Source organism: Oncorhynchus tshawytscha, linkage group LG05, assembly GCF_018296145.1.
Source record: "Oncorhynchus tshawytscha isolate Ot180627B linkage group LG05, Otsh_v2.0, whole genome shotgun sequence".
NCBI classification, from domain to species: Eukaryota; Metazoa; Chordata; class Actinopteri; order Salmoniformes; family Salmonidae; genus Oncorhynchus; species Oncorhynchus tshawytscha.
The window spans coordinates 13923230-13984901 of NC_056433.1; the positions used below are offsets into that span (position 1 = coordinate 13923230).

Consider the following 61672-nt stretch of genomic DNA (forward strand, 5'->3'; position numbering starts at 1 on the left):
TTACCTGACACCCTAGATCCACTTCAATGTGTATACCACACCAATAGATCCACAGACAATGCACTACACGCTTCCCTATCCCATCTGGACAAAAGGAATACATAGGTAAGAATGCTGTTCATTGACTATAGCTCAGCCTTCAACACCATAGTACCCTCCAAGCTTATCATTAAGCTTGGGGCCCTGGGTCTGAACCGCACCCTATGCAACTGGGTCCTGGACTTCCTGAGGGGCCGCCCCCCGTTGGTGAAGGTAGGAAACAAAACCTCCACTACGCTGATCCTCAACACAGGGGCCCCACATGGTGCGTGCTCAGCCCCTTCATGTACTCCCTGTTAACCCATGGCAGCATGGCCACACACGCCTCCAACGCAATCATCAAGATGGCAGATGAAACAACAGTAGTAGGCCTGATTATCAAAAATGACGAGACAGACTACAGGGAGGAGGTGAGGGACCTGGCGGAGTGGTGCCAGGAAAATAACCTCTCCCTCCACATCAACAAAACGAAGGAGCTGATTGTGGGCTTCAGGAGACAGCAGAGGGAGCATGTCCCTATCCACATCAACGGGACTGTGGTGGAGAAGGTGAAAAGCTTCAAATTCTGAGTACACACCACTGACAATCTGAAAAGGTCCACCCACACAGACGGTGTGGTGAAGAAGGCACAACAGCACCTCTTCAACCTCATAATGCTGAAGAAATTCAGCTTGGCCCCTAAGACCCTCACAAACTTTTACAAATGCACAATTGAGAGCATCCACACTGCCTGCGCTCCAGGGCACCTATCACTGCCTGGTACGATAACAGCACCGCCTGCAACCACAGGGCTCTCTGGAGGGTGGTGCGGTCTGCCCAACGCAATACCGGGGGCACACTGCCTGCCCTCCAGGACACCTACAGCACCCGATGTCACAGGAATGCCAAAAAGATCATCAAGGACATCAACCACCCGAGCCACGGCCTGTTCACCCTGCTATCATCCAGAAGGCGAAGTCCGTACAAGGGCATTAAAGCTGGGACCGAAAGACTGAAAAACAGCTTCTATCTCAAGGCCATCAGACTATTAAATAGTCATCACTAGCCGGCTACCACCCGGTTACTCAACCATGCACCTCAGAGGCTGCTGCCCTATGTACATAGTCATGGAATCATTGGTCACTTTAATAATGGAACACTAGTCACTTTAATAATATTTCCATACTGCTTTAATGGGTTCTGGACTTCCTGACGGGCCGCCCCCAGGTGGTAAAGGTAATAATTACTCATTTCATACATTCAGACCCAATGACTTTTTCCACATTTTGTTACGTTACAGCCTTAGTCTAAAAAAGATTACATAAAAATAAAAAATCCTCAGCAATGTACACACATTACCCCATAATGTCAAAGTGAAAACAGGTTTTTAGATACAATAAAAAAAATGTAATTAAAATAAAAAGCAGAAATAACTTATTTATATAAGTATTCAGACCCTTTGCAATGAGACTCGAAATTCAGCTCATGTGCATCCTGTGTCCATTAATCATCCTTGAGATGTTTCTGCAGCTTGATTGGAGTCCACCTGTGAGAAATTAAATTGATTGGACATGATTTGGAAAGGCACACACCTGTCTATACAGTATACGGTCCCACAGTTGGCAGTGCTCGTAGAGCTCCGAGACATGATTGTGTCGAGGCACAGATCTGGGGAAGTGTACAAAAACATTTCTGCAGCATTGAAGATCCTCAAGAACACAGTGGCCTCCATCATTCTTAAATGGAAGAAGTTTAGAACTACCAAGACTCTAATTGGAGGTGGCCGCCCTGCCAAACTGAGCAATCAGGGGGGAAGGGCCTTGGCCATGGAGGTGACCAAGAACCCGATGGTCACTCTGACAGAGCTCTAGAGTTCCTATGTGAAGATGGGAGAAGCTTCCATAAGGACAACCATCTCTGCCACTCTCCGCCAATCAAGCCTTTATGGTAGAGTGTACAGACGGAAGCCACTCCTCAGTAAAAGGCACATGACAGCCCGCTTGGAGTTTGCCAAAAGTCACCTAAAGACTCTCAGACCATGAGAAACAAGATTCTCTGGTCTTATGAAGCCAAGTTTGAACTCTTTAGCCTAAATGCCAAGCGTCACGTCTGGAGGAAACCTGCCACCATTCCTACGGTGAATCATGGTGGTGGCAGCATCATGCTGTGGGGATGTTTTACAGTGGCAGGGACTGGGAGACCAGTCGGGATCGAGGAAAAGATGAACGGAGCAAAGTACAGAGAGATCCTTGATGAAAACTTGCTCCAGGTCCCTCAGGACCTCAGACTGAGGCGAATGTTCACCTTCCAACAGGACAACGATCCTAAGCACACAGCCAAGATAACGTAGAAGTGGCTTTGAGACAAGTCTTTGAATGTCCTTGAGTGGCCCAGCCAGAGCCCAGACTTGAATCCGAACGAACATCTCTGGAGAGACCTGAAAAAAGCTGTGCAGCAACACTCCCCATCCAACCTGACAGAGCTTGAGAGGTTCTGCAGAGAAGAATGGGAGAAACTCCCCAAATACAGGTGTGCCAAATTTGTTGCGTTATACCAAAGAAGACTCCATGCTGTAATCTCTGCCAAAGGTGCTTCAACAAAGTACTGAGTAAAGGGTGTGAATACTTATGTAAATGTAATATTTCAGTTTTTTAATTTTTTATAAATTAGCAACAATTTCTAAAAACCTGTTTGTGCTTCGTCATTATGGTGTATTGTGTGAAGATTGTAGAAAAAACTATTGAATCCATTTTAGAATAAGGCTGTAACATAACAAAATGTGGGAAAAGTCAATGAGTCTGAATACTTTCCAAAGGCACTGTATATACTGTATTTTAGTCAATGCCACTCTGACATTGCTCATCCTAATATTTATATATTTTACTTTTTGATTTGTGTGTATTGTTGTGAGTTGTTAGATCCTACTGCACTGTTGGAGCTAGGAACACAAGCATTTCGTTACACCCGCGATAACATCTGCTAAATATTTGTATGTGACCAATAAAATTGGATTTGATTTGAAATGCACACTGGACAAGTGGAGAAAAAAGACATTGAAAAGAAAGTGAATAATTCTAATTACAAGTGTTTCGGGTAAAACAATGTTAACCTTTCCTTAGAAAACAGACAGGCCTCGAGCGTCAACGCGGTCAAAACGCGTCATGCTCGCTTCGAAAGTAAAAGTATATTTTTCTCGTGTTTACGTGAATCAATGGTCGTTCGCGTTTCATTTGATTTGGCTTACAGGGGCAATGTTGCTATACAATTAATTGGCAGATGTGTTACCTTTGACTTTTTAGGCCAATTGTTGCTAAATAGGTTTGATAATGTCAATGTGGACTTGATTGGATAGTAGCCGGGAGCTTGAGGTGTCTGATACTTGTGAGATTTGTTTATGCCATACATGCACTTTCATAATTGTTGACGAGCTACTTATAGGTGGGCTGCGAGCTCGCGATCGACTTGTTGCAGCCCTTTTCCAGAACAATCAATGGTCCAGACATGAAGAAAAAGTTTGGTCGTCACTAGTTACCTCAGCCACAAAGTTATAAACCCCGCCCAATTCTTAAAATGTAATATTAAACCTAAGACTTAACTTAACCGCACTTTTAACCTTATTCATAAACCTAACCTTAAATTGAGACAGAAAAGCAAATGTTTGTTTTAATTAAGTTTTACGATGTAGTCAATGTGGACTTTGTGGCTTGGGTAAGTAGTGAAAACACAGCAAGTTTTGGAGTGAGGCATTGTGGGACTTTTTAAAATATAAGTCACGTGACTTATTTTCCTCTGAAGCTCTGTCACCCCCTAAGAAGGGAAAACGAAACATATTTTGCTCAGCTATCTGGCTGTAATATGTTGTAAAATGGACCAAATAGAAAGCTCAAATTTCTCTACAGCCGAGGAAGATGAATCTGCGAAGAAATTAGTATGGTGTTTGACACGAGTCGGGAAAGATTTGGACTGGCTCCGCTTGTTCGAGAATACAGAGGTACAGTAATTAGCTAACGATAGTTAATTTAGCCGTTAGTAAATGTAGCTGCGAATCAAACATACATGTTGTATGTACATTTTGACTAGTTAGCTGTTTGGTGCTAAAGTTGAACCTCAACCTACTGGCTAGCTAGCTAACTAGAGTGTTAGCTAAATCCCTCTTGAATGCGAAATGGTAGTCAAGGGCTGAGACCTGTTCAATATGCAAAGCCCTCTGTCACTCAAACTTATTCCAGCATCTGCCAGCTGGGAATACTAACGTAAACTCGTACATCGCCTTGGTCCGTACAATTGCCCTTATTTTAGCGCCCCAAAAACGTAATACTTCCAGATCAACTGTAATGTCAATACCATTGTAAAGCGCAATTTCTCCCCTTTTCAACAAAATCAATTACATGACCTAAACGCTGCCTGTTTCTGCATAATTCAAGCAGGCAATGAGCCCAGACGGTCTTTTTAAAAATGGTGGGTGGGGAAGCGAAACTAATGCGTGACAGTGAGACGAAGCGATGTCGTGTGGGGAAATGTTTTTTTCCCCCCACTCGATCTGTCCAACTTATCACCTTATAGCCTCTAAAATGTAAATAAAACACTAAAAGAGTTTATATGATGTGTCATTACATACCTATTTGAAAGTTTGTGTTGAATTTGAATCTGGTTTTTAGGGCGGTGCTAAGTGATTTTAGAAGTAAACAGCGGCTTTGAGAATGATGACGAAAAAAATAACTAGGTATCCCCCCTTACCCCGTCACTGTCCAGTTTTTCTTTTTAAAGGATGAGAGAAGTGCTTACACCTTGTGGAGAGAGATTGTATAAGACAGAAAGTTGCTTTATGCGTGCTGTACATTACGACATGGCACGTCAAGATGTAACGGAGGGTCAGTTTTTAACTTTTCATCCAATACTATAGAGCCATTACCATGTAGATCAACGCTTGAATAGAAACCTAGTTCACACCCCCGATTTTGAAGTCAACACAGTCGCCACAATCCCATTAGTTTTCTTTGTAGCCTCGTTTGAATGTTGCGGTTGTGCACATTTGTACGGAATGGGGTGAGTTTACGTTATATTTGCCAATGGGTGTGTACAGTGTAGGTTACCCTCTGAAGAATAGGTTACTCTAGCTTAGTACGGACAACGTTTCTAGTTTTTAATTCATAAATTACACGTGCACACATTCGACATACACACTTCCACACTCATCACATACGCTGCTACTGTTTGTCTATCCTGTTCCAGCTCTAATGTTACCTCAATTTCCTCATACACCTGCACTTTGACTTGGTAACTTACTGGTATCCCATGTATATGTTAGCCAAGCTATCATTGCTCATTGTGTATTTGTATTATTGTATTCTGTGCTGTTGAAGGGCCCGTAAGTAAGCATTTCACTGTTAGTATACACCTGTTTACGAAACATATTACAATTTATATTTGATGTTTAGAGAATTTACTTTTTCAATGCTAGTAAAGGGTACTATAGTTATCACGTTTCACATTGGATTTATTAACTACAAAACATTGTTTAAGACGTCTTTGTTATTCTAGTGCTGCTCTGCACACACAAGTTTAACATTTGGCAAGGTCCAACATTTTAAACCAACTCGGGAGTTCAAAGTTCCTCCATAAAAGCCGCTCCTCCGTAGGTATAATTACGTAACGTTAGACATGTCATAAGACGCTTAGCACTTAATGACAAGCTTCCTCCATCTCCATGTTTGTCTTACATAATGATTAAACCATCCTGTTCCGGGAGGCAAAATATACAATTAGCTCTTAACAGTGGTAAAAATACTTTCAAGTACTACTTAAGTATTTTGGTGGATATCTGTGCTTTACTTTACTATTTATATTTTTTACTACTTTTATTTATACATTCCTGAAGAAAATTATGTACTTTTTACTCCATACATTTTCCCTGACACCCAATAGTACTCATTACATTTTGAATGCTTAGCAGGATAGAAATGGTCCAATTTCCACTTATCGAGAGAACATCCCTACTGCCTCTGATCTGGCGGACTCACTAAACACAAATACTTTGTTTTTAAATGACAACCCTTACATACAGTACATGTCACCAGTGGTGATTTTAGCATGTAAGTCTTGGTGAAGCAAAAAATACATTTTAGATTCATGCCAGCAGTGGTGACCTGTTGTTCAAGGCAGGTGGGGCTCTGCTATGTTTTTTCTCTCCAAATGCAGTAAGGGGGTGAATGAACTCCTTCACTGCTAGACAAGGCTTCGCTGGTAGCCGGGTGTGTATTTGTGAATTTTTATTAGGATCTTCATTAGCTAATTACTTTACAAACATTTAACAAATAGACAATTAAAATACCTGACAGGAAACACACTTAACATTCAGTTGATGGTTTCTATTTCCTGTCCAGTCATATTGTTTATCGCATTAGAACTTAATTTTTTCTTTCTTGAAGGTGGCTTTACTTTCTGCCTGAGAAATATGGATTGGTAAAGAGCTCCATTCAGTTTTGGCTCTATATAAAACTGTAACGGTGATTTGTCCTTGGGTTGTCTTAGATCGGGTATTCCCAAACGTGCAATGCCTGTCGGGGGGATGCCAAATAAAAATGAGATACACTTTTCTTTTCTTTTACATTTTCAAGCAGCCCATTTATATTTTCCAACGGGGCTATACAATTGGGTGAGGATTTTTTTCTTGTCTGAGTAGCCTCGTTTCACTGCCAAAAATAAAATGAAACCAAGCGTTCACAGCGAAATAACAACACAATGTCAAATACAGGTAGCCTTGTCAAATAATTAACATCCAATCACATTAACCTCTACTGTCTCGCGGGATTTCTACTTACTGTCCATATGTAGCCAAATGTAGCTGCTGCTCATGTTGGTATCTGTACTAATGGCGCAAAAACCGTAACGGGGAGACCTAGTGGAGTGGTGACATGCATGCAAGCAGTTGCTCCCGACGCCACTTGGGTACACTGCAGCATCCCCCGAGAGGCTCTCTCTGCCAAGGGAATACCTGACAGCTTGAAAAATGTTTTGGACACTACAGTGAAAATGGATAACTTTGTTGAAGCAAGGCCCCTGAACTCTTGTGTATTTTCTGCACAATGCAATGATATGGATAGCGACCATGTAATGCTTTTACAACATACAGAAGTGCTCTGGTCATCGAGCAAAATATTGACTAACCATTTTCACTTGTCTGGCCGCTTGCATGATAACGAGTTTCTCATATGACTGGCCTATCTGGGTGATGTTTTTCTCACCTGAACGATCTGAATCTAGGATTACAGAGACTCTCCGCAACTATTTTCAAGAAGTTCGAGCTATTCTGTCTGCATTAACAAGAACACACAGGTCTTTCTATCATTGTATGATTTTTTTTGTGTGCAAATTAACTGAAGCTTACGACAATGTCAAATGTGATATAGCGAAGCACCTGAGTGAGTTGGGTGTGCAATTACGCAGGTACTTTCCTGAAACGGATTACACAAACAACAGGATTCGTTATCCCTTTCATGCTCTGCCTCCAGTCCACTTACCGATATCTGAACAAGAGCGCCTCATCGAAATTGCAACAAGCTGTTCTGTGAAAATTGAATTTAACAGAAGCCACTGCCAGATTTCTGGATTGGGCTGCGCTCAGAGTATCCTGCTTTGGCAAATTGGCTGTTAAGACACTGATGCCCTTTGCAACCACAACCTATGTGAGAGTGGATTCTCAGCCCTCACTAGCATGACAACTAAATACAGGCACAGACTGTGTATGGAAAATGATTTAAGACTGAGACTCTCCAATTATGTGCATCATTTCAAGCACACCCTTCTCATTAACCTGTGGTGAGTTATTCACAATTTGATGAACAAATAACGTTTTATATGTAAGATGGCTAAATAAAGAGCAAAATTATTGATTATTATTTGTGTCTTGGTCCTATAAGAGCTCTTTGTCACTTCCCACGAGCTGGGTTGTGACATAAGAATGAGTTTATGTTTAATAAATGTATTGTGTATGTGTGTGGCAGGCTTACAATGGCAAAAAAAGCATTTGAGTGTGCTGACCCAGGTGCAGGAGGAGGTACGCAGCTGCCTAGGAACGGTGGGTTAACTGCCTTGTTCAGGGGCAGAACGACAGATTTTTACCTTGTCAGCTCGGGGATTCAATCTTGCAACCTTACGGTTAGCTAGTCCAACACTAACCACCTGCCTCACGAGGAGCCTGCCTGTTACGCGAATGCAGTAAGAAGCCAAGGTAAGTTGCTAGCTAGCATTAAACTTATAAAAATCAATCAATCATCACTAGTTATAACTACACATGGTTGATATTACTAGTTTATCTAGCGTGTCCTATGTTGCATATAATCGATGCGGTGCGCATTCGCGAAAAAGGACTGTCGTTGCTCCGTGTACCTAACCATAAACATCAATGCCTTTTCTTAAATTCAATACACAGAAGTATATATTTTTAAACCTGCATATTTAGCTAAAAGATACCCAGGTTAGCAGGCAATATTAACCCGGGGAAATTGTCACTTCTCTTGCGTTCATTGCACGCAGAGTCAGGGTATATGCAACAGTTTGGCCGCCTGGCTCATTGCGAACTAATTTGCCAGAATTTTACATAATTATGACATAACATTGAAGGTTGTGCAATGTAACAGGAATATTTAGACTTATGGATGCCACCCGTTGGATAAAATACGTAACGGTTCCATATTTCACTGAAAGAATAAACTTCTTGTTTTCGAGATGATGGTTTCCGGATTCGACCATATTAATGACCTAAGGCTCGTATTTCTGTGTGTTATTATGTTAAGTCTATGATTTGGTAGAGCAGTTTGACTGAGCGATGGTAGGCACCAGCAGGCTCGTACGCATTCATTCAAACAGCACTGTTGTGCGTTTTGCAAGCAGCTCTTCGCAATGCTTCAAGCATTGCGCTGTTTATGACTTCAAGCCTATCAACTCCTGAGATTAGGCTGGTGTAACCGATGTGAAATGGCTAGTTAGTTAGCGGGGTGCGCGCTAATAGCGTTTTAAACGTCACTCGCTCTGAGACTTGGAGTGGTTGTTCCCTTGCTCTGCATGGGTAACGCTGCTTAAAGGGTGGCTGTTGTCGATGTGTTCCTGGTTCGAGCCCAGGTGGCGGTGAGGAGAGGGACGGAAGCTATACTGTTACACTGGCAACACTAAAGTGCCTATAAGAACATCCAATTGTCAAAGCTATATGAAATGCAAATGGTATAGAGAGTCCTATAATAACTACAACCTAAAACTTCTTACCTGGGAATATTGAAGACTCATGTTAACTTACAGCTACTCCCCTACTATTTTACATTTCCACCTGAAGACATACCCAAATCTAACTGCCTGTAGCTCAGGCCCAGAACCAAGGATATGCATATTCCTGTTTTCATTTGAAAGAAAACACTCTGAAGTTTGTGTAAATGTGAATTTAATGCAGGAGAATATAACACAATAGATCTGGTTTAGATAATACAATGGAAAAAAAAACATACGTTTTTTTTCTTTTTGTTTTATCATCTTTTAAAATGAACAAGACAAAACAAACATTCAGATAGGATGATGGGGACCATTTCAGTGAAAAACATGAGGGCAACAGTACTTGTGCAAAGTTTCAGAATGATAACTTCCAAAATGAGTGTGCTACATGACATTTATCATGAAGTCACCCAGGTGACCTGTGAGTCACCCATGAAGTCACCCGTACTTATAGAATGCCCTTTGTATGCATGCTGGAAACCTGTTGTCAGACCATTACATGATAAATAATCCTTGATTTCTACAGACACAACACAGGTAGCAAGCTTATATGATGACTATTAGGACCAGTGAGTGAATGCAGATTTTTTAAAATCATTAGTGGAATAACCTTTGACTCTTTCCAGTCTTCTGTGCACACCCCATACATCAAGCACTGAGGGATTGGGGTAGGTTTTTGGTTAGTTATAACTCTAAGCAATTTGGTGTCAAGATTATCTGTACCAGGTGAAAGAGACAACGGCATCCTTTCTACCTCTTCCCTTTATACTTGGTGAAATTTAAACATACGTTGCCTCTCCGTCATCATATAATCTTTTATTGGGGTATATGACATGGAGCCATCAGTTGGAATCATAGCATTCCTCAACTTGTCCACTTTGCCTGTAAAATATTAAAGTAGTTTGCGATGTCATGGTTTTGTAATGAATATACCCTCTGATTCAACAGAGGCAGACATGTTATAATTCCTACCCAGAATGGCCTTCAACATTCTCCATTCCCCCCCCATCACACTTCATACATTTATTTTGTGCTGATCGAAACCCTTTCCTTTTGTTTATCTGTTTATTTATCTGCTGCTGTTTTGGCATCATAACGTTGAATCATTACATTTCTCAGCTCATCAATTCATGGGGCACCGTTTGACCTCATTGCCTTTTAGGGGCATGCTTATCAGCTATACTCAAATCATTTCATTAACTTTGTGACATTTCAGGATCATCCTTACAACACACTTCTAACCATTGCACATTCTTAATCTCATCCAGAAATGAGTCCTGATTGAACCCTCTGTCGGACCATCGGTAGCTTGTTTTCCTAATGAGTGCAACCAAGTTATGATCACTACAACCTAGTGCCACTGATACAGCTTTAGAACAATGTTCAGCCATGTTAGTAAAAATGTGATCGATACAAGTTGATGTGATAACGGACCAATTAGTGAACGTTCTGGTTGGCAGTGGTGTAAAAGTACTTTAAAGTACTAACGTTTTTTTTTTGGCATATGTATCTGTACATAACTTTACTATAAATTTGTACAACTTTTTACTTCACTACATTCCTAATGAAAATAATGTACTTTTTAAGCCATAAATTTTCCCTGACACCCAAAAGTGCTTTTTACATGATGAATGCTTAGCATGGCAGGAAAATTATAAATCACGCACTTATCATGAGAACAGGTGGTCATCCCTACTGCCTCTGATCTGGCATACTCACTAAATATAAATGCATTGTTTGTAAATCATGTTGGAGTGTACCCCTGACTATCAGTACATTTTAAAAGCAAGAAAATGGTGCCATCAGCTTTGCTTAATAAAAGGAATTTGAAATTAATTTTACTTTTGATACTTAAGTATATTTAGAACCTAATACTTTTAGACTTCTACTCAAGTATTATTTTACTGGGTGACTTTTACTGAGTAACTTTCTATTTAGGTATCAATACTTTACTCAGGTATGGCAATTGGGTACTTTTTCCACCCCTGCTGTTGGAAATGTCATAACTTGGGTCAGGTTACATACATTGGCAACAGAAATATGTTTCTTATTTGACAGTTGGTGTTAAACATGTTTTATATTCATTTCTCCCCATTTTCATATCTTATCCAACATTTTGCATATTACATCAATATATATCACATCAGCACTAGGTGCCCTAAAGCAGCAACCAACTAGTATATGTTTCTAATGTGGTGTTTGGTTCTTATTATTCAGAGTAAATAACTCACGGACATTAGAGAAGCTTTAACCAAGTTTAATTCTTCCCAAAGGTTCTGTACAGCTGTAATCGGACAGCAAAAACATTTCTCACTTCACAGTTATACATCCTACTTAAAACACTCCTCCTTCTCCAATCCTTACAGTTTATGGCTCCACAGGAAGCTAATGAAGAGGGTAACAGGATAACAAACCTTTATTACTGCCTTAACCTCTAGGGTATCTGGGACACTAGCGTCCCAGCTGGCCAACATCCAGTGATATTGCAGAGTGTCAAATACAGAAATATTCATGATAAAAATTCAGAAAAGATTAACTTCTTGTGAATTCAACCACGGTGTCAGATTTTAAAAATGCTTTACGGCAAAAGCATACCTTACGATTATTTGAGGACATCGCCCAGCAGACATCATTACAAACAGTAACCAGCCAAGTAGAAGAGTTACACAAGTCAGAAATAGAGAAAATTAATCACTTGCCTTTGATCTTCATATGGTTGCACTCAGGACATTCATTTATTCAATAAATGTTCCATTTTTTCGATAAAGTCTCTCTTTATATCCAAAAACCTCAGTTTTCTTCAGTAATCCACAGGCTCAAACGCAGTCACAACAGGCAGACAAAAAAATCCAAGTTGTATCCGTAAAGTTCATAACATGTCAACCGATATTTATATTCAATCCTCGGGTTGTTTTTACCGGGCAATAACGTCGTCAATATAAAACGTGAACAAGAAAGGCACTCTCTCGGTCGCGCGCATGAAAAAGCTCTGTGACACGGCAGAGTCCACTCATTCAGACTGCTCTTAATCCCTCATTTTTCAGAATACAAGCCTGAAACAATTTCTAAAGACTTGATATCTAGTGGAAGGCATAGGAACTGCAATTTGAGTCCTAAGTCAATGGATACTCTAATGGCATTGAATAGAAAACAACAATGTTTTCTCAGGTGTTCGCCTGCCAAATCAGTTCTGTTATACTCAGACACTATTTTAACAGTTTTTGGAAACTTTAGAGTTTTCTATCAAAATTTACCAATTATATGCATATCCCATCTTCTGGGCCTGAATAGAAGGTAGTTTAATTTGGGCACGCTTTTCATCCAAAATTCCAAATGCTGCCCTCTACCCTAGAGAAGTTAAACAAATTGATTTTCTACTGACAATTGAGATGTACAAACTATGGCATAAGGGGTTGAGTGAATAAGAGGCCATCTGTAATTTCGGTTAAGACAATAAGCGAGCTAGGACCGATGTAGTCAATAAGTGTTCAGCACTTATAATTTGTTGCACTACATTCATAGGGGGAGGCACATGGGCTACTGACAGCTTACTACACAACATAAACAAGGTTGAATCATGACGTCAGTGTTCTTCAGGCCGGCGCTCTAGAAATAGGCCCGATTTGGAGCTCTCCCACCCCCAGAGTTCCCAGTTGGCTTAAACTCACCGAAGTCTGGAGATGTTCAAATTTTGAGTTTCCAATAGTTTTGAACGCGGCAGAAGTCATGCTGGATTGACAGCATGGCCAATGTATTCAACCTTTTATAGCCAATGGTGTTGAATGTTTTTATTTTAAATTTAGAAAAGAGAGCCTTTAACCCAGACTTGGACCACACACCCCCACCACTGAATAGCAGGCTAGTGATTTGCTTTGCAACGCTTGCAGTTAGCCACTGATTCCTTCCACTCATTGTTGAATTTGCGATTTCCAGCTTGTTGTGTAATGTTTATGGCTGATGAGCACTGATAAAACTTATCTGTAATTTCTCTTCATATGACAAGGATTGAAAAGGATTTGCCAGTAGATTGTCGACTTGATTCATGATGATGACTGCTTGTTAGCTAAGATTTTTAGAAGTATGAGGTTGGACATCAGTCTAATCAAGGCTACGGTAGGTATAAACTGAATTGATGTAATTTTCTGTGGCCAATGACCTTGAGTCTTCTTGGATGTGCACTTCTAATGTAACTCTATGGCAGCACTCAAGGGGCTTGAATTTTTGAGCTCTACCTGTAGATTTTGCAGTGAGGTAATATCCCTAATGAGTGACAGAACACTGAGCCAATCACAGCGCAACTAGAGAACATTACCAACCCTTTACGCTCCATATTTTCCGCTTGCTGCTCCACCACAAGCACTGAGCTAGGTTGAAACTAGAGGTCGACAGATTAGGATTTTTCAACGCCGATACCGATTTTTATTTTATTTGTTAATGACAATTACAACAATACTGAATGAAAACTTATTTTAACTTAATACATCAATAAAATCAATTTGGCCTACAATAAATAATGAAACATGTTCAATTTGGTTTAAATCCTGCAAAAACAAAGTGTTGGAGAAGAAAGTAAAAGTGCAAAATGTGCTATGTAAGAAAGCTAACGTTTCAGTTCCTTGCTCAGAACATGAGAACATATGAAAGCTGGTGGTTCCTTTTAACATGAGTCTTCAATATTCCCAGGTAAGAAGTTTTAGGTTGTAGTTATTATAGGAATTATAGCACTATTTCTCTCTATACCATTTGTATTTCATTAACCTTTGACTATTGGATGTTCTTATAGGCACTTTAGTATTGCCAGTGTAACCGTATAGCTTCTGTCCCTCTCCTTGCTCCTCCCTGGGCTCGAACCAGCAACACAATGACAACAGCCACCATCAAAGCAGCGTTACCCATGCAGAGCAAGGGGAACAACTACTAGAAGGCTCAGAGCAAGTGACATTTGAAACGCTAATAGCGCACGCTAACTAGCTAGCCATTTCACTGCGGTTACACCAGCCTCATCTCGGGAGTTGATAGGCTTGAAGTCATAAACAGCGCAATGCTTGACGCCCAACGAAGAGCTGCTGGCAAAACACACGAAAGTGCTGTTAGAATGAATGTTTACGCGCCTGCTTCTGTTTACCACCACTCAGTCAGATACTTAGATACTTGTATGCTCAGTCAGATTATATGCAACGCAGGAAACACTAGATAATATCTAGTAATATCATCAACCATGTGTAGTTAACTAGTGATTATGATTGTTTTTTTTAAGATGAGTTTAATGCTAGCTAGCAACTTACCTTGGCTTACTGCATTCGCGTAACTCCTTGTGGAGTGCAACGAGAGGCAGGCCGTTATTGCGTTGGACTAGTTAACTGTAAGGTTGCAATATCGAATCCCCCGAGCTGACAAGGTGAAAGTCTGTTGTTCTGCCCCTGAACGAGGCAGTTAACCCACCGTTCCTAGGCCTTCATTGAAAATAAGAATGTGTTCTTAACTGACTTGCCTAGTTAAATAAAGGTATTTTATTTTTAAAGAAAAATAAATAAAATAAAAAATGTATCTGCAAATCGGCGCCCAAAAATACAAATTTCCGATTGTTATGAAAACTTGAAATCAGCCATTCCGATTAATCGGTTGACTTCTAGTTGAAACACTTGCATTTTGGAGATGCTTTACTCAAGAAAAAGAGACCATTTTTGTATGTGGCTTCATTGTAACATCAGTTCACATCTATTAATGCCAAAATAACATACAAAACTGGCCCGACCTGCACTGAATGACGGGTCGCCACAACATGTCACAGAGAAATGTTCTAGTGATGTTATTCTATCATAGAGAACTATGGACTCTTATTCTGCTCTATGCAAAGAAATATTATTGTAAACATTATGCAAAAAAAGTATAACGCGCTACTGTGTGAATTCCCTAAGCTCCATTCTTGTCTCAGGTCACAATTGGACGTGGCTTAAATGTCACTCACCAGCTTGTGTCCCCAAGCTGCCCCCTAATGATATCCAGAATGCACTGTATGTTCAAGCAACGAGACGGCGGCCAATGGACAGTGACCGATAAGAAGGTACAGCTTCTCCACATATCCAATTTTAAAATAAATAGTTTTTTTATTATAAAAAAAAAAAGTATAAGCAGTTTATTCTTTTTTCAGAGCCTTAATGGTGTGTGGGTGAACGGAGAACGAATTCCTGTGGACATAGCTCACCTCCTGAGGCTTGGGGACACGATAAAGTTGGGGGTGCCCATCGTCGGCACCAAAGTGGAGTATGAGTACATACTGGTTCGGCAGCGCCTCGAGGACATCAAACCCTACCTAATGACGGGACCAAGTGAAGGGGCCTGCGCCACATCCAGAATCAAGAAGACGAAGAGGAAATTTAACTCTGAACTGGAGCCTTCAACCTCCTCTAAATCCAAGCTCTACCGCCACTCTGCCACAGACAAGTCCCAGGGCCAGCCTTACCCCACAGACGAGCCCCGGGACAGGCCAGGGACCAGGGTACGGGAGGAGGCCGGGCCCAGCATGCGGCAGCATCGGCGGCTGGACTCGCCTCTAGAGAGACCCAGCAGTCCTAGCAGGAGTCTGTCCAGTCTGCAAATGTACGTCTGTGTCTCCTGCTGCTACATTTATAACATATTGGGCAGGTTCTATATGAAAGAGAATATGTCCCTTTCTCAATTGTCTAGAAATCAGTCCTCCTTTCCTTGTCAGCACTGATTGGAAAAGACTTGACAGGTGGAACAATATGATGGAAGCTCATCATTAGGCTGCCTTTTTTACCAGGTCTATTATTTTGATCAGCAAAGAGTTGCAAAACTCTGGTAACTTTTCCAGAAATCCTGTTAGGAAGATTTCTGGAGTAAGAAAGGAATAAGCAGGAAATCCGGATCATCCGACCAGTATTTCTGAAAACCTGGGAAATTGTGAAAGTTAGCAACATCTTGCAACCCTAGATCAGCACGATGAAAGAGGAAAGGAGGACAGATTTGCAGAAAAAGCCAGGTGTTCTCATTATTAACATCCAGACTGATAAACAAAAATGTACTGATTGGCTGCTAGGTACAGTCAGAACATGCTGGTGCTGCGGGAGCGGATGAACTTCACCCAGCGGCAGGTGGCGGCCCTGGAGGCTGAGGGGGGGAGACAGCGGGATGACCCCCACCGGGAGGAGCAGGTGAGGGAGCTGCAGAGCCAGCTGGAGATGCTGAGGGGCCAGCTGCACAGGATGGAGATGTTGGAGAGGTCCATCAGCGAGACAGAGAACCGCCTGGAGGTGAGCCTCAGTAAAGGGATATCAGGGATTCATCCAGAATTTCTGCTTTTTATAAGATTATCCTCCAGTCACATAAAATTTACAGACCTATACCCCGTTGCTAGCCTATTCTTTTTTGTTGTTGTTGTGATCACAGTGCCTTCAGAAAGTATTCATACGCCTTGACTTATTCCACATGTTGTTACAGCCTGAATTCAAAATGGATTGAATAGTTTTTCCTCCCTCACCCATCTACACACAGTAGCCCACAGTGACAAAGTAAAAACATGTTTTTAGAAATAGTATTACATGTATATTGAAAATGAAATGCATAAATATGCAATTTACATAAATAGTCACAGCCCTCATTCAATACTTTGTAGAAGCACCTTTTTGGAGGCGATTTCAGCTTTGCACATTTGGGGATTTTCGCACCGTCTTAAGTTAAATGGGGAGTGGCAATGAACAGCACTCTTCAAGTCTTCCAATGGGATTCAAGTCTGGGCTTTCTGCTGGGCCACTGTTCTGAAGCCATTCCGGCATTGGGGTTATTGTCCTGTTGGAACGTGAACCTTCGACCCCCCCCCCCCTTTATTTGGCTCCAATCATTGTTCCCTCTGTCTTTACCAGTCTCCCAGACCCTGTTGCTGTTAAGCATCCCCATAGAATGATGTTGCCACTACCTTGCTTCACGGTAGGGATGGTGTTAGACAGGTGATAAGCTGTGCTTGGTTTTCTCCAGACATAGCGCTTTGCAGTCAGGCCAAAGAGATACATTAAAATATATATATATATATATATATATATATATATATATATATATAAATATATATATATATAATTATTATTATTATTATTATTATTATTATTATATATATATATTATTATTATATATTTTATTATTATTATTATTTACCCCTTTTCTCCCCAATTTCGTGGTATCCAATTAGTAGTTACAATCTTGTCTCATCGCTACTCCCGTACGGGCTCGGGAGAGACGAAGGTCGAAAGCCATGCGTCCTCCGAAACACAACCTAACCAAGCTGCACTGCTTCTTAACACAGCGTGCCGGTCACGGCCGGCTGCGACAGATCCTGGGCGCGAACACAGAGTCTCTGGTGGCACACTGCGATGCAGTGCCCTAGACCACTGCGCCACCCGGGAGGCCCGAAGAGATGCATCTCAGCCAAGGAACTTTGTAGTTTTGTTAGTGGTCATTGTGTTCTTGGTCACCTCCCTGATCAAGGTCCTTGCCTGGTTGCTAGTGCTGAGCGATCAACTCAAATGTCTAATTTCTAGGGTTTTAAACAACTAATTGTTTTATGTCTGTGAATTCCATTTTGTTCAGGGTATTTTCTGTGAGCTCAATGTGCACATTGCACAGTTTCTCTAGAGATAAATCATATCCAGAATGAACTATGCGAATAGGTGGGGAGCTTGTTTCCAACAGGCCAATATTCTACATGGATTAGATTCAACTTTGTCATTGTACAGTACAAAGAAATACAATTTGCATCTGACCAGAAATGCAAGTATAAGAATGCAAAAAATGTACAAGTGAAACAATTAAATACAATGTATGTTAAGTGGGATGTATAAATGTGCAATGAAGGCAAATTGAAAGTGCAAGGAGGCATTCAACTGAAATGCAGGAATAGCAGCAATGAGGTTGCCGATGTATTGTTTTTATTCTGTGTTACAGCATTCAACCCACATAATGCATAGTGCATTTAATGTACATTTTTTAAAATTGAAACCGAAAACCTTGATCTGTTTTTTTTTTTTTTTTTTAAATCTAACTGAAACAACCTCAAAAAGCACATTGCTCAGCACTACCAGTTGCACAGTTTGGTCTGACGGCCAGCGCTAGGCAGAGTCTGGGTAGTTCCATAATTTTTCCATTTACCAATGATGGAAACCACTGCTCTTAAATGTTCATTACTCTAGAAATGTGTTTTCTACCCTTTCCCATTTATACAGTACCAGTCAAAAGTTTGGACACACCTACTCATTCCAGGGTTTTTCTTTTGTTTACTATTTTCTACATTGTAGAATAATAGTGATGGCATCAAAACTATTAAGTAACACATATGGAATCATGTATTAACCAAAAAAGTGTTAAACAAATCAAAATGCATTTGAGATTCTTCAAAGTAGCCATCCTTTGCCTTGATGACAGCTCATTGGGTAGTCACCTGTAATACATTTCAATTAACAGTTGTGCCTTGTTAATTTGTGGAATTTCTTTCCTTAATGCATTTGAGCCAATCAATTGTTGTGACAAGGTAGTGTTGGTATGCAGAAGATAGCCCTAAAGGACCAAGTCCATATGGCAAGTACAGCTCAAATAAGCAAAGAGAAACGGCAGTCCTTTACTTTAAGACATGAAGGTCCGTCAATCCAGAAAATTAAGAACTTTGAAAGTTTCTTCAAGTGCAGTCGCAAGAACCAAGCGCTATGATGAAACTGGCTCTCGTGAGGACCGCCACAGGAAAATAATACCCAGCATTACCTCTGCTGCAGAGGATAAGTTCATTAGAGTTACTAGCCTCAAATCGTTAATTAACTGCACTTTTAGATTGCAGCCAAAATAAATGCTTCAAGCGTTCAAGTAACAGACTCTTCTCAATATCAACTGTTCAGAGGACACTGAATCAGGCCTTCATGGTTGAATTGCTGTACAGAAACTACTAGTAAGGGACACCAATAAGAATAAGAGACTTGCTTGGGCCAAGAAACACGAGCAATGGACATTAGACCGGTGGAAATCTGTCCTTTGGTCTGACTCCAAATTTGCGATTTTTGTTTCCAACCACTGTGTCTTTGTGACGCGAAGTAGGTGAATGGATGATCTATGCATGTGGTTCCCATCGTGAATTATGGAGGTGTGGGGGTGCCTTGCTGGTGACACTGTGATTTATTTAGAATTCAATGCACACTTAACCAGCATGGCTACCACAGCATTCTGCAGCGATATGCCATCCCATCTGTTTTGCTCTTTGTGGGATTATCATTTGTTTTTCAACAGGACATTGACCCAAAACATACCAGGCTGCTGTGTAAGGTCTATTTGATCAAGAAAGAAAGGGATGGAGTGCTGCATCAGATGACCTGGCCTCCACAATCACTTGACCTCAACCCAAATTATGTATTTATTTTTTTCCCCCAATGAAACGGAATAAAGTTTCTTCGTGGGTTGGGATGAGTTGGACTGCAGAATGAAGGAAAAGCAGCCAACAAGTGCTCAGCATATGCGAAAAAGCATTCCTCATGAAGCAGGTTAAACAAATCAAAAATATTTTAGATTCGTCAAATAGCTACCCTTTGCACTCTATGCCTTTTTGGTTGATACATGATTCCATATGTGTTTTCATAGTTTTGATGTCTTCACTATTGTTCTACATCTTAGAAAAGAGTAAAAATAAAGAAAACCCCTCTAAATGAGTATGTGTGTTCCAACTTTAGACTGGTCCTGTATGCCTCATTACAAGAGAGCTATGGACAGTTCCTTGGACTTCATTGGTATAGTTTCTGCTCTGACATGCACTTTCAACTGTGGGACCTTTATAGACAGATGTGTTTCTTTCTAAATCTTGTCCAAACAATTGAATTGGCCACAGGTTGTAGCGACATCTCAAGGATGATTTGGATTGTCATAGCAAAGAGGTATGAATACTTGCTGTATGTAAATTAGATTTCTGCATTTTCAATAACTTTGCTAAAATGTCAACAACAACAAAACACTGTCATTATGAGGTATTGTGTGTAGATGGGCGAAAGAGAACAAACATTTAATCCATTTTGAATTCAGGCTGTAACGACAATGTGGATTTAGTCAAGGGTTATGAATATGTTCTGAAAGCACTGTATATATTATACGACTCTGACAAGACCTTTCAGGAGGAATCTTACACCAAACGTATTTGAGTGTATAGTAGAGCAAATATGTATTTGATAATGATCAAGGTGTGCTCCAGAACGATGACTCATTTAACACTGGCAAATGTTTGTTGTTTTAAAGGTGCAAAAAACACAGCATGAAGAGGAGGGTTTAAAAAAACAGTTGGAGGAGAAGGGTTTGAAAAAGCAGCTGGAGGAGGCATTGCAAGAGGTAAGCAACATTAAGCTCTTGTATTATTCTTTTTTTATTTATTTTACCTTTTACCTTTACTAGGCAAGTCAGTTAAGAACAAATTCTTATTTTCAATGACGGCCTAGGAACAGTGGGTTAACTGCCTGTTCAGGGGCAGAATGACAGATTTGTACCTTGTCAGCTCGGGGATTCGAACTTGCAACCTTATGGTTACTAGTCCAACACTCTAACCACTAGGCTACCCTGCCTGACGCAATTGTATTTGTGTAACCAATCTTGAATCTGTTGCAATCGATATAGCAAAGAAAAGTCATAGAGGAACTTGCACTCTCTCGACAAGGCTTCGAGGATGTCCTCAAGGCCAAAGACAAAGAGCTGGAGGTGACAAAGGTAAGCTACCTTCAGCGTGACTTCCTCACTCAATTGAATTTCCTAACTCGTTTGAATGAAATTGTCTTCACTTGACATGCCTGGATTAAAATAAATTGTTGAGGTTTCAAACCAATGTCTTGCAGGAAGAGAAGGAGAGGGCGAGAACTCAAAAGGAGGAGGTGGTAACACAAATGACGGAGGTGCTGGAGAACGAACTTCAATGCATCATTTGTTCTGAGCTCTTCATTAGGGTAAATATTTTGACCGTTTTATGGAGTTCCCATTGGATATCAATAAGTCTCATGTACAGTTAAGTTTACATCTGTCTGGGAGTATAGCTACTAACTGGAAGACTGTACTGTAATCTCAATCTCTAATTCCAATGTTATCACAACGAAAGGTTACGGTAAAGGCCCAATGCGGCTGTTTTTATCTCAATATCAAATCCTTTTTATCTGTTATTGGCAGAGAGGCTTGGAACTCTTTATTTTTCTATTTTTTTATGTCACCGGACAAGCCAAAACTCCACCCGTTTAAACCTCCTGATTTTAAAACAATATACACTGCTCAAAAAAATAAAGGGAACACTTAAACAACACAATGTAACTCCAAGTCAATCACACTTCTGTGAAATCAAACTGTCCACTTAGGAAGCAACACTGATTGACAATAAATTTCACATGCCGTTGTGCAAATGGAATAGACAACAGGTGGAAATTATAAGCAATTAGCAAGACACCCCCAATAAAGGAGTGGTTCTGCAGGTGGTGACCAGACCACTTCTCAGTTCCTATGCTTCCTGGCTGATGTTTTGGTCACCTTTTGAATGCTGGTGGTGCTTTCACTCTAGTGGTAGCATGAGATGGAGTCTACAACCCACACAAGTGGCAGTAGTAGTGCAGCTCATCCAGGATGGCACATCAATGCGAGCTGTGGCAAGAAGATTTGCTGTGTCTGTCAGCGTAGTGTCCAGAGCATGGAGGCGCTACCAGGAGACAGGCCAGTACATCAGGAGATGTGGAGGAGGCCGTAGGAGGGCAACAACCCAGCAGCAGGACCGCTACCTCCGCCTTTGTGCAAGGAGGAGCAGGAGGAGCACTGCCAGAGCCCTGCAAAATGACCTCCAGCAGGCCACAAATGGTCAGAAACAGACTCCATGAGGGTGGTATGAGGGCCCGACGTCCACAGGTGTGGGTTGTGCTTACAGCTCAATACTGTGCAGGACGTTTGGCATTTGCCAGAGAACACCAAGATTGGCAAATTCGCCACTGGCGCCCTGTGCTCTTTACAGATGAAAGCAGGTTCACACTGAGCACATGTGACAGTCTGGAGACGCCGTGGAGAACGTTCTGCTGCCTGCAACATCCTCCAGCATGACCGGTTTGGCGGTGGGTCAGTCATGGTGTGGGGTGGCATTTCTTTGGGGGGGCCGCACAGCCCTCCATGTGCTCGCCAGAGGTAGCCTGACTGCCATTAGGTACCATATGCTGGTGCGATTGGCCCTGGGTTCCTCCTAATGCAAGACAATGCTAGACCTCATGTGGCTGGAGTGTGTCAGCAGTTCCTGCAAGAGGAAGGCATTGATTGCTATGGACTGGCCCGCCCGTTCCCCAGACCTGACTCCAATTGAGCACATCTGGGACATCATGTCTCGCTCCATCCACCAATGCCACATTGCACCACAGACTGTCCAGGAGTTGGCGGATGCTTTAGTCCAGGTCTGGGAGGAGATCCCTCAGGAGACCATCCGCCACCTCATCAGGAGCATGCCCAGGCATTGTAGGGAGGTCATACAGGCATGTGGAGGCCACACACACTACTGAGCCTAATTTTGACTTGTTTTAAGGACATTACATCAATGTTGGATCAGCCTGTAGTGTGGTTTTCCACTTTAATTTTGAGTGTGACTTAAAATCCAGACCTCCAAGGGTTGATCAATTTGATTTCCATTAATAATTTTTGCATGATTTTTGTTGTCAGCACATTCAACTATGTAAAGAAAAAGTATTTAAGAATATTTCATTCATTCAGATCTAGGATGTGTTATTTTAGTGTTCCCTTTATTTTTTTGAGCAGTGTATATATATATATAATAATTATTTAACCTTTTTTATTTAACTAGGCAGGTCAGTTAAGAACAAATTCTTATTTACAATGACAGCCTACCCCGGTCAAACTCTGACGACGCTGGGCCAATTGTGCGCCACTGAGATGCAGCACTGAGATGCAGTGCCTTAGACCGCTGATCTACCTTTCAAGTCTCTATGAAAATGCTATTTTTGTTACAAATGTAACCAGACCAATGCACATTCACTAATAATGACCAACTTCTTGTAGCAGGCATTCTAGAAAATGTACATAGGTCTCATAATAAATCTATTAAGTAAAAGCCCATGTGCTAGTGAGTAGCCAGCTAGTCTTTAATATTTAGTCTTGGCAACTTGGATCTATTTGCTTGATAATAAGGTAGGACAGTTGAACTGTTATGAATACACCCTCCTGTCCATCTTCAACTGTTTGAACAACACAGCCTGTTCACTTTATTGAAATCAAGTGGCCTACCTAGTAAAGAAGATACTTATTTCTCAGAATGAGAACAAGTTGCCAATTGATCATTTAAATGTGTTTTATGCTCATTGCACATTTTTATAAAACATACTAGACAGCTAGCACATAAGTCTGTCTAAAATTCTGCTAGCAGTACTGCAATGCTGCACACGACAAACTGAGCAATCATGTTCATTGATACTCTTGGTTTAGTAGGGTCAGCTTTGTTCTACATTTCGGGAGTTAACACAACCTTTCTAACGATATCCTTTTTTAAAAAATTCTTAATTGTTACAGTAAAATGTCAAAGCATTTTGGTGTCCATATGAACTATTTTGTTGGACCAAACCTCCAATGCAAATAGTTTAAAGGGATTTTGTCAGTGAGGTCCTTTATCTACTTCCCCAGATTCAGATGAACTCGTGGATACCATTTTTATTTCTCTGCGTGAGGTTTGAAGGTCATTGCTAACTTCCGCTAGCGCAATGACTGGAAGTCTATGGTAACACTAGTTAGCATTGGCTCGCAAAAACTACCTCTAACTTACTTCATACTGGACACAGACATAGAAATGGTATCCACGAGTTCACCTGACTCTGAGAAAGTGCCAAAATCCCAATGTATCCCTTACACTTCTTGTTGTCAGAGAGGAAGAAGGTCATCTTTCATCATTGCTGTGAGTGGCAGGGCAAGGGGCTTGGTGTCCGCAAGTGAGAAGGTGCACACAGCACAGAAGGAGCTAACGATATGAGACCAAAAAGACAGAACGCTCTTAAATAAAAAATACAATACAGGCATTTGGAACATCACGCTAAAACATTAATTTGATATATCGCCTAGCCCTATTTTTAACCAGAAAATATCACTTTTACAGTATAATATGATACAAGTCACAGGTAAAACGGAATTTTGAATGCTGTAAGCCTTTAATCCGAGCTGTTTGGTTTCGATCTTTCGTTTGTATATCCCCTACAGGCGGTGACCCTTAACTGCGCCCACAGCTTCTGCCTGCACTGCATCAGTGAGTGGCGCAAGCGGAAGGACGAGTGCCCCATCTGCCGGCAGGCCATCCTCTCTCAGACCCGCTCGCTGGTGCTGGACAACTGCATTGATCGCATGGTGGAACAGCTCAGCCCAGACATGAAGCAGAGACGCCTGGTGCTCATCACTGAGAGGAAAGGTGAGAGGTGTGTTCACCCCACTCCTAAGTTTGTGGAAGTTGTTGAGGGAAGCCTTGGAATTCATGGGTGAAGATGTGGCGGATGGATGGATGGATGGAAGGACGGATGGATGGATGTTTGTGTGATAAGTCAAATCAAAGTAAGTTAACAAGTGTGCCTTACTGAACACGACCCAGGTCAGTGGGTCTGAAGGGCTCTCATGGTGCCTTCTACTACTGTCTCTCCACACAGCCCAGCCAGAGGAGGTGATGGTGATCGACGACAGTAGTAGTAGTAGTAGCAGCAGCAGTAGCAGTAGTAGTAGCAGCAGCAGTAACAGTGACCTCTTCATGGATAGCTTCAGCTCCGTCATCTCCCTGGAAGGGAGCGTCATTTGGAGCTCTAGCTCTGCATCTTATATCAGTGATGATTCAGATGTAGACAATGTCGCTCTTTAGCCAATTTGACGTTGGGTGTTTCACGTGACTTTTTCTTTTTCTGTTACACACATTGTCCTGTAAGGTTGACAGAGACGGCCGTGGAGAATGCAGAGGAAAAAGCCCGTCCTTGACAGGAAACTAAGGCACTCAATATTGTACAATAAATTACGTTAGTGTTCATATATTTGGTAACAATGTCTTCTTTTTTTGTGTTCATTTATTTTCCCATTGAAACGGAATAAAGTTTCTTCATTCATTTGACGTGTCACAAAATGTCTCTGCACAGAAATGAACACAAGGTGGCGCCAGTAAAAACAATACTATTTTTGTGGGTGTGAAACTGGTTTATTTATTTATCTTTTTGTAAATTCCACTTCTCAAATCACACCTTCCACCTACTCTTTGGCAGTTTACACACTGCCCCATTGCCTAGCAACTAATGCAATGGCTCCTGCCATGGAGGCAAATAGAGAAGTGTGATTATGCCACCATCCCAACAATAATGCATGAAATACTGCTGGCACTCTGCATGGCTAAACAGATGGGTGGTCTTTCTCTCTGTGCTGGGTTTTGAATTCCCTTACACAAGGTGATCTTTGAAGATGTTAAGACAATTTACAGTGCTTTCAGAAAGTATTCACACCCCTTGACTTTTTCCAAATGTGGGATTAAAATTGATTTATTTGTGTTTTGTCAAAGCTCTTCAAAAAAAAAATACTCTTGTCAAAGTGGAATTCACATTTTTTTTTCATTAAACAGGAAATAAATATTAGATAAGTATTCAACCCACTCAGTCAATGTTAGAATCACCTTTGTCAGCAATTACAGCTTTGAGTCTTTCTGGGTAAGTCTGAGCACATTGCACACTAGGTTTGTACAATATATATCCGTTCTTTTATAAACAAATCATATAGTTTGTTTGTTGAGGATTGCTAGACAGCCATTTTCAAGTCTTGCGATAGATTTTCAAGCCAATTTAAGTTAACTCTATCTAGGCCACTCAGGACCCTTGAATGTCATCTTGGTAAGCAACACCAGTGTGTATTTGGCCTTGTGTTTTAGGCTATTGACCTACTGAATTTGGGAATTTGTCTCCCAGTGTCTGTTGGAAAGCAGGCTGAACTAGGTTACCCTCTAGGATTTTGCCTGTGCTTAGCACTTTTACCTTTTTTTATAAAAAATAAAATAAAAAAAACTCCCAAGTCCTTACCAATGGCAAGCATACTGATAACATGATGCAGCCACCACCATTCTTGAATATTTGAAGTGGTACTCTGTCATGTGTTGGCTTTGCCCCAAACAATGTTTTGTAGTCAGGACAAAAAGTTAATTGCTTTGCCACTTTTTTTTGTAGTATTACTATAGTGTCTTATTGCAAACAGGATTTGGGTTTGGGAATATTTTTATTCTGTACAGGCTTCCTTTTCACTGTCATTTTGTTAGTATTGTGGAATAACTACAATATTGTTGATCCATCCTCTGTTATTGCCCATCACAGCCATTAAACTCTTAACTGTTTTAAAGTCACCATTGGCCTCAGGGTAAGGTCCCTGAGCAGTTTCCTTCCTCTCTGGCAGCTGCGTTAGGAAGGACGCCTGTATCTTTAGTGACAGGGTGTATTGATACATCAGTGTACAATTTAACTGCACCATGCTCAAATGGATATTAAAATGGTTTTTTTACCCATCTAACAATGGGTAGCCTTCTTTGCAAACCATAGGAAAACCTCCCTGGTCTTTGTGGTTGAATCTGTGCTTAAAATTCACTGCTTGACTTAGGGAGCTTAAAATGATCTGTATGTGGGGTACAAAGAGGGGTTAGTCATTTCAAGATTGTTAAACACTTGCACACGGTGAGTCCATGCAACTTATGGGCATAGTTAAGCACATTTTTACTTGTGAATTTATTTAGTCTTGCTGTAGAAAGGTTGAATATTTAATGATGAGACATTTCAGCTTTTCCTTTTGAATTTAATTGGTAAACATTTCTGAAACCACTTCACTTTGACATTGAGGTATTTGTGTCACTGATCTACACACCTCAATTTAATCCAGTTTAAATCCAGACTGTTATAACAAAGCGGAAAAAGTCTAGGTGTGAACACTTTCTCAAGGCACTGTAAATTCTGTAAGATGGCATCTACTGCACTTTCCAATAGCAAAGCTCTTCTCTGTATGAAACGGGCAGTACTAGGTGAGATATATGGGCCAATATCCTACTGTGTTGTATGATGCAGAGGGGAACCCTGCACTGTTAAAGGTGCCACATGGTCAATTGGACACCTGCGGAGGCCGTGAAGCAGTTATGGTGATATGGCCTCTGCAGAAATCAAGGCACGCAAACTTCTTGCGCTTTGCCGAGCAACGCAGAGCTGTTGTGAAGGGAGTTTGGTTGACGGTAGGTCCTGTATAAACAGTCATGTCAATACGGAGCCCCCTCCCCATTGGTGTAACATTTGTGGTATGGAGGTCAATTTGCACTCTGCGCCTCCAGAGGCTCTGATTGTGTCAGACCATCCATATGGTGCCTCCACCACATTTTAGAATTAAGCATAAATTGGCTTTTCTCTGGGAATGCAATGACATCAGCACTTCTGGAAATATGTGGGCATTGCATTTTTTAACCTGTCAATAGAGAATGCAGTCAGTGTTATCTCTGCTCTTCAATCATAGATGTGTCCAATGTCAATTCTACTGTAAAGACCAACATAAATTATATGGTTTTGTTAATTCATTTACTTTGATTAGTCTTATCAACATGCAGGTTTTCCCCACTGTGTTACAGATCTTTTTGGGTTCTTCAGACACAAAGCAATGGGGACAAGCGGTTGCACTAAAAGAGCAAAGCCTAACTAACAACATCACTAAGCCATGCAAGACTCATAGATGACACTGGATTTCCCCACACATTTTTCTTCAGTTCCAGGCTAGAGCAGATGCAGCCTGGGATCGCCAACACTGATTCATTCACCCCCACTAGGTTGATATCCCGGGCGCGTTTCAGTGCCTGCTTCTGGAGACCCTTTCCTCCACTGCTCTGTGGAGAAGGCCCATGTCATGCCAGTTCATTAGAAGCCAAGAGCAAGGAAAGCGTGTGTCTGTCAGACTGCGTTACACCAGGGCGACAGTGACGGTCAGCCCCGGGGCCCTAGTCAGAGTCGTCGCTCCCCTCACTCCGTCCCTCCATCTCCTCCAGGAGCCTCTACCATGATGTGTCATGAAAAGAACAGTTACCCTCTCTCTCTTGCTCCCCCCCTCATCATGCTGAAGCGTTTGGGTCGCACCATGTGACCGGTCATGTCCCATTAAGTTACTAAGTAGGATTACCCATCTTATTACATAATTAAGCGAATATCCTCCTAATACACCATATTATGTCATTAGGCCTTCAGTGTCATGATAAAGTAAAGCATTTGCCCCTGCCTAACCCCCTTCCCCCACTCCATATAATTTAGCCCTATATTTTAGAACCTAAATACTAATAGGAATGTGTATATGACGTGTCATTGATGCATACTGTCAAATCGTGAGCTTTAAGTTAAGTAAACATCCTATTCCTACTTTTCTATATTAGCTTGGGGCTGTTAGGAGAATCAGCATAGTGCTACTGTGCCAAACTGACATGCCTCTGAACTCACTGCAAACCCTTTGAAGAAACAAGCTCCACTCAATGAACCGTGGCTGCAGTAGAACAGAGTGCAGGGAGAATCAGGGAGAGGTAGCTACAGACTCCAGATGAGGGTTACAGACAGAACATTAGGACCTATCGGCTTTTGTTGTCCCAGACCCACCTCTCCGGAGCCTCCCTAGTTCTGCAACTGATAAGACCTACCAGCACTGGTTCCTGTCATAGACGGTCAACTCCAGGCCTTGGTGACCATTGTTATAGGCTGAGGATGGCATAATTGGGGGATTTTGTAAGGCTAAGGCTGATCTAGCTGGTTTTTGTTTTGTGTCTAGACTGCAATTCATTATTTATTCTGCGGTGTCTGGGAGAATGTATAGTATGTAATGTGTAACCTGAAAGTGATGTTTATGTTTTATTGTCCAACTCTTCAGATAGGCTTCATGGCTCTAAATCGATCATCATTATTGGGTTGTGTGTTTTTGTGTGTTTCTTGTCTGTTAACGTTTTTGTACTAACGTGTAATACTTTGCTCTTTATTTTACTCTTATTATATTTATTTATATATATATATATATACAGTGCCTTGCGAAAGTATTCAGCCCCCTTGTTTCAAGCTTGGGAAATGTTTCAAGCTTGGGAAATCGTTTTGTATCCAAATCCGGCTTTAAACTTCTTCACAACAGTATCTCGGACCTGCCTGGTGTGTTCCTTGTTCTTCATGATGCTCTCTGCGCTTTTAACGGACCTCTGAGACTATCACAGTGCAGGTGCATTTATACGGAGACTTGATTACACACAGGTGGATTGTATTTATCATCATTAGTCATTTAGGTCAACATTGGATCATTCAGAGATCCTCACTGAACTTCTGGAGAGAGTTTGCTGCACTGAAAGTAAAGGGGCTGAATAATTTTGCAAACCCAATTTTTCAGTTTTTGATTTGTTAAAAAAGTTTGAAATATCCAATAAATGTCGTTCCACTTCATGATTGTGTCCCACTTGTTGTTGATTCTTCACAAAAAAATACAGTTTTATATCTTTATTTTTGAAGCCTGAAATGTGGCAAAAGGTCGCAAAGTTCAAGGGGACCGAATACTTTCGCAAGGCACTGTATATATATATATATCCTAATGCCTAGTCACTTTACCCTTCCTTCATGTACAAATCTACTTCAAATACCTCATAGCTTTGCATATTGATCTTGTTCTGGTAGTCCCTGTAGATCATTCCATTCTTGTGTATGATATTTTATTCCTCTTGTGTTACTATTTAATTTGTATTATTATTTGTCAAAACTACTCTGCAGCATCAATGGGAAGGGCTCGTAAGAAAGAATTACACGGTTAAGTCTACACCAGTTGTATTCAGCGCATGTGACAAAAAAAATTGATTAGATTTAAGATATGTTATGTTTTGGTGTGTGATTCTTTCATTCAACACATAATAAAGACTCTCTCTTGCAGCAAGACATTAATGTGTTGTAGTACCACCATGGTTTTTGACTAGAGAATCTGCTTGTTTAGATGCTTTGGGATGGATGATGGATCCTCTCCAAATGCATCTTATCCAAAATCCTCGTTCCATCTGCCAGCTTGCTCACAAATGGTCCACACAGCAGGATCATGGCACACAGCTACACTGCATCTACAGTTCTGTGTGTTGAGTGTGTACAGTATGTGTTGCGTAGCATGCAGGGTAAGCTATTCTGTCCACTCCACTCTGCACCAAGCACAGCTCACTGCCCAAGTCCTGTCCAAATTGCCTTGATAAGGCAGCCTCTGAGTAAGATTTATAATACTTATAACATTAATACATTGTAGCTTGGTGTGATGTAATCAAATCATTGTTTTAATAAGAGCAGTAGGTCTACATGATTGGATAGTAGTAATTTACTCAAACGAGTGCTTTGAGGGTAATTTATATTATGTTGCATTACAGACAGAAACAAAGATGGCAGACAGTAATTGTAATTACACGTGTATAGTCTTTTGTTGTGAGACGTGGCGTGACATGACTGTGCAGGTTCCCTGCATGGATGTCTTTGAGCTGCCAGCCAAGCTTCAGCTGAACATAAATCAGGGAAAAGGGTTTTCGCTGATGAGAATCAGCTCTACTGGCTGAAATTGTCTTGTTCATAGTGCTTTAATCCTCACCTCACCTTTAATCCTCAACCAGTTAAACTAATGAGGGCAATGGAATATCCTTGTTGCATAATTTAACATTTGGGTATTGATCAATAACCAATTTTGAGAGATTGGAACTATAAGGTTCTATCTGCAAAAAGATAATTCTGAGATAATTGGCTATAATGTTCCAAGCCCTCATTGGTTTGAATGGTGTCAGCAACTTAAAAACACACTGGATAAAGAAATTAGCCCTAATTGAGGTCAGTATCATTGACATCAGGTTAGGCCAGTTAGGTCCTTATTAAAAGTGGTTAGATTAAATCTACTATGCAGCATAAAAAGATGTTGTTTTTGAGGGGTTGCCCTTTACATTGTTTAATTATGTTGTTTGAGGAGTCGTCCTTTACGTTGTTTAATTACGTTGTTTAAGGAGTCTGTCTTAACGTTGTTTATTTACGTTATTTGAGGAGTCACCCTTTACGTTGTTTATTTACGTTGTTTGAGGAGCCACCCTTTACGTTGCTTAATTACGTTGTTTGAGGAGTCACCCTTTACGTTGTTTGAGGAGGCACCCTTTACGTTGTTTGAGGAGCCGCCCTTTACGTTGTTTGAGGAGTCGCCCTTTACGTTGTTTGAGGAGTCACCCTTTACGTTGTTTGAGGAGTCGCCCTTTACATTACTTAATTACGTTGTTTGAGGAGTCACCCTTTACGTTGTTTGAGGAGTCACCCTTTACGTTGTTTGAGGAGCCACCCTTTACATTACTTAATTACGTTGTTTGAGGAGCCACCCTTTACGTTGTTTGAAGTCACCCTACGTTGTTTGAGGAGTCACCCTTTACGTTGCTTAATTACGTTGTTTGAGGAGCCACCCTTTACGTTGCTTAATTACGTTGTTTGAGGAGTCACCCTTTACGTTGCTTAATTACGTTGTTTGAGGAGTCACCCTTTACGTTGTTTGAGGAGTCACCCTTTACGTTATTTGAGGAGTCCTCCTTTACATTGCTTAATTACGTTGTTTGAGGAGTCGCCCTTTACGTTGTTTGAGGAGTCACCCTTTACGTTGTTTGAGGAGTCACCCTTTACGTTGTTTGAGGAGTCACCCTTTACGTTGTTTGAGGAGTCACCCTTTACGTTGTTTGAGGAGTCACCCTTTTACATTGTTTGAGGAGTCGCCCTTTTACGTTGTTTGAGGAGTCGCCCTTTACGTTGTTTGAGGAGTCGCCCTTTACGTTGTTTGAGGAGTCGCCCTTTACGTTATTTGAGGAGTCCTCCTTTACATTGCTTAATTACGTTGTTTGAGGAGTCGCCCTTTACGTTGTTTGAGGAGTCGCCCTTTACGTTGTTTGAGGAGTCGCCCTTTACGTTGTTTGAGGAGCCACCCTTTACGTTGCTTAATTACGTTGTTTGAGGAGTCGCCCTTTACGTTGTTTGAGGAGTCACCCTTTACGTTGCTTAATTACATTGTTTGAGGAGCCACCCTTTACGTTGCTTAATTACGTTGTTTGAGGAGTCACCCTTTGCGTTGCTTAATTACGTTGTTTGAGGAGCCACCCTTTACGTTGCTTAATTATGTTGTTTGAGGAGTCACCCTTTACGTTGCTTAATTACGTTGTTTGAGGAGTCACCCTTTACGTTGCTTAATTACGTTGTTTGAGGAGTCACCCTTTACGTTATTTGAGGAGTCGCCCTTTACATTACTTAATTACGTTGTTTGAGGAGTCGCCCTTTACGTTGTTTGAGGAGTCACCCTTTACGTTGTTTGAGGAGCCACCCTTTACGTTGCTTAATTACGTTGTTTGAGGAGTCGCCCTTTACGTTGCTTAATTACATTGTTTGAGGAGCCACCCTTTACGTTGCTTAATTACGTTGTTTGAGGAGTCACCCTTTGCGTTGCTTAATTACGTTGTTTGAGGAGTCACCCTTTACGTTGCTTAATTGCGTTGTTTGAGGAGTCACCCTTTACGTTGCTTAATTACGTTGTTTGAGGAGTCACCCTTTACGTTGCTTAATTACGTTGTTTGAGGAGTCACCCTTTACGTTGCTTAATTACGTTGTTTGAGGAGTCACCCTTTACGTTGCTTAATTACGTTGTTTGAGGAGTCACCCTTTACGTTGCTTAATTACGTTGTTTGAGGAGTCACCCTTTACGTTGCTTAATTACGTTGTTTGAGGAGTCACCCTTTATTATTGCTTAATTACATTGTTTGAGGAGTCACCCTTTACGTTGCTTAATTACGTTGTTTGAGGAGTCACCCTTTACGTTGCTTAATTACGTTGTTTGAGGAGTCACCCTTTACGTTGCTTAATTACGTTGTTTGAGGAGCCACCCTTTACGTTGCTTAATTACGTTGTTTGAGGAGTCACCCTTTACGTTGCTTAATTACGTTGTTTGAGGAGCCACCCTTTACGTTGCTTAATTACGTTGTTTGAGGAGTCACCCTTTACGTTGCTTAATTACATTGTTTGAGGAGTCACCCTTTACATTGTTTGAGGAGTCACCCTTTACGTTGTTTGAGGAGCCACCCTTTACGTTGTTTGAGGAGCCACCCTTTACGTTGTTTGAGGAGCCACCCTTTACGTTGTTTGAGGAGTCACCCTTTACGTTGTTTGAGGAGCCACCCTTTACGTTGTTTGAGGAGCCACCCTTTACGTTGCTTAATTACGTTGTTTGAGGAGTCACCCTTTACGTTGTTTGAGGAGTCGCCCTTTACATTGCTTAATTACGTTGTTTGAGGAGTCACCCTTTACGTTGTTTGAGGAGTCACCCTTTACGTTGCTTAATTACGTTGTTTGAGGAGTCACCCTTTACGTTGCTTAATTACGTTGTTTGAGGAGTCGCCCTTTACGTTGTTTGAGGAGTCACCCTTTACGTTGTTTGAGGAGTCACCCTTTACGTTATTTGAGGAGTCGCCCTTTACATTGTTTGAGGAGCCACCCTTTACGTTGCTTAATTACGTTGTTTGAGGAGTCGCCCTTTACGTTGTTTGAGGAGTCACCCTTTACGTTGTTTGAGGAGCCACCCTTTACGCTGTTTGAGGAGCCACCCTTTACGTTGCTTAATTACGTTGTTTGAGGAGTCGCCCTTTACGTTGCTTAATTACGTTGTTTGAGGAGTCACCCTTTACGTTGCTTAATTACGTTGTTTGAGGAGCCACCCTTTACGTTGCTTAATTACGTTGTTTGAGGAGTCACCCTTTACATTGTTTGAGGAGTCACCCTTTACATTGTTTGAGGAGTCACCCTTTACGTTGTTTGAAGAGCCACCCTTTACGTTGTTTGAGGAGTCACCCTTTACGTTGTTTGAGGAGTCGCCCTTTACATTGTTTGAGGAGTCGCCCTTTACGTTGCTTAATTACGTTGTTTGAGGAGTCACCCTTTACGTTGTTTGAGGAGTCACTCTTTACATTGTTTCATGGGCTTACCTTACCTGGTAAGTGAAACTGCAGTTTGAAATAATTCAGTATGTCACAATATAATTAATTTCAATCTTGGCATATTAAACAATGCTCCTATAACACTTTATTCTCTGTCCTAAGATGTGTTATATTGCTGCATTGGTGTTAGTGGTGGCAGGGTCTGCTCTGATCAGTCAACCTGCTGTATGACCAATGGAGGATACGCCTGCTGTCCCTTCCCTGAATGAGTACGAAACAAATTTGACACCACTAGTATAGATGTAGTTCTTCAATGGTGAAACCAACTTTTCGGTCAAAACGAAGACCCTCATCATACCTCACTGAGATATATTAGAGATTCATTACATATGAATTACAAGGTATTCACAGATCACCTCATAACTTTTATTTTCACTGTGTTTGTTTTCCTAGGCAGTGTGTTTGTAAGTAGTGTTGCTCTAACATAACCCACTGTTGCCTGTCTGGATACAGCTGCAACACCACAGAACAGATGTGTGCGAAATATTACCAACCATAGAGCAGTGTGCCCATGCTGAACAAGGTGGCTGCAGAGAAACCACGCTCTCCTGTCTCTCCCCCACTTGAGTCTGATATCATCCCAGAGCAATGCTGCAGCAATTCTGCAGCAGTGGAGAGCTCTGTCTCTATGGTGCACTGTGATTGCTCAAATATCTGCCCTGCTGCCGTCATCCCGAGGGCGGGTGGAGCTGCTGTCCATTTTCTTCTGTGAGTAGTCTTTCTGCTTGTATGTTTGCTTCATGGTCTAGTTCAGGGGTCTCAAACTAATTTTGCCTTCGGGCCACATTTGATCTTCTTCCCCAAAGCCCAGATTCACAAAACCTTAAGAAGAAATGTATTCTTAACTGACATTTTTTGGGGAGGAGGACATGACTACTTAGGATTCAGTCGCATGTTGTTTGTTTGTTGCCATTTATGTTATTAAAGGTGGTAGCATATTGAAAATAACCTACGGATAAAAGTATTTTATATCTTAGATATAACCAAGGTCATTACATGTTTTTTTTTGCGTAAGACAGTTTTGCGTGTTTTGTGAATCTGGGCCCGCAGGCCGGTCATTTGAGACCCCTGGTCTACTGTAACTTTACATCTTGGATAACAAGATAAATATATATTGTAAAAATATATTGTCGTTATTCAGTTTTGTTATTAGGCTACTATGTAATTCATGCTTGTTACATTCTACTTACATTAGTAACTACACAGTAAAGTTAGTCATATTTCTATAAACAGCATTGTTAATTAAACATTTCTACTTAAAATGTGTAACATCAAAACATGAACTTGTATTTTGCTGTTTCCTAGAGCGTGTGCTGTCTGGATGGTGTCCACTGCTTTCCTTGTGGTTATAAGTGTGACCGCATACACACTAAGTGTCTGAAGACTGATGGCCTGAGGTACCCCTTTATTCCGAGGCAGGCCCACTTCCTTCCTATGATCAAACTCACCAAGATATCCAAGGTCAACGACCAGGTGCCACAATATGTTCCAGACGTAACAAATATAGTGTGTGAGCAGCTAGCGCTGTTCACTTTCTATCAATACATGACACTTTGTCCACAGTTTATCATCAGTCATGACATTCTCAGACAAAGGCACGCTGGATGTCAGCTTTATACCATTAATTGAACTGAGACATTGTTCCTGCTCACTGGTATTGTGTTGCTTTGGTGTTACTACCCTGAGAGTAAGATCTTGAAGTTGCGGTTTTCTCTTCTTTTAGCAGGTCCCATGGACACTACTTGGTTGCCGTTGACAGCACCCAACATGGCTGGGTTATTCCCTTCCACAGGAAATCAACTGACCTCCAGCTACAGTAACCCGTTGTGGCAAGGGAAACACTGGAAAATACTGTTGTCGACAGCTATCTAAGCCAAACTAACAAGATTTTATTTTGAATTACATTTTGCCTAACTACTGAGATTGGGATTGTACACTTTTTGTGAATGCATTATATGTACATGAATGGGGAATCATGACACCCACTCATTGTTGATTTCATAAAACAGACAGGTCAATAAAATAAATGATAGACACAATAAATATCTACTGGCTACATTCATTAAGGATGTGGGTTGGGGTTGTAGGGTAACATGGTATCAACATCTTGTACTGGTTTTTCTACCCCTGATAACTAGCCAGTACTTCTACCACCAATTTCAAATGTTTTATGGAAATATAAATTATGCACATGGAAGCAAAAAATGTCATACATTTTTTTACGATATAGCCAATTTTGCCCTTGTGGCTGTGGATTCTAGTGGATACCACTTCCCACCCGGGGCGTTTCTCCCATGAGCAAGTGTGCTTGTTTGTAACCACGGCAACGTCGGTCGAGCAAATGCAAAACAAGGTAAGCTAAGCTAGCTAACATGTGCACTCGTTATCAGATAAATAGAGAATTTGCAGCATTTGGGTAGCTATGCATTGCAGCGTTAGCTAAAGTTAGCTATCCTGCTATGTCAAGTAACTTAGCTAGCTAAAGTTAGCTAACGTTAGCTGGCTGATAAGTTACTAATTTAGTTAGGCTAACTAACCTTAGCTTTCATGTTTGAAAGGGCTGATAATGCCAGCATTAGTTCAAGGTAGCTAGATAGATAGGGCCCAACAAGTTACAGAATCCCTGCTCAAAAGTGTTTATGATATATTTAAATTAATGTGGCAGTAATACTATATTTGACTATGGTTTATTTGCAAACTCTAACATTGCATTTTGAGAATTCTCTCTGGTTAAACTCTGTTCTTCTATTGAACAGGTAATACCCCCCAAAATTCCCAAGCATGACTGCAACAATGTCCAAGTCTCCTGGGGCTGGCATGTATCCTCCAGTAGCAAAACTCAACTTGGCTGCAGACCCCAGGAAGATGCGCAGGATCATTGCAGAAGATCCAGAGTGGTCCCTCACTGTAGTGCCCCTTTTATCCAACCTCTGCCTGCAACACATAGTGAGAAACTTTGAGGGTATGTTTTATTATATATGTTCTACGTTATTTATTCAGTCAATGAATCAAGTCAGTTGTTTATTTGATCACATAATTCAACCTCTATTATCTTGGTCACAGAGAAGCCCATCCTCGAAGAACTTCTTCCCAGGCACAAAGACTATGTCCTGGAGAGGCTCTCTCCGTCCCTGCCCCTGCATGTGACTGCCAACCTGATCAGCGACGACGGCTACTGGAAGCGCTGCTGCAAACAGCGCTGGGGCCTGTGTGACGTCTCCTCATACGGCCACAGCTGGAAGCGCATGTTCTTTGAGAGGCACCTGGAGAACATCATCGAGCTCTACATTCCTGATGCCACTGACCCCAAGACGGTGCTGGGCATGGTGCCTCTGTGCCGGAACTACGTGAAGAGGCTGGACATCTCACAGCTGATGCCGCCAATCAAGGAACCCCAGAAGTCAGAGGACGATGACAACTCGGACTCGGCCAGCGACATGGGCATGGATGGGCCATCCATGGACCACTTTGACTTTGGCATCCTGCTGGACATGCTGAGCCATCTGGAGGAGTTTCACGTGGTCTACCGGGTCAAGGGATGCGGCATGAACTTTGAGTGGAACCTCTTTGAGTTCACCTTCCGCGACTGCGAGTCTCTGGCCAAGGCCTTGAAGTCCTGTAAGACCTTGAGGGTGAGTATCGATCGACTCCCTCTCAGTGTTCACTGGCATGGTGCCCTTTGGCTTTGTTGCTCTGCTTTCCTATACAGGATGGAGTCAGGTTGTCTGGGGCATTTCTGTTCTGCTCTGTGTCATACACTTCCTCAGTAAGCATCATTAACAAAGATTCTGTTTCAAATAAGGTGAAACTAACTGCAGTATCACAGACATATTATAATTCTCTACTTACATCAAAGGAAGTACAACAATACCTGAGGCTGAAACCCTAAACACCTTTCCTTGTATGACACAACTGTTATTATACTACAGCACAGGGATTCATTGCTTCTTGGCTACTTGGCATAATATAATACCACATAAAAAGCATGAGCTGGTGCACACCCAGAGAAAATGATTTAATGTAGAGGTGCTGACTAATGGAAAATAAACTAAGCTATAAAAACAAAGAGAGTCGCACAATCCATATGTATATCCTCCCAGTCATTTATTGGGTAAAAAACCACCAAGGTCTTGACATCACTGTGTCATGAATGCTTGAACCAGGTTATGTAGACCAACAGTTAAATTAGTGCAACCAATGACAATAGTGAGGGCTGTGTCGTAATTGCTAGGTTGATCAGAATGAATTGAGCAAAACTGTTAAAAGATAATAGCCCACAGCATCACATTTTGTTCTATCAGAGGAAAGAATGGCATTTGATTCAAGCGTGCTGTTTTATATATTATGATATTTATATATAAAGAATGACGTTTGATTCCAGCTTGCTGTTTTTTATATATATTTTTTAACACGTAGATCTACCCGCCCCATACTATGCTATCGCCGCAGGTGCTGAGGATCCACCAAAGCAAAGTGGATGACGAGAAGTGTCGCCAGCTTGTGAACAACCTCCTGGACCACCCGTCCCTCAGGGAGCTCAACCTCTCCCACAACCTCATCGGGGACCGGGGGGCCCGGGCCATCGGCAAGCTGCTCAACAGGTGTGATTTTGTCAGGTTGCCTACCTCACCTGCACATGTTCCCTTTAAGTGATAAAGCCAGTGTTAGGAGGATATAATGGCACTGGTGTTGTGAGGCCCAAGATGAAGTTGAGGTCCGGCAAACAGTGCCAATATTTTCTCCAAACACCTGCTTCGAGGGTATTATCACTCGGTTTCCAACATAATAAAATAATGATTTACATATTTTCATTAAAAACTTTATTTTGATACATTTTTTCATACTATTTCATCCTTCCCTTTTATCACATTTTCTCCTGTAATTATTGCAAATTAAATTAAACTAACCAGGAGTAAGCTGGAGAGACTCACTGTCTACGACAACAACATTCGGGGGCCGGGGGCCCAGGCTATAGCCTATGCCCTGGCCAAGAACTCCAGCCTGCTGTCCCTCAACCTGCGTCTGAACCGGCTGGGGGACGAAGGTGGCCAGGCCATCGCCCAGGCCCTGCTGAAGAACCGCACCCTGAAATGGCTGCACCTGGGAGGCAATGAAATGACAGAGCCCACAGCCACGGTCCTATCCCAAGTCCTGGTCCAGAATAATACGCTGAGGAGCATCAACCTGTCCTGTAACAGGCTGGGTATGGTGAGTGCTGGCGCTTACCTCAGACACAAACTACATCGTATGATCTGTCTGCTGTATTGTATAGTACTGTACTGTTTTAAAGGTTGGCATTGTTTTGTTTTAGATCATTCAGCTTTAGATTCAGTGAAACACATTACTGATTCAACATTTAACAATTGTCACTAATTTAACAGTAAGTCAAGTTGTAATATGGTAGGCATAATAACGAAGCATCCACGTTATATCTGCTGCTAACACCTTTCAGGTGGTACTATAGTTCAACAACTACAAATAACAGATCAAACATGCAACAAAGAGAGGGCATTTTATACAGACTTGGTTCCAATGGGAAAGTAAACAGGCAAATGTTAGCTCTACAATCCAAGCTGTTTGCATCTTCAATTATTCATATGCATGCCAGAAATACACAATCATGGAAAGCTAAGTAGGAGTTGTTTTCCAATGGGATGTATTGTTCCCTCTCTCACGTGCAGCTTCCCCTTTCAGATGTCAGGTTCATCCCAGGAAGTGGAACTGGAGTGCACAGGGTGAAAAATCACCCGCATAGCAAAACTGTCACGTACATCAAAATGTCTGTCTGACCTTGGTATAGTGTACGCTGAAATAGAAAAACGCTTGTCTCAGACATGACAATAAAACACTGTTGACAGTACAATAGGCCATTGGAGAGGCCTTGTATGACACCGTAGCCCACAGTAAATTCAGCCAGTGGTTTCAAGGACTGAAACCATCCTTCATGTCCTATTACATACTATGTAGCCTTGACCCCAGCTGTTCCAAGTTTCTCCAGACTGAGATTACGGTGTGATGTCAGGCAGTGTGAGAATCCTAACTCCCATTTAATGCACTTATGTCAGTGGGAGACTAAGTGAAAATCTGACTCAAATAAACTATATTTTAGTGTTAGTCCACTGTTATTACAATCCTAAAAAAGTGTCCATGTCAGCTTTTCAAGATGGCGCACTTTCAGTGCTGAGCAAAAACTGTGGTGATGATGATGCGTTTTGCATTATACAATATCTGTGGTGTATTAACCAACTGCCGTGTGCATTGTGTTTTGTGTGTGTTCATTCAGGATGGTGGTAAAGTGTTGGAGGAGGGCATGTGTCACAACAGCAGCATGGTGGAGTGTGATATCCGCCTGACAGAGGTGGGCCAGGAGAGCGACTACTGCATCAGCCAGGTGGTACGCAACAATCGGAACCAAGCACACAGGAAACACAACACAGAAGAGAACCTAGCCTAAACCTCAGAGCATTATTAAATACAAGGAAGAAGAATCATCACTGAATTATCACAGTGAATTATTGTAATGTTTGTTTATGTGTCAATTAATCCCATTGGGGGATGGGTTGCCAGCTGGCGATTTGACATGAAAATACATTTTCATTCATTCATATAAACATACAGCCCATTTGTGTTCACCAAAGTGCCACTTTGTCATATATTCTAGACAGGATGCCTACTATTTGTTTCATATCTGCAAAGTTGTTAAATGTAGCGATGTCTATAATGTGTTACCACTGAAATCAGAAGTTAGCTAAATAGGCTACACCACTGTACCTTTGGCCCATGGAAAATAACCCCAGTTTATTAGGATGTAATAAATGGGCTTGGTCCGAAGGTCAGGGATGAATACTGACATAGGTGTTATTCTGGGGATGACTTCAGGTTGTTGAGATCCACCACTGAGCTATGGGGCACTGTTTAGTAAATGTACAAAGTGGAGTTATATATTTAAGGAATAAGGCCCAAGGGGGTGTGGTATATGGCCAATATACCACGGCTAAGGGCTGTTCTTGGGTACGACGCAACGCGCAGTGCCTGGATACAGCCCTTAGCTGTGGTATATTGGTCATATACCACAAACCCCCAAGATGCCTTATTGCTATTATAAATGGGTTACCAACATAATTAGAGCTGTAAAAATAAATGTTTTGTCATACCCGTGGTATACCACGGCTGTCAGCCAATTAGCATTCAGGGCTTGAACCACCTAGTTTATAATAGCATATAAATTAGGTTGGAAAGTTGGATATACTGGTAAATATAGGCTTTATATTCTTCTACCACATGGGTTTCAGTGTGTACATGTTATATGTCGTATGTAAAAAGCCACATTATGTTTCAACAATTTCATAAGCTGTTTTATTGAGTTAGCCTTTTACCACTTTTGATACACAGATTTGGTTTGCGGTCATTGTAACTGTATTATGCAACATCAAGGCAACATTGTGATAGTGTCAATATACAGTTGAAGTCAGACGTTTACATACACTTAGGTTGGAGTCATTAAAACTTGTTTTTCTTCCACTCCACTTGTTAATTAACAAACTATAGTTTTGGCAGGTCGGTTTGGACATCTACTTTGTGCATGACAGAAGTCATTTTTCCAACAATTGTTTACAAGACAGATTATTTCACTTATAATTCACTGTATCACAATTCCAGTAGGTCGGAAGTTTACATACACTAAGTTGACTGTGCCTTTAAACAGCTTGGAAAATTCCAGAAAAGGATGTCATGGCTTTAGAAGTTTCTGATAGGCTAATTGACATCATTTGAGTCAATTGGAGGTGTACCTGTGGATGGATTTCAAGGCCTTCCTTCAAACTCACTGCCTCTTTGCTTGACATCATGGGAAAATCAAAAGAAATCAGCCAAGACCTCAGAAAAAAAATGGTGGACCTCCACAAGTCTGGTTCATCCTTGGGAGCAATTTCCAAATGCCTGAAGGTACCACGTTCATCTGTACAAACAATAGTACGAAAGTATAAACACCATGGGACCACGCAGCCGTCGTACCGCTCAGGAAGGAGACGCGTTCTGTCTCCTAGAAATGAATGTACTTTGGTGTGAAAAGTGCAAATCAATCCCAGAACAACAGCAAAGGACCTTGTGAAGATGCTGGAGGAAACAGGTGCAAAATGATCTATATCCACAGTAAAACGAGTCCTATATCGACATAACCTGAAAGGCCGCTCGGCAAGGAAGAAGCCACGACTCCAAAACCACCATAAAAAAGCCAGACTTCGGTTTGCAACTGCACATGGGGACAAAGATTGTACTTTTTTTGAGAAATGTCCTCTGGTCTGATGAAACAAAAATAGAACCGTTTGGCCATAATGACCGTCGTTCTGTTTGGAGGAAAAAGGGGGAGGCTTGCAAGCCGAAGAACACCATGCCAACTGTGAAGCACGGAGGTGGCAGCATCATGTTGTGGGGGTGCTTTGCTGCAGGAGGGACTGGTGCACTTTACAAAATAGAGGGCATCATGAGGAACGAACATTATGTGGATATATTGAAGCAACATCTCAAGACATCAGTCAGGAAGTTGAAGCTTGGTCGCAAATGGGTCTTCCAAATGGGCAATGACCCCAAGCATACTTCCAAAGTTGTGGCAAAATGGCTCAAGGACAACAAAGTCAAGGTATTGGTATGGCCATAACAAAGCCCTGACCTCCATCCTATAGAACATTTGTGGGCAGAACTGAAAAAGCATGTGTGAGCAAGGAGGCCTACAAACCTGACTCAGTTACACCAGCTCTGTCAGGAGGAATGGGCCAAAATTCACCCAACTTATTGTGGGAAGCTAGTGGAAGGTTACCCGAAACGTTTGACCCAAGTTAAACAATTTAAAGGCAATGCTACCAAGTACTAATTGAGTGTATGTAAACTTCTGACCCACTGGGAATGTTATGAACGAAATAAAAGCTTAAATAAATCATTCTCTCTACTATTATACTGACATTTCACATTCTTAAAATAAAGTGGTGATCCTAACTGACCAAAGACAGGGAATTTTTACTAGGATTAAATGTCAGGAATTGTGAAAAACTAAGTTTAAATGTATTTGGCTAAGGTGTATGTAAACTTCCGACTTCAACTGTACATGCAGACTTGCCCTATATTTATTATTTAGTAGTCACACACTCAACCTGTGATCCACCTTACCTAGGCAGTACAAAACATTTTCCTGACTGTAGATCTTGCTGCAAGGACCAGCAATCTATGACATTGAGAGAGTAAGAATAATACAGGCAGAGCAATGTTCTCAGTATGGTCAGAATAAATTTAACAAATGTGTGTCTCAAATGGCACCCTATTCCCTAGAGAGTGTACTACTTTTGACCAAGGCCCAGAACACAGATCTTTAAACCCAGAGGGATATGTTTGAAAGTAGAGCACTACATAGGAAATAGGGTGCCATTTGGGACGCAACCAATGTATCTAGCCTGAATGACAGTCTAAGATAGTGGAATATTGATCAAATAAGTCAGCGGTTGGCTTCCTTATGTAAAAAGTTGTCTCCCCGTCAAATCTGCGGCTTTGACCTCCATACAAAAATGTGTAATCTCTTCCAGCCTTTCCCCTATCAATAAAGAGTGTTAAAACATACCAATAACGTTGAAGGAAATAATCAACAGTGCTCTGCCATTGCAAAGTAAGTGTATATCTCATACAGCATCAGATTGGCCGCAGGGTCTGCAATTGAAATTGTACTGTATTTACAAGATTCATTTTCCTTGTACAACACCATTTTATATAGAAATGTGTCGATTGTTGATCTGAAAACCCGAAACACTTCCCTGTTGTCGAGTACATTTGAGGATTAGCAGTGTTTAATAAAACACCACATTTTATGCATTTACTGGTGACACAATCGACTAAGCACAAGAAACACGACGACAGTCCTAACCTACAATCTCTGTATTACTTACAGTACAAAATCGTTCTCCTGCGATCCTGTTTTAAGCCACAAAATGATACACAACATTATAAAAAGAGGAGCCCCAAAAGCATTCTGGGTGTGAGAGTACATACAGTATTATAAGGTATTACTCCACTTTGTACACACAATAAAGGGTTACATGTAGGGTTGCAAAATTCCGCTAACTTTCTCAAAATTCCCAGGTCTTTCAGAAATCCTGGTTGGAAGATTCAGGATTTCCTGGTTATTGCCCTCCTGTTTCTGGGAATTTACCAACTGGGATTTTGGGGAAAGTTACCGGAATTTTGCAAGCCTAGTTCTATGTTACATTAGGATAAAGGGTTCGAAGTTAACAGTCTGTGGTAGGAAAAGATTTTCAGTTTTCTGAATTGTCACTAAAAAAACTCTGTTTGATAACCTTGGTTTGCTGTACTTGTATACTATTTATTGTTTTATGGTTAGTAAACATAGCACTGTTAAACACTTTTATTTGTACACAATTACATATCACAGTGACGCCATCTGATATAACTGTTTTATCTACATTAAATGAACTTTTTTTAATTAGTGAGAGGCTGGTCAGTGAGAAATGGACTATTGAGTCTGTAATGTAATGCCGGTATCACTATCTTTTTTTGACCATTGTTGAAGTCTAAAACTCTGGGGCTTCACTATCTGCTGTTTCCAAACTTCAGCCCATCCCAGACATAATAGGAGTGATCTAAATAAAGAGGGCATTCTGTGACTGAGTGAAGTGTGCTTCCCATGACGTGTGTGACCTCCAGCTAGGTTATAATAGCCTTCCATCATCTGCTATAGGAGCATCAGTATGGTTACAGAGCTGTGTCACATGCCGTGATTAAAGCCCCATAAAGGACACCATTCGTTTCAGCTGATACACACGGTCAAAGCCTCTGACACTTTAAGGAACTGCAGAGCAGACCGAGACCTAGGAGTGTTGATCTAGGATCAGGTCTCCCCCTTTTCATTATGATCTGAAAGGCAAAAATGATTCTATATCAGCACTCCTACTCTGAGACTGTGAATATGGGCACTTAAGTGCATCCTCATAGCCTCCTATCTGGAAAACAAATCAAACAGCACTGTCAAGTCAGCTGACAGGGATAATAAGAAAAGTTTAAGGGGTAGAATTTATGACAAATGTAAGGTGGATATCCTGACTACACTCCTGAGTTGATTATGGGGGTTGCATAGATGCGCTTTAGATGAGGTGAGCCACAACTAACCATGACAGGACTCAGTGTCTTGTGGTTATGACTGGTGTGTATTTTTTGTTTGCTGCTTTATTGTATAGCTAAAGTGTTATTGTATAGCTAAAGTGGTTTATTGTCGAGAAAATGGGATTGAGGTTGAACAACTTCCTTTAATTGCTTCGCATCTAGTTCCCTAAAATGGCCAGTAGCAAGTGACGTTATAAAGGTCGTAGGGTGCAAGGAAGAAACGCATCAAGAGAAAGAAATGCTATTACACTCTCTGCTAGAGATCTACCAGTATATTGTTAATGCAATTTTTGTTCGTGGGATGATCAACGGATTTCACAAAATAGGTGTATGTTTTTTTCAGAATGAGCAGAATGAGTTTATCTTTGACAGCATTGGATTATTAAGTGGTCAATCCAATGTTTACAGTCAATTCAATCACATATCCACATCAGTCAATAATGCTAGTCATTTCTGAGATTAGAACTGGAATGGCTGTGAGAATCTGAGGTCAGTAGGATACATAAAATGGAGAAAGGCCTATCTATCCTTTGTGTATATAGATCTAATAACAATGTGTGAATTGTAAGTATGAGTCCTGGGCATAGATTACTGAGCTCTGCCGTCACCCTGAATTCATCAGAGTTGTTTTCTGTTAAATAGCAGAGGCCTCTGGGCCAGAAGTGACTGGCTAGCTGTCAGCTTAGCTCTTATCCCGGGCCATATTGACTCCAGCTCCTAGGGTTAGCTTTAGTTTGATCACAGCAACAAAGCCCTTTGACCGCTACCTTCAAAACCATTTAAAGAGTTATTTACAAAATGTGTGCGTATATTTCAGTGGACTGGGAGAAGTGGGTTGGATTTTTCACTTCATGAGCTGGGCACCCTTTCTGTGTACTTTATAAGTGATTGGTCCTAGGTGTGAATTCTACACATTTATTGAACTTATTTTTAAATGTACCTTGCCTTGCTTTGAGACTTTGCTAGTGGAAATAAGCCATTAGTACATAGAACATTTGTTCAGTTGTGATCATGTTTATTCTCATATCTTCAAAAATCCTCCTGGTTTATTACTAAAGCTGACATTATCAGTGTTTGAACACAGCCCTCAGTCTATTTTGGGTCTCTGTGATGGCTGTCTGGCTGTTTCTGATAGGCATCATCAGAATCAGCACTTGGTCTTGCTTTTAAACCTACTTTTTCTGACAATAGACAAAGCACATCTTGAAGTTTTCAGGGCCTGATCATTGGTGCCAGCCTCAATTAAATGTCCTGTCTCATCAGTATATTGCTACTTAGAAGAGATGCAGTGAAAGTTGAGTTGCTCTGTTGCTGCCTTTGTATTTCTGGTTGGTTAGTTGGTTGGTTGGTTGGATGAATGGGTAGGTGAGCTACAGTATGTTGTTTAGGTGTGGTTTTGGATGAATGGGTAGGTGATCTACAGTGTGTTGTTAAGGTGTAGTTTTGGATGAATTGGTAGGTGTGCTATGTGGTTTAGGTGTGGTTTTAAGCCAAACTTTAAAGCACCCACAGTCAGGCACTTAAATCACAAAAACAAAGAAGAGGTAGTTTGAAGGAAATTATTGTTCATATAGTAATTAATAATAATTTTGTGTTCAAATATTAATTGGAAATAGGAGATATGCAATGCTGAGGTTATTATTGACAGCTGAGCTGACATGATATAATCACATTGATGTTGTATGTATTAAGTCAATCAGAAATGCATTAACATGTAGTGAAGAGTGACAGTCATTTTGACAGTAAGGAAAATTATGCGATGAAAGACTTCTCTCATGGATTCAGTTTGAAGTATTTGTACCATTTAGTCCTCCTGATCTAAATTATTCATGGATCTGACTATGTTACTATATTTAGAGGGTCAGGAAGTGGGAATGTTATTGCATCCTGTGATATTTGATTCCCGTTGCTAATTAACTGGATGTTGTAACTGCTGTATCTCTCATCATCATTATCTTGAAAGAACATTAATTCCATAAAAAGATCTCTTGTTGGCCTCAAAACAAACAACTACACCATCACATAGCCCCAAATGTGTTTCAAATTGTAATGTTTTAATAAAAAATGTAGATCTGCGTCTAAGGCTTTTCATTGAGAACCATGAGCTAGAGGGGAAACAAATTATGGACTGTATGAATTTACTTTGATATCTGCAACATAATTTAAAATATCCAGTAATGCATTTACTAGAAAAATAAGTCAGATGTTTTAAACTTTTCTTGCTCTCAATTATTTAATGTGGCGTCATGGTTTTCCTTCCCATCTCCAAATTGCTCTCTAAGGCTTGAATAAATCATGTTTATGTTCCTTAAACTCATGCCCCACTTATGAGTCATCTCCAATGAAGGCCTCTAGTCGAGCTGTGTTGGAGGCCTCTACCATTGAGCTGTCTTGAGCTGTGTTGAGCTGTGTTGGGGATTTTCAGTCACAAGACATCCCTTCTAAGACTCTTACAAAATAACACATATTATCCAACTTTGAAAACAGATGTTCCAATTGAAGTTCTTTGCTACCTGGTTATGACAACAGCAAAATGCACTACGATTTAAGGTGGAGTTTATTCTCTGGCCAAATGTCTGTTAGTGTACTTTGCTTTTTCATGTTCTCTATTTATAGATAGTGTGGAAGCTAACATGACACTTTGGTTAAGGAAACACAAACTGATATGAACAGAGCATTGTGATTGGTCAAGAATGGTGGTGGTGTGCATTCCACGCAACGTATGTCCTCCCAAATATCATTCTCAGATCATTATGTCCATTTGTCGCAGACTGTCTGATTTTGCCTATGAATGTGTTTTTTTCATACATGCTTTGAGATAGTTACATAGTCTATTACTTACTATGATGAACATATCACTGGAGGGCATCTCATGTGAGATGAGCTGGGCTGCAAAGGAAGTTATGGAAAAGGTGGAGTGAGCATTCAAAATGTGCATTTAACTCAGTACTGTCTTTGATAAACAGTGTTGGAAGAGGTCTGGAAGGATTCCGGAATGCCACTGGTGTGTCATGTGTTCTGTGGTCTAATGGAGAGGAAAAAAAGATCCAAAAGGAAGGTTCATTATCCAGTCAGTGTCCTCCCAGAGAAAGGACAGTAACATTACATTCCTTGTTCAGGTCTGGACTGGGAGGCCCAGTGCTGCGTCATATAGAGGTCTCCACGCAGGATCCATTCCTGTGCAGCGAGTGGTTCAGGCAGCCCTCGTTGCGGTGCACGATGAGCACAGGGAAGTAGAGCGCGTCCTGGTAGTCCGGCGGATTCTCCTCGCTAGTCAGCTGGCCCGACGGTGTCAGGCAGCGCGTGCTCTCTGTGGGGCACGATGTCTCGTTGAGGCTGCCGCTGCTCCGCCACAGGCAGCTGCGCCGTGATCCGTACAGCCGCGACAGCGAGAAGCGGCTGCCGCTGAAGGGGATGCGCGGGCTAGTCCCAGTGCAGATGCTCAGGGCGCTGCGCGAGAAGATGGACGAGCTGCTGATGGTGCGGTGGCAGCGCTCGCAGTTCTGCCGGTAGCTGCCGTAGCCGCCGCACACTGAGTAGGTGTTGGCATTGCCGCCGCCGCCACCTGACGAGAGCTGAGCCAGGTCCATGAGTACAGCCTCTGAATAGCTGGGCACCAGCTGCTGGTTGGAGCGGATGTGCCACTCCAACTCGGTGCTGTCGATGGTGTTGACCCGAGGGATGTGGCGGCAGTATGGTCGCTCCTCAGATGGTGTGACAGGGACATAATCGAAGCCGAACAACTTCTCCACGTGGTAATGGACGTAGGCCGTGCGGTACTCGGTTAGCACGCGCAGCGGCCAGGAGAAGGTGAAGGCGGCGGCTGTCCAGAACACGTAGTTGGACACGTACCAGGGCAGGTGGTCCGGATCCGAGAAGGCAATCATGTACTCCTTAAAGTCTACATTCTTCAGGTGCATTCCCTCGCGGGCCTCCATGTAGTCGTCCAGGCCCTCATTCTCAGTGAAGAAGCGGGCCCGCTGAGTCAGGTAGGCGTTCTCCGACTCCACGTTGGCGAAGCTAAAGCACTTGGTGAACCTCAGCTTCGTGACAGGGAAGCAGTCTAGGCCCTGCAGCTGCTTGGATATGTCCTTCACACCACAGTTGCTGTAGTCGAACTCCGCCTCGGCCACATGTGTGTTGACGCGCTCGTGGTACACCTGCGTGGTGGTGTATGCGTCTCCGTTACGGTAGCGTGTTACCTGTCGTGTCCGCCGCACATAGTGGTAGCTGATGGCCTTCCACCAGATGCAGGGCGTGGCCTGCTGCATGCGCTCGACACGCTCTCCCACACTCTCCACGTTCACCTTGTGCTGTAGCTGGTTGTGGGTGTGGCAGTGCCAGCACTCCACCAGGTAGACCACGTAGAGCATGACCATGAAGGCCACAGGGATGTAGATGTAACCGTTGGAGCAGGGGCTTTCGTGGTACATCATGGACTTGACCTTGTAGGCACTGTCGAAAGAGAGGCGCGTCACCTTGGTCACGTGGCACCAGGTCATGGCCCCCACGCAGCCGTACATGAGCAGGGACAGGATCAGGCATTTCCAGTGGCTCTCCCTGCACAGGGATTTACTGAGCGACTGCTTCAGGGGCCGCTGCTGCACAGAGGGAAACAGAGAGAGAAAATACCAATCTGAGTCTGTGAAAACATACCTGCAAGCATTGTGGACAAAATACATTTCAAATACCTGATGAGAATGAACCAATGGATTTTTTAAATAATAGCTATCTTTGAAATAACTCTATAGAAACACTAAAAGCACCTGCTCTTTGCAACACATGAAATATTTAGAGAAAAAGTCCGCATTCTAAGTGCATTAACGTATCTTATGCCTAAGCAGGGAGCCGCTTGATCATGTCTTTGCTTGTTAAGATCAAACGGCTCACACACTTCATCTGAACTCTCAACCTTTTAATGAGAATCTGCTTGTTTCCATTCCAGGCCATTGAGAAAACATGTAATGCATTTGTCGCCATGAAGTATCTCACAGATACTACCAGCAACTTCAAGTGAGTGTGAAGCACTCCCAGTTTATGGCCCTATGTTTGTGTATATAGGAGTCTTCTGATCAAATATACAATAGCATAATAAAAGTGAAATTAGCTATATTAGCTACAAAATAATGTTTTACTCATATAAATAGTATTTATTTAAACAGATATCTAAAACACTTTGGATTCCAAAATTGTGAACCGTTAAGAGAGCAAACCATCCAGAAGAAATCATGCAGCCATTTCATCCAGGCACAATGAAGCTGGTGGTACCTTTTCCACCCCAGGGCACCGCAGGCCCCAGTGCCTGCATCAGGAGCTGGTCACGCCTTATGGGAGTGCAGCCTGCCCACACACTTGGAAAGGGATCCAAAAGCCTCAGGATGGTTGGATTATAGCGCAGTCCATTCCTACATTTGCATATCAGTCATCACACAGGGGGCAGAGATTGATTGGCTTAATGGTGTATAGTACAGGAGGCTCGCTGCCTGGACATCATGGGGTGATACTTTTGGCAGTGGATTAATTTGTTGGAACTAAACAGTAGCCTACAGAGGGTAGGCAGGACATTGCAACCAGCTATGAAGAGGAGGCATCATGCTTCAATGGTTATTTTTCGTTGCATAGGTTATTTATGCAATAAGGCACGAGGGGGTGTGGTTCTTATGCACGAAGCAATGCAGAGTGCCTGAATACAGACCTTAACCGTGGTATATATTATACCACAAACCCTGAGGTGCCTTATTGCTATTATAAACTGGTTACCAATGAAATTAGAACAGTAAAAATAAATGTTTTGTCATACCTATGGTACACGATATACCACAGCTTTCACCCAATCAGCATTCAGGGCTCGAACCACCCAGTGTATAATACAGGATAGTACTGTATAGACAACCTTTTTGGGGATTTAAATACAGGTTTCGCCAAACTGTATTCCAGGTTTTTACAAAAGACCATCTCTGATATGTCGTGAGCAGAAAAGCAAATGAGCAAGCCGTGCTCCTAACATGACAGCACTGAGTAAATAATAGATGTTCCTTCTCCATAATTATCCTCCCCCTACCTTGTCACATGACATGGTCCCTATGCCCCCTGTCAACATGACGCCCCACAGGGCAGAGGGCTTAGCACTGAACTTCCCCTTCTGTTGATATGCTACTGCAATGGAATATTATTCACTCACTGGCAGTGGATAAACTCTAGCCAGCACCGTAATCAATCTAACATAACACACTTTCCAGCTCCTGTTGCATGGAGCTGTTGTGCCCTCTTTTTGAATTGAGCATAAAGTAATATGAGTTTAAGCAGCATGACATGAGATCATGATTGATTGTAGAGGATGGGGGTGTCCTTTGGTACTCATCTAACATTCTACAGTTTTGAAGGGATACACATTGTGTTTGCACAGTGGATATTGCACTACATTTTCTTTTAGACTTTTAATTTGAAGGAAATGCTTTTATTTCTTCTATTATTTTTGTGCATTTGCCTGGTGTCCAACAGATAGTGTTTCACATTGTGTTATACAGCATGCCTGCCCTTACCTATGGCAGTAGGGAATGTTCAAGCTCTGAGCATCTCGAGGTGCCTGAGGAAAGATACCATCTGGTCTTATGATCTCTTCTGGTCCGATGTATATCATGCATAGCAAAAATCAATACATCGTATATTGATCATGACCACTTGCCTCAACAATGCAGAAACAGGCTATAGAGTGTTTGGGAAACCTTAGAGGAAAGCAGGATAGCAGGTACAGACATTTTTCAGTCAATTCTAGATGTAACTTGATGAATATTTTTTATTAGGAAGGCATTGCAGTCATTTCGCCTGACATTTTAAGCTTCATTTGATGAAAGCTGTGGGAATCTTCATGGTAAAATGGTGAAGCTAGGGAAAATGCACCAGGCAATTAATTATCAACAATGTGGAGGCAGCTGAATTAATACTATACAATGAAATAATGATATGAAAAATGATTGTCTTGCTGTGTGGGTGGATAATGCCTACTTCATGGATAACGTCTTCTTTGTGGATAATGCCTACTTCATGGATAACGTCTTCTTTGTGGATAATGCCTACTTCCTAATGAATTCTGTAGGAGCTGAAAACAGCCATAATGATGACACTCTCAGGTGGTGTGATTTTCACCAGAGGTGTGTTCAACAAATGGTGTTGATGAAGCACAAAGTGAGGGTAAAGAAGTGTCCCACTTTCTACCCTATTACTTTAGGGTTTCTCTGGGTTCACACTGTCAGATTGACAGGCTTTCATTCACACTACCTGTGACATGGCGTTTCCACTTGTAAATGACCTATTTTTATAGGGTACAATATGTTATAAAACAACCATTTTGTGAAATTAGGAGAAAACGTTGCACATGCAAAGTTTGGTAACAGAATGATGGCATCAACAGCACAAACCCTCATTCTGTTACCAAACTTTGCATCTGCACTGTTCTTCAAGTAAATTGCGTTTTTGTAAAATGTTCAGTGGAAATTGTTAAATGTAGTCCTTGTGCAAAGAGTTGTATTTATTGTTTATTTTTGCAATCATTGGTTTTTGTTTTACATACATTTTAAAGTGAAAAATCGGAGTCTCAGCATCACTATGTTACCGTGGAATTACCCCAAATTGAGTTTCTGTCAAGCTGACACTTCTCTCTTGTTAAGACTGGCTCTGTGGTACATAAAAATAATTTAGTGTAATAGAAAGGCTAATGGAAGAGATGCCCAACTAAAACAAACGTTTGACTAAACATTAGCACATCTTGATACTTAAACCTACTACTTGATTGGAATTGTCAGCTCTTCTTCAGTCTTATGTTTAGTCCAGAAGTGTAACAGGAATTGTGAATGTAAGCTAATGAATATATTAAAATGGTTAGTGACACATCCTATCAACTGATAATAAACCCTATTAAATCCTCAAAATATAAAACACCAGCAGTTAAAAACAATTATACAATAGTGTTCCCTGATCAGAAGGACACTATAAAAACAAGGGTTCATTGTAGCAATTACAAATAATAATAGTTTATGAAATGCGTCCAGAATGTTACTATTGCTGTATAAATGAATATTTAAAGGGCTTTAATAATCCCTTGCCTTGACAGGAGTTGTGGCCTATAGCCTGTCATTACGATATCTCCTCAGACAGAGGGCTGTCAATCATTTTGATACCCACCAGAAAGGGACCATATAACGGGGATGTTTTACAGTGGCTGGAGACGAGACAAAAACAAGCGCAAACTCACGCACAGCTAACACAACATATTGAATGAATAATATGGTCAAAATTATAGGATATTTATAATTTACATGATAAACGGTAAACACCGTATTGGTGCAGCTGCAGCGCGTAATGCGGTTATTATACGTGGGTAATTGAGCCGCTATCTGAATCAGATTAGGGCTCAGGTTATGGGTGATTTAGCTGTGATATGAATATCAACTATTTTGCCAATTGCACGATTCGCCTAGCAGCTCTCGTGCAGCCGCAGGCGCAAAATTGAAGGTATACAACGTGGTTCTCTTCTCTCACCTCCTCGCGGGGGCTTTCCTCTGTGTCCTCCTCTGGAACGGTAGTGGTGCTGCTCTCACTGGCCGTGGCAGCCGATGCTGGGGACATGTTGACAAAGGCAAAAACACAGAGGCATGGATCACTTTAGGAAAACTGAGGTTCAAATCACAGTGCAACGTAAACTCGCCAGCAAACCTATCGCGGGATACATAATCCAACCCGATTTAGCCGGAAGGAACCTCTACATCATGGTTAACAATTCTCCAGTTTCAAAGCAGCATCTTCTTCCCCACAGAATCTTTGATGTGAGGTGCGGTTGCATGGCTACGGGCAGCCTTTATCCAAAGCGTAATGTCCTGAGTTCATATGTCCGCGGTAGAAAACAACGGGCTCCTTCCTTTGCGCGTTGATGCAGGTGCTTCCGAAAGGCTCTTGCGATAGAGTAGTGAGAAATGGTAAAGACATCAGTCAGTCCCCGTCAGGATAAAATGGTCATGGCAGCTGCATAAATTAGCCTCAGTAAATGAAAAAACAAGTGCACCACTGGGCTATATAGGACAAAGACAAATACTCTGTAGACTATTCTACAGGATATGGCATAGGCTAAATGTAGATATAAGAGCGCGCCTGCGTGTGCTCGTGGTGATTGCAATCCTCTCCAGGTATCTGTGATGAGACGGCAGTAGACGGCGCACAGCAAGGTTCCCCTTCAGTGTCCATTGGTCTCTGCAGGGAAGGGATACGTGAAATTGTCTGGTATGGGTGGGTTATTCCCCATTCCATGTCATTAGAAAAGTTTTTTACTGTTCCTGTTGAAAAGTGATATCCCAAGTAGGCATATAGATACAGTAAATTACACACAATAAACGGTACAAAAAAATAAAAGTTTAGAGCAAAATATTGTTTTTTTACACAACTGCAAACTAATTACAAGGACTAGGGCATTCAAGGAGTTGGTTTGATGGGAAGTCGTGATGTCATTGGCCTCCCCCTTGCTTGAGGAACAATAGAGGAGCAAGCACCCCATTCCCCTACTTGTGCTATACCATGACTTACCTGGACCACCTATTGAGATGTGTCTTTTTGTTAAGTAAATCAGATGTTAAATGAGGTGAAAAGGAAACTGAAGTGCCACTTTAAGCAGACTGTTGTGCCAGAACAATCTAGTCATATTTCCCAAACTGATTGATTGAGATTGATGGATTTTATTGTATTCTATAAACACTCACACACACACATCCGTATCACGAACACAAGAAAAACATACATTCATACATTTTCGAGAATAACAACACTAAGTGAACAAATCATTGCTGATGTGGGCCTCTGATTGAATAGATTTTACTCAAAGTCCAACTGATACTGTCCACTGATGAAGACCAATTGATCGACAGAACTGGTATAAACCTCCATAGCCTACTCAATGAAAACCATCCTTGGCTCAGTGACGATTTAAGCTTTAACACAAGTTCCCAGTAAGCCAGTTTGACCTTAGCCAGTTTTATGGCTCACCCCAAAGTGATATTATTAGATGGCACAGTGATTACGTGAGCATGATATAATCAATGTACAGTTGAAGTCGGAAGTTTACATACACCTTAGCCAAATACATTTAAACTCAGTTTTTCACAATTCCTGACATTTAATCCTAGTAAAAATTCCCTGTCTTTGGTCAGTTAGGATCACCACTTTATTTTAAGAATGTGAAATGTCAGTATAATAGTTGAGAGAATGATATATTTCAGCTTTTATTTCTTTCATCACATTCCCAGTGGGTCAGAAGTTTACATACACTCAATTAGTATTTTGTTTAACTTTGGGTAGCCTTCCACAAGCTTCCCACAATAAGTTGGATGAATTTTGGCCCATTCCTCCTGACAGAGCTGGTGTAACTGAGTCAGGTTTGTAGGCCTCCTTGCTCACACACGCTTTTTCAGTTCTGCCCACAAATGTTCTATGGGATTGAGGTCAGGGATTTGTGATGGCCACTCCAATACCTTGACTTTCTTGTCCTTAAGCCATTTTGCCACAACTTTGCTTGGGGTCATTGTACATTTGGAAGACCCATTTGCGACCAAGCTTTAACTTCCTGACTGATGTCTTGAGATGTTGCTTCAATATATCCACATAATCTTCGCTCCCTCATGATGCCATCTATTTTGTGAAGTGCACCAGTCCTTCCTGCAGCAAAGCACCTCCACAACATGATGCTGCCACCCCCGTGCTTTACAGTTGGGATGGTGTTCTTCGGCTTGCAAGCCTCCCCCTTTTTCCTCTAAACCTAACGATGGTCATTATGTCCAAACAGTTCTATTTTTGTTTTATCAGACCAGAGGACATTTCTCCAAAAAGTACGATCTTTGTCCTCAAGTGCAGTTGCAAACCGTAGTCTGGCTTTTTTATGGCAGTTTTGGAGCAGTGGCTTCTTCCTTGCTGAGCGGCCTTTCAGGTTATGTCGATATAGGAGTCGTTTTACTGTGGATATTGATACTTTTGTACCTGTTTCCTCCAGCATCTTCACATGGTCCTTTGCTGTTGTTCCTTAATTGATTTGCACTTTTCGCACCAAAGTACGTTCATCTTTAGGAGACAGAACACGTCTCCTTCCTGAGTGATATGACGGCTGCGTGTTCCCATGGTGTTTATACTTGCATACTATTGTTTGTACAGATGAACGTGGTACCTTCAGGCATTTGGAAATTGCTCCCAAGGATGAACCAGACTTGTGGAGGTCTACAATTGTTTTTCTGAGGTCTTGGCTGATTTCTTTTGATTTTCCCATGATGTCATGCAAAGAGGCAGTGAGTTTGAAGGAAGGCCTTAATACATACACAGATACACCTCCAATTGACTCAAATTATGTCAATTAGCCTATCAGAAGCTGCTAACGCCATGATATCATTTTCTGGAATTTTCCAAGCTGTTTAAAGGCACAGTCAACTTAGTGTATGTACACTTCTGACCCACTGGAATTGTGATACAGTGAATTATAAATTAAATAATCTGTCTGTAAACAATTGTTGGAAAAATTACTTGTGTCATGCACAAAGTAGATGTCCTAACCGACTTGCCAAAACTATAGTTTGTTAACAAGAAATTTGTGGAGTGGTTGAAAAAACGAGTTTTAATGACTCGAACCTGTAAACATGTAAACATCCAACTTCAACTGTATCTAATCATTCAAAAAGCATGGCCAGATATGATTGCACTTGGAACATTAATAACATTAACTGCAGGCCAAAATATGCATCAGCGGCTCTTGACAGCAAGTTGAAATGCACAGAAAATCTGCTGAGTAGTTTTTCATGCTATGGGCAAGACTAGGGCTTCTATAGTTAATATTATTCAAGTAATCCTCTGTAGCACTGTGTTTCTGTAATGCTGTAGTAATGCTGTAGTAATGTTGCAGTAATGCTGTAGTAATGCTGCAGTAATGCTGTAGTAATGTTGCAGTAATGCTGTAGTAATGCTGTAGTAATGTTGCAGTAATGCTGTTGTAATGCTGCAGTAAAAGTCTAGTAATTCTGCAGTAATGTTGTACTAATGCTGTAGTAATTATGCAGTAATGCTGTGGTAAGTCTGCAATAATGCTGTAGTAATTCTTCAATAATGCTGTAGTCAAACATGTAACATCTAATGTATTATCGCCTGTACTGTAGGCTGTAAAGAGTGGTATCAACTCTCAAAGGTAAATAATCTGCTATAACATGGCTGATTCTGCCCCCTAATGGCCATACTGATATTAGGTTTAATTTGAACAAGGAAAGGGATTTACGGTCAGGTTTGTCTCCTATGGAACGGTGGTGAATTTTGGCAGATTTCAGACTACTACCCTCTGTCCACCCATGAACACATTTTTCTCTTTTGTTACCAAGAAAAGGCTACAGATGAGATGATACCTCTTTATTTAATGGTGATATCATGAGCTAAATCAGAGAGAACCCCCAGATAGGAGAAATAGCCTACAGGAGACATATTGAACACCAACTGTGAAAAATACCTTTTGGGGTTGGATTCAAAAAAGCTGACCAGTGCTCTCTGCTGGAAAATTAGGCTACAAGTCTTGCACTGAAACTCCTGCAGTTGGGTTTACAGTGAATAAGCATTAGTAGGCTTTTCTATAGGCCACTAAAATTATGTTTACAGTGAATAAGCATTAGCCTAGTAGGTGATATTGGCCACTGAAATTGTGTTTACAGTGAGTAAGCATTAGTAGTCTATATATACTATAGGCCACCAGTTGTATTTCCATGTTTGTATTAGGCCTATTGTGAATGTTTAATCACACAGAGCCTTCAGAAAGTATCCACACCCCTTGACTTATTCCACATTTTGTTGTGTTACAGCCTGAACTCAAAACGGATTAAATCCATTTTTTCCTCACCCATCTACACATACTATCCCATTATGACAAAGTGAAAGCATGTTTTTTGAAATGTTTGCAAATGTATTGAAAATGAAACACAGAAATATTTAAATTTACATAAGTGTGAGGATCGACGCTGGAGACGAGAAGCAGGTACAGGGAGGGAACATTTAATAAACATGAAACAGAACAGGAACAGCGTCTGGACAGGGAAAAAATAACGACATCAATGCTGACACAGGGAACAAACTGAGGAGCAGACAAATATAGAGGGGGTAATCAACAAAGTAATGGAGTCCAATATTGCGCAGCTGCACATAATGATGGTGACAGGTGTGCGTAATGAAGGGCAGCCTGGCGCCCTTGAGCGCCAGAGAGGGAGAGCGGGAGCAGGCTTGATACATACAGTGGGGCAAAAAAGTATTTAGTCAGCCACCAATTGTGCAAGTTCTCCCACTTAAAAAGATGAGAGAGGCCTGTAATTTTCATCATAGGTACACTTCAACTATGAGAGAAAATTAGTAAAAAAATCCAGAAAATCACATTGTAGGATTTTTAATGAATTTATTTGCAGATTATGGTGGAAAATAAGTATTTGGTCAATAACAAAAGTTTATCTCAATACTTTGTTATATACCCTTTGTTGGCAATGACAGAGGTCAAACGTTTTCTGTCAGTCTTCACAAGGTTTTCACACACTGTTGCTGGTATTTTGGCCCATTCCTCCATGCAGATCTCCTCTAGAGCAGTGATGTTTTGGGGCTGTTGCTGGGCAACACGGACTTTCAACTCCCTCCAAAGATTTTCTATGGGGTTGAGATCTGGAGACTGGCTAGGCCACTCCAGGACCTTGAAATGCTTCTTACGAAGCCACTCCTTCGTTGCCCGGGCGGTGTGTTTGGGATCATTGTCATGCTGAAAGACCCAGCCACGTTTCATCTTCAATGAAGGAGGTTTTCACTCAAAATCTCACGATACATTGCCCCATTCATTCTTTCCTTTACACGGATGAGTCGTCCTGGTCCCTTTGCAGAAAAACAGCCCCAAAGCATGATGTTTCCACCCCCATGCTTCACAGTAGGTATGGTGTTCTTTGGATGCAACTCAGCATTCTTTGTCCTCCAAACACGACAAGTTTAGTTTTTACCAAAATGTTCTATTTTGGTTTCATCTGACCATATGACATTCTCTCAATCTTCTTCTGGATCATCCAAATACTCTCTAGCAAACTTCAGATGGGCCTGGACATGTACTGGCTTAAGCAGGGGGACACGTCTGGCACTGCAGGATTTGAGTCCCTGGCGGCGTAGTGTGTTACTGATGGTAGGCTTTGTTACTTTGGTCCCAGCTCTCTGCAGGTCATTCACTAGGTCCCCCTGTGTGGTTCTGGGATTTTTGCTCACCGTTCTTGTGATCATTTTGACCCCACGGGGTGAGATCTTGCGTGGAGCCCCAGATCGAGGGAGATTATCAGTGGTCTTGTATGTCTTCCATTTCCTAATAATTGCTCCCACTGTTGATTTCTTCAAACCAAGCTGCTTACCTATTGCAGATTCAGTCTTCCCAGCCTGGTGCAGGTCTACAATTTTGTTTCTGGTGTCCTTTGACAGCTCTTTGGTCTTGGCCATAGTGGAGTTTGGAGTGTGACTGTTTGAGGTTGTGGACAGGTGTCTTTTATACTGATAACAAGTTCAAACAGGTGCCATTAATACAGGTAACGAGTGAAGGACAGAGGAGCCTCTTAAAGAAGAAGTTACAGGTCTGTGAGAGCCAGAAATCTTGCTTGTTTGTAGGTGACCAAATACTTATTTTCCACCATAATTTGCAAATAAATTCATTAAAAATCCTACAATGTGATTTTCTGGATTTTCTTTCTCATTTTGTCTGTCATAGTTGAAGTGTACCTATGATGAAAATTACAGACCTCTCTCATCTTTTTAAGTGGGAGAATTTGCACAATTGGTGGCTGACTAAATACTTTTTTGCCTCACTGTAAGTATTCAAACCCATGAGTCAATACATGTTAGAATCCCCTTTGGCAGTAATTACAGCTGTGAGTCTTTCTGGGTAAGTCTCTAAGAGTTTTGCACACTTGGATTGTACAATATTTGTCCATTATTATTTTCAAAATTCTTCAAGCTGTGTCAAATTGGTTGTTGGTCATTGCTAGACAACCATTTTTAGGTCTTGCCATAGATTTTCAAGTAGATTTAAGTCAAAACTGTAACTCAGCCACTCTGGAGCTTTCACTTTCTTCTTGGTAAGCAACTCCAGTGTAGATTTGGCCTTGTGTTTTAAGTTATTGTCCTGCTGTAAGGAGAATTAATCTCCCAGTGTCTGAAGGAAAGCAGACTGAACCAGGTTTTCTTCTAGGATTTTGCCTGTGTTTACCTCCATTCTGTTTCATTTTTATCCTTAAAAACTCCCCAGTCATTAATGATTACAAGCATACCAGTAACATGATGCAGCCACCACTATGCTTGAAAATATGGACAGTGGTAGTCAGTAATGTGTTGTATTGTATTTTCCCCAAACATAACACTTTGTATTCAGGACAAAAAGTTAATTGCTTTGCCACATTTTTTTGCAGTATTACTTTTGTGCCTTGTTGCAAACATGATGCATGTTTTGGAATATTTTTATTCTGTACAAGCTTCCTTCTTTTCACTCGGTCAATTAGATTAGTATTGTGGAGTAACTACAATGTTGTTGATCCATCCTCAGTTTTCTCCTATCACAGCCATTCAACTCTGTACCTGTTTTAAAGTCACCATTGCTCTCATGGTGAAGTCCCTGAGCAGTTTCCTTCCTCCAACTGAGTAAGGAAGGAAGCCTGTATCTTTGTAGTGACTGGGTGTATTGATGCACCACCCAAAGAGTAATTAACAACTTCACCATGCTCAAAAGGATATTCAATATATGCTTTTTTTTTTACCCATCTACCTTCTTAGCGAGGCATTGGAAAACCTCCCTGGTCTTTGTGGTTAAATCTGTTTTGAAATTCATTGCTTGACTGAGGGACCTTACACATTATTGTATGTGTGGGGTAAACAGATAAGGTAGTCATTCAAAAATCATGTTAAACACTATTATTGCACACAGAGTGAGTCCATGCAACTTATTATGCGACTTGTTAAGCACATTTTTACTCCTTAACGCAGTTAGGCGTGCCATAACAAAGGGGTTGAATACTTATTGACTTTTATTTTTTCTAAAAGCATAATTCCACTTTCACATTATGGGGTATTGTGTGTAGGCCAGTGACCAAAACAATCTACATTGAATCCATTTTAAAT

General features: G+C 41.4%; 3 protein-coding genes across 11 annotated transcripts; 2 read left to right on the plus strand and 1 right to left on the minus strand.

The window, feature by feature from the left end:
- Positions 1-3791: 3791 nt before the first annotated feature.
- On the plus strand, positions 3792-29505 carry LOC112249968 (ring finger protein 8, E3 ubiquitin protein ligase). Of its 6 annotated transcripts, none has more exons than XM_024419739.2 (9): positions 3792-4009; positions 15215-15343; positions 15431-15879; positions 16340-16553; positions 20554-20643; positions 20926-21015; positions 21141-21248; positions 24520-24731; positions 27929-29505. In XM_024419739.2, the coding sequence occupies exons 1-9, from the start codon at positions 3884-3886 to the stop codon at positions 27978-27980; spliced, it is 1470 nt and encodes a 489-aa protein (XP_024275507.1). In that variant the 5' UTR covers positions 3792-3883; the 3' UTR covers positions 27981-29505. The 6 variants fall into 6 exon arrangements, with proteins under 6 accessions (XP_024275507.1, XP_024275506.1, XP_024275508.1 ...); XM_024419738.2 differs by having other exon boundaries at positions 24520-24724; XM_024419740.2 differs by lacking the exon at positions 27929-29505 and adding an exon at positions 25227-25400.
- Positions 29506-31731: 2226 nt separating this feature from the next.
- Positions 31732-40965, plus strand: tcte1 (t-complex-associated-testis-expressed 1). 4 transcript variants are annotated; one of them, XM_024419746.2, is made up of 7 exons: positions 31732-35041; positions 35639-36686; positions 37090-37295; positions 37397-37965; positions 38783-38934; positions 39244-39541; positions 40617-40965. In XM_024419746.2, the coding sequence occupies exons 3-7, from the start codon at positions 37115-37117 to the stop codon at positions 40785-40787; spliced, it is 1371 nt and encodes a 456-aa protein (XP_024275514.1). In that variant the 5' UTR covers positions 31732-35041; positions 35639-36686; positions 37090-37114; the 3' UTR covers positions 40788-40965. The 4 variants fall into 4 exon arrangements, with proteins under 4 accessions (XP_024275514.1, XP_024275513.1, XP_024275511.1 ...); XM_024419745.2 differs by having other exon boundaries at positions 35639-35806; positions 36057-37295; XM_024419743.2 differs by having other exon boundaries at positions 35639-37295.
- A 2388-nt stretch (positions 40966-43353) lies between these two features.
- tmem151ba (transmembrane protein 151Ba) lies at positions 43354-54719 on the minus strand. The gene is made up of 2 exons (XM_024419747.2): positions 54032-54719; positions 43354-50094 (listed from the first exon to the last, which is right to left on the minus strand). Exons 1-2 carry the CDS (start codon positions 54116-54118, stop codon positions 48640-48642), a joined length of 1542 nt encoding a protein of 513 aa, XP_024275515.1. The 5' UTR covers positions 54119-54719; the 3' UTR covers positions 43354-48639.
- Between the last annotated feature and the right edge of the window lie 6953 nt (positions 54720-61672).

Coding starts and splice junctions, on each gene's coding strand:
- LOC112249968 (XM_024419737.2), top strand. CDS start 3,884: ATGGACCAAATAGAAAGCTCAAATTTCTCTACAGCCGAGGAAGATGAA. Junction 20,644..20,925: donor TGGAGGAGGCATTGCAAGAG/GTAAGCAACATT, acceptor CAATCGATATAG/CAAAGAAAAGTCATAGAGGA. Junction 24,725..24,956: donor GCTCATCACTGAGAGGAAAG/GTGAGAGGTGTG, acceptor CTCTCCACACAG/CCCAGCCAGAGGAGGTGATG.
- tcte1 (XM_042321520.1), top strand. CDS start 37,115: ATGACTGCAACAATGTCCAAGTCTCCTGGGGCTGGCATGTATCCTCCA. Junction 37,966..38,782: donor AGTCCTGTAAGACCTTGAGG/GTGAGTATCGAT, acceptor CTATCGCCGCAG/GTGCTGAGGATCCACCAAAG. Junction 38,935..39,243: donor ATCGGCAAGCTGCTCAACAG/GTGTGATTTTGT, acceptor TAAACTAACCAG/GAGTAAGCTGGAGAGACTCA.
- tmem151ba (XM_024419747.2), bottom strand. CDS start 54,118: ATGTCCCCAGCATCGGCTGCCACGGCCAGTGAGAGCAGCACCACTACC. Junction 50,095..54,031: donor AGGAAAGCCCCCGCGAGGAG/GTGAGAGAAGAG, acceptor CCCTCTGTGCAG/CAGCGGCCCCTGAAGCAGTC.